Source organism: Ranitomeya variabilis, chromosome 5 (genome assembly GCF_051348905.1).
Source record: "Ranitomeya variabilis isolate aRanVar5 chromosome 5, aRanVar5.hap1, whole genome shotgun sequence".
NCBI lineage: Eukaryota > Metazoa > Chordata > Amphibia > Anura > Dendrobatidae > Ranitomeya > Ranitomeya variabilis.
The window spans coordinates 319,039,673-319,111,761 of record NC_135236.1 but is presented as its reverse complement, the minus strand read 5'-3'; positions in this window follow the sequence as shown (position 1 = coordinate 319,111,761).

The following is a 72,089-nucleotide window of genomic DNA, read 5'->3' as shown; positions in this document are numbered from 1 at the left end:
TTTGTCATAAATCCCAAAACCAGCAAGGAGGCTTCACCACTCAACAGTATACCAGTGCCTGGAAAAGTATAGAGCTTAGTCGGTATTGATATGATCGGTCCTCTTTTGGAAACATCAAACGACAACAAATATATAGTTGCTGCCTGAACATTTATCCAAGTGGACAGAAGCAACAGCTGTTCCAGACAAGAATGCCAAGTCAGTAGCAATTTTTTTTGTACACTGTTACTTGTCCCCTTGGCTGTATGGACACTATAATTAGCTACCAGGGAAGAGTTTGTGAACTCAAAAATTCACAACCTGATAGAACACTTTCAAATCAAATCAATTTCAATTTCAGATCACCGTATTTCATCTGCCTACCACCCACAGACAAATGGCCAGCGGGAACATGACAATCGAACACGCAAAGAATCTCTTTGTAAGCTTGTCAATGACCAAGGCAATAGCCGGAACCAGTTCATCCCTGGTGTTTTGTTTGCCTATCACACATCAGTGCATGCCTCATCCAAGTGCACTCCATTTGAGGTCATGTTTGGACGGAAGGCCAAGCTTCCTATCAACTTCGATCGCTCAGAAGATGACACCGTGGACCTCATGTCCCTTCCAGATGATGCCAATACTGATGTGCTAAATACACTGACACACATTCAAAAAAAGTTCCACTCAACCATCAGTACCAACATCCAGTCTCCTGAGGAGCACTAGAAATGTGCATTTGATCACCAACACAACAGCAACAATGAAATCACTGCGGGCACCATCATTTATATGAAAAATCAACGCCGTATTCATCGCATGGGTTCAAAGATGGAACTACACTGGGTTGGACCCTACTTAGTTGTGGAATCCTTGACCAAGGGCTGAGAAAAATTTAAGAACAATAAGACTGGCAAGATACTGAGCAACACCTACTATGCCAGCAACGTTAAGATTTACCAAAATGATGAAACTTCTGTACCACCCCAGTACCCTAATGATTGTCCCAGTGACTCTGCTACACAGAAGCACAAGCAAACCAAGACTTTCAACCCACTACCAAGTTCAGGAAGGAGGTATCTTATCACCACTTTCGGCCTTATGTTTGGTAGGGTTGTGTACTATGAAGCCAAAAGAGACCTTTGAAAACCGCAGTGTACATATAAAACCAAAGGTGATGGGAACTGCTACTTCTGGGCCATCAGCTACATCCTGACAGGAACAGAGGACAATCACTCCCTTCTCAGAGATACTCATACACCACATGAAAACTGCCTTGACAAAAAAACTGCTGGACTACTTGAATCAAAATGTGAATGAGTATGTGAACACCTCTGGCATCTCTTGTAATGGAGTCTGGGCAGCTGATACAGAGATCATGGCCACAACGAATCTCTTGAATTTCGACATTGTCATCCACACAAAAGTCGGTGATGCCATGGATTGGTTAACATATCCTGCAAGCTTCAATCTGCAGTCAACAACAGAACATGCACTTTATCTTGAAAATAAGCATGATCATTTTAATGTTGTTTTCAGTGTTTGCCTTTTAAAGTTTGTATTGTAGCAACGACTTGCTAGTCTAAGACTAGGGATAAAAAGTCGCATGCAACAATGATCATTTTAATGTTGTTATCTAGTTATCAGTGTTTGCCTTTAAACATTTATATTGCAACAAGGACTTGCTAGTGTAAGGCCAGGGATAAAAAGTTGCATGCAATAATCGCATACAAAGTCGCTGTGTGTCCCTGTCCTAAAGGTCCCAATACATGGGACAAATATTATGTGATTTGGGTGGGTGAGCAGGAAATACACACCTAAATTCTGGCTTGGAGGGGTATAGTATAGCCTAGGCTAGAATATGCCCTGGGTATACTTTGGCCTAGGCCAGAATATACCGGAGGTATACTCTGGCCTAGGCCACTTTAACCCCAGGCATAGTCTGGCCCAGGCTATTTTACACCCCCTAAAGGGTATATTCTGGCTTTGAGGGGTATAATATGACCTAGGCCAAAATATACCCCGGGGTACACTTTAGCCTGGGCCAGCGTATACCCAGGGTATACTCTGGCCTAGGCTACTTTAACCCCAGGTCATAGTCTTGGATGGGGTATATTCTGGTTTGTTACACTGGGAAGACACTGGCAGGTGCATGTGCAGTGCACCCGCCGAGATCTGCCAGCTGGCACCTGGCAACAATATGAGATTTTTCCTATTGGTTCATATTGATTACTGTGATAGACCCTGTAACAGTGATCAAAATAAAAAAAATGTAAATCAAACTCCCCTTTATCGCCCCCCACTTAGTGAGGTAAAAATAATAATAAAAAAAAATATTTTTTTCCATTAGGGTTAGGGTTGGGCTAGGGTTAGGGTTGGAGTTTGAGCTAGGGTAAGGGTTGGGCTAGTGTTAGAGCTGGGGCTAGGGTTAAGGTTTGGGATAAGGTTAGGGTTGGGATATGGTTAGAGCGTGGGTTATGGTTAGGATTGGGTTGGGCTAGGGTTAGGGTTTGGGTTGGGATTAGGGTTAGGGCTGTGTTGGGGTTAGGGCTGTGTTAGGTTTGGAGTTAGAATTGGGGGTTTCCACTGTTTAGGTACATCAGGGGTCTCCAAACACGACATGGCCCCCTCCATTGATTGTAGCCAATTTTGCATTAAGTAAAAACGGTGCTCCCTTCTGAGCCCTGCCATGCGCCCAGACAGTGTTTTTCCCTCACATACGACATATCAGCATACTCAGGAAAAATTGCACAACAAATTATGTGGTCCATTTTCTCCTGATACCTTTGTGAAAATAAAAGTTTAATTCCAAAGTAATTTTTTGTGAAAAAAGTAAAATGTTCATTTTTTCCTTCCACATTGCTTTAGTTCTCGTGAAGCTCCTGAAGGGTGACCTTCTTGAATGTGATTTTGCACATCTTGAGGGGTGCAGTTTTTAGAATGGTGTCATTTTTGGGTATTTTCTGTTATATTGACCCCTCAAACTCACTTCAAATGTGAGATGGTAGCTAAAAAAATGGTTTTGTAAATGAGAAATCGCTGGTCAACTTTTGATCCTTATAACGTCCTAACAAAATTATTAACAATTCTGTGTGATATGACTCTCTGATTTAAGGGCACAAAAATTAAAAGTTTGAAAATTGCCACATTTTCAAAATGTTTGCCAAGTTTTTATTTTTTCCATAAATAAACGCAAGTCATATCAAATAAATTTTACCACTAATATGAAGTGCAATATGTCATGAAAAAACAATATCAGAATCAGTGGGATCCATTGAAGCATTCCAGAGCTATAACCTCATAAAATAACATAACATTTTTGTAAAAATTGGCTTGGTCAATAAGTACAAAATTGGCTCTGTCACTAAGGGGTTAACCCCTTTGCCCCCGAGGGTGGTTTGCATGTTAATAACTCTCATCTGTGGCCGCTCCTGTCACTTAGTGCCGAGTGTCAGCTGTGAGAATCAGCTGACACCCAGCCGCGATCGGCCGCACACCACCCGTTTGCGCGGCCGATCACTATGACGTACTATTTTGTCCATGGGAAGTAAAGCAGAGGTCATATGGACGGAATAGTACGTCTGATGGCAGAGAGGGGTTAAAGGTGAAGTAAATCATATATACAAGAACACATGTTCTGCAGAGCACTGGTGTAGCACTAATATAGAACAATACATTAGTTTTAGTTAATACTGCTGTATGCTGTTAATATGTGGTATTTGTCTCGCAGTATTATTTGTCATTTATATTGCACTATTGATCATAAGATTGATCTTGGTAATGATCATTAGGTCAAGGTCACACTTGCGAGTGTTATGCAAGTCTCTCGCATCAATACCCAACACTGCCGCCGGCATTCAGGATTAGGAATGTCCGGCTGCATAGAAATACATGCAGCCGCACACTCCGGTCCGAGTGCCGGCGGCAGTGCCGGGTATTCATGCGAGAGACTCACTTGAGTTTCTCGCATCACACTTGCAAGTGTGACCCCGGCCTTATGGTGGTATTATTCCATCACTAAGTGGGGTGATAGAGTTGTACTATTGGTTGTATTGTCTTTGCAGTAAATCTTGATTTCCTCCAACATCAGTCATATTCATAAGTGGGTGATAAGGCATTACAGCATATACCTATGAGTTTTCAAAGTCAGGTCTGAATTTCAGTTCCAATTCAACTTTTGTAGCAGTCATATTAAAATTACAAAAGGCACATAGTAAGTGGTGGATGGAAGGTCATATTACACATTTTGCAATAGGTCACAAGAGCTTCATGTTACACCTCTGAGTGTAGGTTTACTTTAAGAATGCTTTACTTTTATGTTTAATACCTTTTGGTTAGATAAAGTTTAATATTGCATTCCTCAAATATAAGCAAATTCTTTCTGCATTTTTTTCTATATGTGTACATAGCAAACCACATAAAAGTAAGCAACTTCTAATTGATGCTAGCTTTGGCAACTGTAACTTAAGGTACCTTCACACGAAACGACTTTGTAGCGATATCGCTAGCGATCCGTGACGTTGCAGCGTCCTCGCTAGCGATATCGTTTAGTTTGACACGCAGCAGCGATCAGGATCCTGCTGTGATGTCGCTGGTCGCTGAATAAAGTCCAGAACTTTATTTGGTCGTCCGATCGCTGTGTATCGTTGTGTTTGAAAGCAAAAGCAACGATACCAGCGATGTTTTACACTGGTAACCAGGGTAAACATCGGGTTACCAAGCGCAGGGCCGCGCTTAGTAACCCGATGTTTACCCTGGTTACCAGCGTAAAAGTAAAAAAAACAAACAGTACATACTCACCTGCGCGTCCCCCAGCGTCTGCTTCCTGACACTTACTGAGCGCCGGCCCTAAAGTGAAAGTGAAAGCACAGCGGTGACGTCACCGCTGTGCTGTTAGGGCCGGAGCTCAGTCAGTGTCAGGAAGCAGACGCTGGGGGACGCGCAGGTGAGTATGTACTGTTTGTTTTTTTTACTTTTACGCTGGTAACCAGGGTAAACATCGGGTTACTAAGCGCGGCCCTGCGCTTAGCAACCCGATGTTTACCCTGGTTACCTGGGGACCTCGGCATCGTTGGTCGCTGGAGAGCGGTCTGTGTGACAGCTCCCCAGCGATCAAACAGCGACGCTGCAGCGATCGGCATCGTTGTCGCTATCGCTGCAGCGTCGCTTCGTGTGAAGGTACCTTTAGTTGAAATCAGTGTTATCTGCAGATCAGTGCAGAAAAGATTAAAATAACTAAAGCAAGAATTACTGTGTTCAGCAAGGAATTAGGGTCAGCAATTGTATGGTATGTACGTAAACCCTGGAAATGAAAAAGGTCATATTCTAAAATTAATGATAGGCGACAAGCAATTTTCTGTTTAATCTCATTCTAGCAATACTAAAAGTACTTTAGCAATATAGTGATAACATATATATTAAATTATATGTATGCAGAATTTGAAATATTCCAATGCTGTCAGACAAGACATGGACTGCACATCCAAAAATCATATGTTGATCTAATAATGCAAAGAAAAAAGTTATAAAACTGAACACTACTACGTCACTAGGTGTGACACTATGCGCCAACCGCTGCCTTAGCGACAATGCACCAGCCATGACTCTAGGCCACAATGCCCCATAGGCACAATACCACAGCAACAATGGCTACCACACCGCCCCAACACCAAATGAAAGGAGCATTGAAACATACCTCCCACATGTTTTAAGACTGTAAACTGAGAGCAAAAATAGCCTGAACCCCTCAGTCTCCTGCCAACTAAACTCACCGATGCCAAATAGTAGGATAAGAGGAGACAGACCACACAATATGCTGAAGTGTATAAAAAAGACATTCACCACACATCCAAAAATCATACTTGGATGTGATGCCACTAGGCAAACAAATTTCAAAACTGAACATGAAGTTCTTAGTTTAACAGTTACATAGTTACATAGTTTGAAAAAAGACCTAGGTCCATACAGTTCAACCTTCTCCACCAATTGTACATTTTGTCACTAATTTTACTATAACCAGCAATGTTATGTGTATCAATGAAATTGTCCAGCCCTTTTTGAAAAGCTGTTATAGTGTCTCCCATTACTACCTTTTGTGGTAGGGCATTCTACTGTCTGACTGCTCTAACTGTAAAGCTGCTGCAATCTCTTTTCTTCTACCCGCAATGAGTGCCCCCAGTCCTCAGTATGGACTTTGGAAGAAATAACTGGTATTAAAATACAAAAAGTTAAACCGAGCCCTATAAAGTCCAAGTCAATTAAGACAAAAAGGCGTACGTCAAAACCAGGGAGTCCATCCCAGAACATATTCCATGAAAATAGATCAAATGACAGCACCTCACAAAGTGGGGAAAAATAAACCTTACATTTTAATCTGCCTCCTGTGGCGACGTTTCTGTCCGAGACCTTCGGAAGAAATAAGTGTTTTGTAGTGGCTACACATATATTTATACATGTAAATGTATTCTCCTCTGAGGTATCTTTTTTCTAAGCTAAACAAGCCCAAATTTTCCAACCTTTCATCATACGAGAGGCCTCCCATCCCTTGTAATAATCTAGTTGCCCGTCTTTGAACTGATTCTAACTTCTGAATATTCTTTTTAAAATGTGGAGCCCAAAACTGGATGTTAGGGTTGGCGGATTGCAATAAATAAAAATAAATAATAAATAAGGTGCAATCGCAACACGGGGTCCACCGTGGAGTAAACTGCTGCTATTATGAACAAAGACATAAAAAAATTAGCGAGTGTTCCTCCTTAAGCACACTGAGTTAACTCCACACAGTATGAATGGAATGCAAAAACCAAAGCCAGATACTACTCAGAGATGCAAAGGGAGAGGAGTACCAACTCAGCTAACCACCGAGGGGCACAGGGACAGTAAGTACCAGTTCAGCTAACCACCAAGGGGTACAGGGAAAATAGGAAGTATGCAATACCCTGTTAAACCCGCAGGGAAAGAACATGTGGGTTGAACTTGCTCTATGGTGCAATATCCTGTTAACCCCACAGGGAAGTATTGCATACACACGGGACGGAAACAGATAGCAAAAACTCAGTCAGCAAGAACACGCAGCAAACCTCCTCTCTGGATGTGCCGGAAATCTAATGGCACACGGCTAGCCCTCCTGAACTTATGCTGACACAGATCACTGTTGTCTCACCGATAGCTGTTACTGTGCTAAACACACAGACAGAGCGGTAGTACATCCACCCACTTATACACCAAACACAAGTGACTCTAGATTCTCATGTGCTTCAATGAAAGCCCTTTATGCACCAGGCTCCACCTCATACACTCATGCCCAGTCGGACGGGGTCTCACCTGTGGACCAATCCGGAGCTGCCACATCATCAGAGCAGCAAGCAACAGAGCACCAAGACACCACATCACGGACATGCTTGGTAAGGTGATTTCTGGACATAGAATCAGTAGCGTAGCTACAGGGAGGCCAGAGGGGGCAGTCACCCAGGGTCCCGCACTCTGAGGGGGCCCACCCGGAGCTACGCTACTGTAATTGTATCGATCTCCCTGCTCTGCCGCCTTATGGACTGCCAGGAATTTCTAAATGGTTGGCCACCCTGCAGTGGGACCACATATCTATCTATATTTTTATTTCCTAATTGGATATGTGAGAAAATATTCTGAGCTACACAACCCTGTTTATTACAATTACTGTCTAATATTATATATTAGTATTTGAGATTAACAAATTGATTGATGTGTGGAGGATTGGGTTTGAGTCGAATTTCCTCAAATTTAAGGTTTTACTTGAATTTGAACATTGTAAGCTTCAATTTGTTGTTCGCACAATAAAAAAATGGCTGACATCATTTCCCATATTGCTGAAGCATCAGAGAGCAGAAAAAATATTATTTTGCATTGATGTCTGGGCTTACCCATGATGCTCTCCAGTTATGACATCTGATTATCATACCGTGCCTATGTATCATACAAGCCTGACCAAACACAGATCACAAGTTGACAGTGAAGCAAAGTTTTTACAACAAAGTTGCTTTCCATGTCCACAGTGACTGGGTAAGTCTCTCTCTTCTACAGAGTGTAAGCTCTTATGGCCAGTAAGGTTCTCTCTATCTCTCTCCCCATCTCTCTCTCTTCAGTGGAGTATAAGCTCTAATTACTATCTATTATTGATATATCAATAGCATGAACAAACAAGAATCATTTGAAAATTCGTCCTTCACTTCAAATTCCATAAATAAACTTTTTTGAGAAAACCATTATTTATTTTATTTTTATTTTACTCATTTATATAGCGCTATTAATTCCACAGTGCTTTACAGACATTATTGGCACTGTCCCCATTGGGACTCACAATCTAAGTTCCCTATCAGTCTTAGGAATGTGGGAGGAAACCAGAGAACTCAGAGGAAACCCACGCAAACATGGGGAGAACATCCAAACTCCTCACAGATGTTGTCTTTGGTGGGATTTGAACCCAGGACCCCAGCGTTGCAAGGCTGCAGTGCTAACCACTGAGCCACTATAATTAGATATAAAAACTAAAGTTTACCGTTTTATCGTTATTTGTACACAATTATTTTTTCCCTTCTTTTCTAGACTTTAATAATAAAATGGTACTAACTACCCTAGTGGAGGTAATGGCATGCACTTTAAACACATCTCACATTTCAGTACTAGGTAACCTGGGTGTCTTCTAAACATATAATACAGTCATTTAATACAATCCTCTAATTCAATTATTTTCATTATTTGTTTCATTTAATCTAATAATCCCTAAATGAATGTAAGTGGTTTATATTGTAATCTTTATATATACAATAATCCATTATCACATCATAATATTCTAGGGAAACGTTAAAAGCATAGCCATTATAACAAACAAATTTTATAATCAAATAAAATTTAGGCCAAATGCATAAAAAGATTTGTTATATAAGCACAGATGTTAGTGTTCGAATGCCTAGAAATGTTTTTGAAGGGAGAAGTAAATTGAACAGTTCACCATAGATAGCACCGTATTTATGGCAATGTATGTGAGTCTATTGTCGAAATCTTGTATTCCTAAAGGATTTAATATTGAACCCTACCAAATGCTAACACAACACTGCTTACATATGGAAGGTATCTGCACCTTTGTGATAGTTCACTCAATTTATTATGATAAATGGAGGTCACAATAACAATATCGCTTACAGCACTGTACAGAGCCAGAAGTTTAGTATAATTACAATAATTACAAAATTAAAATATTGAAGTAAACAAGGTACAGTAGGAATGTCGTCTGTCTATAAATGAGTTTAGACTGCTGCAAGGTTCAATAGGTTAGGTGTGTCAATCCCTTATAAAAATATGCATATGCTAGTTGCAGCCAAAAGGTACATACAATTTTGACTTGACTAGAATTTCTGTTTTGAAATTTATATTATTGTTCTTCCTGTTATGTCTGACAGAGGCCAAAGGATCAAAAAGGCTACCTCGGGCAAATCTGCTACAAGCCCGAATCTCACCCTTTAACTACTGTGCATGAATCTGATCTTAAAATTGAGTCAACTGGATAGCTTCTATGGATGTACTGTTGGTCAGAAGAATTAACCAGAGGCAAGAGAGGATGTCACACGTGGTCGATACCAAGAAGTCATGCCAAAGACAAAAACAGAAGGCAAGCGGATGGTCAAAATACAAGTGGAGGTCAGACAACAGTATAAACAGAATAGCCCACTGGCACAAAGTATCAGAGAGCCCAGGTCTAGCTGAAGCTAACTAAATATTTGGCCAGCTTGAGACTGTCAGATGGGATTTATATAAAGGGATCCTTGCCAATGGCTTTTAGCAGAGAGCTAATTACAGACCAGATCACTGCAGCAAAACACAGGTAGACAGGAAAGGACAACTTTTTTTCAGCAATCTATATGCTAGATTCCCACATGTTGCTGGTGTCCAGCAGTAACTGAGGTATTAATGTGGCTTTATCTAACAACCATTGAAGAGGTTGAATAGCATGTTCAGATATGGATGTGACGCTTCCTTTTAATCAAACATATATTTTGAGAACAAGTAAGAAATCACAAAAAAACATGTACAGTGGGGTAAATAAATATTTCATACACAGCCGGTTTTGCAAGTTTTCCCACTGACTAAGAATGGAGAGGTCTGTAATTTTTATCATAGGTAGACTTCAACTATGAAAGAAGCAAGCTTTAACCCCTTCATGACCGTGGGATTTTCCGTTTTTCCGTATTCGTTTTTCACTCCCCTCCTTCCCAGAGCCATAACTTTTTTATTTTTCCGTCAATTTGGCCATGTGAGGGCTTATTTTTTGCGGGACGAGTTGTACTTTTGAACGACATCATTGGTTTTACCATGTCGTGTACTAGAAAAAGGGAAAAAAAAAGTGCGGTGAAATTGCAAAAAAAGTGCAATCCCACACTTGTTTTTTGTTTGGCTTTTTTGCTAGGTTCACTAAATGCTAAAACTGACCTGCCATTGTGATTCTCCAGGTCATTACGAGTTCATAGACACCTAACATGACTAGGTTGTTTTTTACCTAAGTGGTGAAAAAAAATTCCAAACTTTGCAAAAAAATAAATAAATAAAATTGCGCCATTTTCCGATACCCGTAGCGTCTCCATTTTTCGTGATCTGGGGTCAAGTGAGGGCTTATTTTTTGCGTGCCGAGCTGGCATTTTTAATGATAGCATTTTGGTGCAGATATGTTCTTTTGATCGCCCGTTATTGCATTTTAATGCAATGTCGTGGCGACCAAAAAAACGTAAATCTGGCGTTTCGATTTTTTTTTCATTACGCCGTTTAGCGATCAGGTTAATGCTTTTTTTTTATTGATAGATCGGGCGATTCTGAACGCGGTGATACCAAATATGTGTAGGTTGGGTTTTTTTTTTATTGATTTATTTTGATTGGGGCGAAAGGGGGGTGATTTAAACTTTTATATTTTTTTTATTTTTTTCACATTTTTTTTTACTTTTTTTTTTAACTTTTACCATGCTTCTATAGCCTCCATGGGAGGCTAGAAGCAGGCACAGCCCGATCGGCTCTGCTACATAACAGCGATCATCAGATCGCTGTTATGTAGCTAAAATGCAGGTGTGCTGTGAGCGCCGACCACAGGGGGGCGCTCACAGCCACCGGCGATCAGTAACCATAGAGGTCTCCAGGACCTCTATGGTTACCTTCCTGACGCATCGCCGACCCCCGATCATGTGACGGGGGTCGGCGATGCGCTCATATCCGGCCGCACGGCCGGATGCGGTAGTTAAATGCCGCTGTCTGAGTTTGACAGCGGCATTTAACTAGTTAATAGCGGCGGGTGATCGCGATTTCACCCGCCGCTATTGCGCGCACATGTCAGCTGTAAAAAACAGCTGACATGTCGCGACTTTGATGTGCGCTCACCGCCGGAGCGCACATCAAAGCGGGGGTCCCGACATGTGACGTACTATCCCGTCACATGTCGGGAAGGGGTTAAAAAATCCCAAAAATTACATAATATAATTTTTACTTAAATAATTAGCATTTTGTTGCATGGAATAACTATTTGTTCAGCCACCAAAAAGCAAGAATTCTGGCTCTCACAGACGTGTTGGTTTTTATATAAGATGCCCTCTTACTCTGCATTCATTACCTGTATTAATTGCAACTGTTTGAACTTGTATCTGTATAAAAGACACCTGTCCATATACTCAATCAATCACATTCTAGCCTCTCCACCATGGCCAAGACTAAAGAGCTGTCTAAGGACACCAGGGACAAAATTGTAGACCTGTACAAGGCTTGGATGGGCTACAGGATAATAAGCTGTCAGGTTGGTGAGAAGGCAACAACTGTTGGCATAATTGTTAGAAAATGGAAGAAACACAAAATGACTGTCAATTTTCCTTGGTTCGGGGCTCCTTTCAAGGTTTTGGCTCATAGTGTATGGATGATTCTGAGAAAGATCAGGAATCAGCCAAGAACTACATGGTAGGACCTGGTCAATGACCTGAAGAAAGCTGGTATCAAAGTCTCAAACATTACCATTAGTAGCACACTATGCTGCCATAGATTAAAATCCTGCAGGAAGCACAAGGTCACCCTGCTCATGCCAGCACATGTCCAGGCCCGTTTGAAGTTCAACAATGACCAGCTGGATAATCCAGAGGAGGCATGGGAGAAGGACATGTGGACAAATGACACCAAAATATAACTTTCTGGTATCAACTTCACTATCCATTTTTGGTGGAAGGAGAAGGATGAATACAACCCTAAGAACACCGTCCCAACCATGAAGCATGGTGGGGGAAACATCATACATTGAGGGTACCTTTCTGCAAAGGGGACCAAACAACTCCGCCGTATTGAAGGGAGGATGGATGGGGACATGTTATTCTATGGCTAACAACCTCTTTCCCTCAGTAAGAGCATCGAAGATGGGTCGTGACTGAGTCTTCCAGCATGACAATGACCTGAAGCACACAACCAGAGCAACTTTTCCCTACTTCCTGCGTGATAATGCTTTGTTTGAGAATCCCAGTACATCCTCAATATAGGGTAATCAGGGGGCAAAGGCTGTGGTCTCTGCAGCAGCCTCTGCCCCTCCCTGAAGTATCATCAGTGATGCTTGTTTCAAGGGTGGTGCTTGTCCTTACTGTGTCCCTTTGCACTGTCATTGTGCAATACGCACAATCGTAGAGCTCGCTATGTTGCCAGTTCAGATCAATAGTAGTGAGTCGGTGACAGAGCAGCGTGTACTATCAGTGCACGTTGTCAGGATATCCAGCAATAAGAGACCAGTGACATCAATTGTGGGGGCTGGCGCTGGTCTCTGAAACAGATATGTTACCTTTGCTTATGATTTTTTTGTGTTGACTAGTGTAATAGTTTCCCTGTGGTGGTTAAGTAATGCGCTTCCAGTATCCGTTGTTTCAGATGCTGCACATCTCGTATCTTCACAGCATAGACAATTGCATTCAGATGACCCCTGCATCTGAAACAATGGATACTGGAAGCCTGTGCTAGCATTTCTTCTGCAGTATTGCTATCAGTGTGTCAAGAGTGGGAGAAGAGGATTGCAATGACAATCCAACACAATGGGCAGCACTTTGAACACATTTTATAATTGGTCATAAACTTGTAAATAACTCATGAAAGAATAAAGTTACATTAAACCAAGCACACCATTGTTTTTCTTGTGAAATTCTCAATAAGTTTCATATGTCACATGACGCGCTTCCCATTGGAGAAAATAAAGTTGGATCCAAAATGGCTGACTTCAAATGGCCGCCATGGTCAACACCCATCTTGAAAAGTTTTCCCCATCCCATATACCAATGTCCCACAAACAGGAAGTTGATATCACCAACCAATCACATTTTATTTAGGTGTATCCATTAAATGGCCCACCCTGTACTTCATGATAGCTACAAAAAAAATTTCAATAACACATGCATTTATTTTATTTAATGTGATGAAAATTTGAAACATTTTGTAATTTTCAAATTTTTATTTTAATGCCTTTAAACCAGAGATGTATGTCACAGTAAAAAGTTCATAAATAAAATTTCCCACAATTCTACTTTATATCAGCACAATTTTTTAAGCATACATTGTTTTGTTAGGAAGTAAGAAGGTTTAAAGTTGGCCAGCGATTTCTCAATTTTCCAACAAAATTTACAAACCATTTTTTTAGGGACCAGAAGTGACTTTGAGGGGCCCATATGACAGAAAATGCCCCCGTTGGGCCCCTTTGCAAACATGGGCCCCCAATCCCACTATATGGGAAGTACTTAGCATAATTCCCATGATTTACTGTGCACAGAAAAAAAGCAGCATCTCATCATTCATTAACCAAACTACCTAGTTTAGTATTATATAGAGATACAGGTAAATTTGTGAATGAGGGTAGTGTAATATTTGTATGCAGGTGAAAAGTGGGCCCCAAAAGTCAAAGTTACTGGTGGGCCCTTGGCACACCAGTCTGACACTGCCTAGATGTAACCATGAAAAAAAATGTAGGAACTGTGCAAAGCTCAGAAGGGAAGGAGCAAAATATTATAGTGTAGAATTCACTGTTATGGTTTTCCATGGCCCACTGATAATGCCTCTGAGGTTATAGAACAGAAGAACTCCCTATTAGTGACCCCATTTTACAAACTACGCTTCTCAATGAATTCATCTAGGTGTGCAGTAATCATATTGACTAGTGTTGAGCGATACCGTCCGATACTTGAAAGTATCGGTATCGGAAAGTATCGGCCGATACCGGTAAAGTATCGGATCTGATCCGATACCGATACCCGATACCAATACAAGTAAATGGGACTCAAGTATCGGAAGGTATCCCTGATGGTTCCCAGGGTCTGAAGGAGAGGAAACTCTCCTTCAGGCCCTGGGATCCATATTAATGTGTAAAATAAAGAATTAAAATAAAAAATATTGATATACTCACCTCTCCGACGCAGCCTGGACCTTACCGCTGTGAACCGGCAGCCTTCTTTGCTTAAAATGAGCGCGTTCAGCACCTTCCATGATGTCACGGCTTCTGATTGGTCGCGTGCCGCTCATGTGACCGCCACGTGACCCATCACAAGCCGTGACGTCATCCCTCAGGCCCTAAATTCCTAGAAGGGAATTTAGGACCTGAGGGATGACGTCACGGCTTGTGATTGGTCGCGTGGCGGTCACATGAGCGGCACGCGACCAATCAGAAGCCGTGACGTCATGGAAGGTGCTGAACGCGCTCATTTTAGGCAAAGAAGGCTGCCGGTTACTACCAGGGCGCGTCCGAGGGTGAGTATATCCCTATTTTTTATTTTAATTCTTTATTTTTTACATGGATATGGATCCCAGGGCCTGAAGGAGAGTTTTCTCTCCTTCAGACCCTGGGAACCATACACTGGGAACTTCCGATTCCGATTCCCGATACCACAAAAGTATCGGATCTCGGTATCGGAATTCCGATACAGCAAATATCGGCCGATACCCGATACTTGTGATATCGGAATGCTCAACACTAATATTGACACCACAGGTGTGTCACAGCATTTTTTGCCACTGTGCAGTGAAAAAAAAATAAATATATTTTTACCTCAAAAGTTTGTTTCAGCCCCCGATTTTACATTTTCACACTGGGTAATGGGCAAACATGGCACCAAAATGGGTCCACAGTTTCTGCTGAATGTAGAAATACCCCATATGTGGCTGTACAGTATTGCTTAGCCATTTTAGTGAAATTAGGGAGGTACAGAACACTTTTTTGCCTCCAGGAGAGCAGATATTTTAGAACAGTTTGCAGACTGCATATATAGAGTCCATAAGTGCTAGAAATACAGATCCCCCATATATTTCCTTTAACAGGTGACAGACCGGAGTGCAGGCTTGCTTTTTTGTGTGAATTGAGTTGAAGCCTTTATTTTGGATATTCTACATAACATTTAGGATCACATTTATCCAGCTCTCTATGCTGTGCACTTACTTTGACTTTGGGGTTTACATCTAAATCTCCGAGTCACGTTATTCAGATGAAACCCCTGAGGGATTTATTCACTATAATGAGGCAGCAGAGTTACCTGTGCTCCATCTGTCCTCTGTTCAGTGTTGTCCTTATTTTCAAAAGTGCACAAAACTGTGGCGGACTGTGCTTTTATGCACTCCTAAAAAGATGGACATCACCAGTGTTAGGGTTGGCGGATTGCGCTAAATAAAATAAATAATAAAGCACAAACGCAACCTGGGGTCCACCGTGCAGAGATTGAAAATTGCTGCTAGTAAACAATGAAGGAACACACGGTGAAGGATAGCCTGTACGCATTACGTTAATGCCACTCAGTGTGAACAGGACACTGAGTTTCAACCTCTGTTACTCCACAGAGAGGAACAATACAGAAATGAAAGAGAAGCTCTGCTACTGAGCTGTGTCACTCGCAGACAGAAACGAAAGAGCTGCTCTGCACTGAGCTGTGACATTCGCACAAAGAAACAAAAGAGAAACTCTGCAGCTGAGCTATGTCATTCACGCACAGAAATGGAACAGATGCACTGCAACTGAGCTGTGTTACTCACACACAGAAACAAAAGAGAAGCTCCGCAACGGAGATGTGTCACTCACACACATAAAAGGAACAGATGCTCTGAGCTTAATACCCTGACTAGGGTTGTGCTTGCTCTGGAACTCTGCTGTGCTAACTGTGCACATGTAGGAACCAGATGCTAAGCCTATGCCCACATGTACAGTCCCAAGCTAGACAGACACACAACGCTTGCAGACAGAGTGGTAGTGACTCACTCACATAGCCATGCATAAAATGATACTAGCACACCAGCATGCACCTCCGAAAGCCTTTTAAACATTAGGCTCCACCCCAAACACTCACGCCTAGCTGGCCGTGACATCACCTGCAGGCCAATCCGGACCTGCCACATCACAGACATGCTCAGTAAGGTGATTGCTGGACTTAGGCTCCAGAGCACAAGATTGCACCTGCACAACACTGGTTACTATAGGTTTGGCAGAAGAACCAGCAGCAACCAAGCACATGCCAGGAGCCTAAGCAAGACGCTGGGAGCGACATCTATGCTGAACAGCAATCTGAGCGGCTGTACCTGATTGGGAGATTGCAGAGGCAGACAAGGCTTGGGATTTATCCCATACAGTGGGAGAATCCTGACACCTAACAGCCAGTTCATAGTCCAGACTGCATCCACAGTGTGTCCATTTGCATCATTATATGAAATATTATGCCAGGGGTTTTGTCTAAATCACATAACTAAGCACTCAGTGAAGAGAGTAGGATAAATGTGAGCTGAACATTAATGCAATCTTCGGGATGCATAATGAAAAAATCAACAGCAGGTGAAGAATTGGTTTTATTTTTTTACACTGTTATTCGTGGGGTATACATGATTGGACACCTTTATTCATAGGTGCGATTACAGCAATTTCAAACTTATATAGTTTTTTCTGTTTGGCTGCTGTCACACAATAAAAAAAATATTTTTAATGCTCATAAGTCATAACTATATTTAGAGAGCTATAATTTTTCCATATTTTGGCAGACAGAGTCATGTCAGGGTTTGTTTTTTGTTTGACGAGTTGACATTTTTATTGGTACCATTTTAGGGGACATAAAAAATGTTAAACACTTTTGCTTCTTGTTTTTGGGAGGCAGAATGAATAAAAACCAGCAATTTAGAAATTATTGGGTTTTTTTCCGTCTGTGATAAAATTATTAAGGCAGCTTTATTCTTCTGAATAGTACTGTTACTGAGATACTAGATTTATATCTTTTTGGGGGGGCACTTTCAAAACAGTAAAAACTATTTTATAGAACAAATAATTTTTTTATTTTTTATTTTACTTAGTCCCTCTATGAGACTTTTACTTTCATGTGCCTGGTAACCGTTATAAACCATTGCAGTGTACGAGCATAGCAATGGTTTATAGCTGTCAGTACTGCACTGACACAAGCCCCCTAGACCATGCTCTCCTCATGGTCTAAGAGGCTTTCCATGGCCTGGTGACCCGGATGCCATCATGACAACCTCGAGTAACAATAGCAACAATCGGCCCCCACAAAGACGTTGCAGGGGTACCAATCGGAGAGGAAATGGATCTCTAACCCTCATCCTGCATTCTAAATGCTGCGACCAATATTGATCTCAGCATTTAGTGGGTTAAACAGCCAGAAGCAGTTCAGGTACGGTTCCATGCAGTGAGAGCCAGGTGTCAGCTATGAGGTTAGCTGAACACCCGGCAGCGATGACGCAAACAGCTTCTGTGCGTGTAAAATCACCATGATGTAGCCAAAACGTTCAAGGTCGGGAACTCATTGCCTTCCATGACTTACTTGGTACGACCAAGGTTGGAAAGTGATTAAGTATTTGGTCATTTTAATTTTTTGCATTAATTAACTTTCTATAATAAATTATACACATTTTTTCAAATCATTTTCTCATAGATTAGCTTTTAAACTAGGACCTGGAGAGGAAGGGTAATTGTGCTAATAAGGGTATTGATAGAGAGTGAAACAGTAGGGGTCAATGAGGATATGCAAGGAAAGTAAAGAGGTAAGTAGGAGTAACAAATGGTCTGATAACATTAAATGTCTGCTGACAAATGTAAGAAGTCTTGCAAACAAAATGAATGAAATGGAGACTTTTTTATCAGTCACAGAATACAATGTGGTGGACATTACGGAAACCAGGCTGGATGAAAGCTATGTCTGGGTAACAAACATAGAGAGCTACACTACATTTAGAAAGGACAGGAAAGACAAAAAAGGGGGAGTGGTGAGTATTTCATAAAATCTAACTTAAAACCTGTGCTCATTGACGACATTGGGAGACCTGCGACAATGTACAGTCCGCATGGATAAATGTTCATAGGGATGGCAATAATGGAAAGCTGCTAATTGGAGTTTGCTAAAAACCTGCTATTATAGCTGAACAACTAAAGGATGTAATTCTGCAACAAATTAAAAAGGCAACAAGTAATAATAAGGTCCTTATTATGGGGGATTTTAACTATCCTGACATTCAATGGGGCATAGAATCTTCTGGTTGTGCTAAAAGATGCAAGTTCTTATCCACTGTTCAGGACAATTACCTATCTCGGCTGGTAAATCAACCAACCAGGGGTGGTTATCTGCTGGATCTAGTACTGTCAAATAGACTAGATGCAGATCAGTGACCATTTTTGAAGCAGTGATCATAATATAGCAAGTTTCAATGCAATTTTCAATCAAACATTCAAAAGGGGAAATCCAAAATCTTGAACTATATGAAAGCTAATTTCAACAATTAAGGGAAGAGCTTAATCGTGTAGACAGGACTATGTCATGGTCCCCACCATTCCACTGAGACTGCCTTGACCAAACTTACTAATGACTTACAGCTAAAGCTAACAGACAATTCTCTATACTCCTTCTTTCTCGACCTGTCCGCTGCCTTCGACACAGTTGACCACTGCCTCCTACTGCAGATCCTCTCTTCCTTTTGTGTCAAAGACCTTACGCTCTCCTGGATCTCCTCATACCTTACCAACCGCACATTTAGTGTTTCCTACTACCACACTATCTCCTCATCTCACCCTTTCTCTGTTGGTGTCCCTCAAGGCTTTGTCCTAGGACCCCTTCTCTTATCAATCTTTACCCTTGGCCTGGGACAACTCATAAAGTCCTATGGCTTCCAGTACCATCTATATGCTGATGACACTCAGATCTACCTCTCTGGCCCAGATGTCAGCTCTCTGCGATCCAGAATCCCAGAGTGTCTATCAGCCATATCCTCCTCCTCTTGCTTCCTGAAGCTTAATGTGGACAAATTTGAACTAATTATCTTTCCTTCATCTCGCACTACTTCTCTCCTGATCTATATATCAAAATAAATGAAATCACACATTCCCCTGTCCCGGAAATCCGCTGCCTCAGAGAGACCCTTGACTCTGCCTTGTCCTTCAAACCGCACATCAAAGCTCTCGCCACCTCCTGTTGCCTCCAGCTCAAAAATATTTCCAGGATCCGTCCTTTCTTCAACCCTCACTCTACCAAAATGCTTGCGCATGCCCTAATTATCTCCCACCTTGACTACTGCAACATCCTCCAATGTGGCCTACCTTCTAACACTCTCGCACCCTTCCAGTCCATCCTTACCTCTGCTGCCCAACTAATTAATCTCTCTCCTCGCTACACTCCTGCTTCTCCTCTTTGCAAATCCCTTCACTGGCTCCCAATTTCCCAGGGTATCCAGTTTAAACTACTAACACTGACCTACAAAGCCATCTAAAACCTTTCTCCTCTGTATACTTCCGAACTAATCTCCCAATATCTTCCCTCACGTAATCTCCAGTCCTCCCAAGACCTCCTTCTCTCCTCCACGCTTATTCGCTCCTCACCCAATTGCCTCCAAGATTTCTCCAGAATATCCCCCATCTTCTGGAATTCTGTGCCCCAACACATCCAGTTATCCACAACATTTGTATCCTTCAGACGGAACCTGAAAACCCATCTCTTCAAAAAAGCTTACAACCTGCAATGACCGCACAGCCAACTCAACACCATCGGAGCTACTGCAACACCTGACCTACTGTCACCTTGACCCTTAATCCTATAGACTGTTAGCCCACAAGGGCAGGGTCCTCTTACCTCTGTACCAGTCTGTCATTGTTAGTTTGTTTATTTTAAGTGATATTTGTAATTTGATGTAACCCCTTCTCATGTACAGCACCATGGAATCAATGGTGCTATATAAATGAATAATAACAATAATAATAATAATAATAATAATAATAATAATAGCTGGGGATAACAAACATAAATGGGACATGTGTAAGGAAATACTACTAGAATTCTCTAGAAAACTTATATTCTCTGGTAATAAAATGTCAAGGAATAAAAATAAACCATTAGAGATAAATAAGACAGAGCAAAGTTTAATATGAAAAAAACAAAGGGCATTCAAAATCCTGAAGGCTGAGAATACAGAAATGGCATTGCAGGAGTGTAAAGATCTAAGTTAGAAATGTAAAAAAGAAATCAAGCTTGAAATGTTACCTACAGAGAAACAAATCGCCAGCGACATTAAAATAAATCCTCAAAATTGTTTTAAGTACATTAATGACAAAAAGAAAAAACAGATTGCATCGACCCATTATAAGATGATAGTAACAAGATAGTTATAGAGGACAGGCTGTGATATTAAACAGGCACTTTTCATCCATATTCACCAATGATCTGTCTGTTCCAGTGATCTCTCATCAAGGCAAAACTCAAAGTTCACCACCTGATATAACTAAATAATCACAAAAAGGAGGGCTGCGTCTGGGCAAATTAAATATTGACAAATCCCCCGCCTCAGGTGGCATTCATCCATGGATACTGAGGAAATTGAGCTCAGTAATTGACAGACTGCTGTATCTCATAGGCTGCTGTCACACTAGCAGTATTTGTCAGTATTTTACATCAGTATTTGTAAGCCAAAACCAGGAGTGGAACATTAGAGGAGAAGTATAATAGAAACATATGCACCACTTCTGCAATTATCACCCACTCCTGGTTTTGGCTTACAAATACTGATGTAAAATACTGATCAAATACTGCTAGTGTGATGGCAGCCATATTCTTAGACTCTCTTGCAACAGGGTTAGTGCCACAGGATTGGAGGTTGGCTGATGTCCTACCAATATGTAAGAAAGGTAAGAAAGAGAATACAGGTAACTGCAGTCCAGTAAGTCTGACATCAGTAGTGTGCAAAGACTTTAAGGGCATCATAAGAGATGACCTGCAGCGATATATTGCAGAGAATAATATAAAAAATGACAACCAGCACAGATTCATGAAATATACATCATGTCTAACCAACATGTTGAGTTTCTATGAGGAGTTACTGTAAGTGCAAATCTGGATTTTGGTAATATGGCTCATGTGATTTGTCTGGACTTTGCAAAGGCATTACATTCTGTACCACATAACAGCCTTATGCAAAAGATACAGAAGCAAAGACTGTGGGAAACTATATGCAAATGGGTAAGGAATTGGCAAAATGATAGAAAACCAAGAGTTGTCATAAATGGTACATTCTCTAAGGCTAAGATCACGCTAGGCGTTTTGGTTGCATTTTTTTATTGCAGCAAAACCTGCACTCTTGGCAGAAAAGAAGCACCCACAAAAATGCATGTTTTGGGGCTTTTCTGGTGCTTTTTTTGCTGCATTTTTCAGGATCCCAAAGTTCAGCTTTGCCTCCACCACAGAAGCATGAACACAGATTACCAATACAAGACATATGTTCATGTAAAAATACACATACATACAGGTGCTTCTCACAAAATTAGAATATCATCAAAAAGTTAATTTATTTCAGTTCAATACAAAAAGTGAAAATCATATATTATAAAGAGTACAAACAGAGTGATCTATTTCAAGTATTTATTTCTGTTGATGTTGAGTCATTATCTTAGCAAACTAGAATAATAAAAATATCTGCAAAGGCTTCCTAAATGTCTAAAAAGGTCCCTTAGTTTGTTTCAGTAGGCTCCACAATCATGGGGAAGACGGCTAACTTGACAGGTGTCCAGAGGTCAGTCATTGACACAATCCACAAATAAGGTAAGCCACAAAAGGTCATTGCTAAAGAAGCTGGCTGTTCACAGATTGCTGTATCCAAGCATATTAATAGAAAAATCATATATAAAATGGGAGGAATAGGGCTAAGCAACAGCACATGTGAAAAAGACTTGGGTATACCAATAGATCACAGACTGAAAATGAGTCAACAGTGTGATGCAGCAGCAAAAAGGGCAAATACAATTCTGGGATGTATTAACAGAAGCATACAGTCTAGATCACGTGAAGTCATTGTTGCCCTCTACTCCTCTTTGGTCAAACCTCATCTGAAATACTGTGTCCAGTTTTGGGCACCCCATTTTAAAAAAGACATCAACAAACTGGAGCAAGTTCAGAGAAGAGCGACCAGGATGGTGACCGGACTACAAACCATGTACTATGAGGAACGGTTACAGGATTTGGGAATGTTTAGCTTGCAAAAAAGAAGACTGAAAGGAGACTTAATAGCTGTCTACAAATATCTCAAGGGCTGTCACATTGTAGAAGGATCATCTTAATTTTCATTTGCACAAGGAAAGACTAGAAGCAATGGGATGAAACTGAATGGGAGGCGACACAGATTAGATATTAGAAAAATCTTTTTGACAGTTATGGTGATCAATGAGTGGAAGAGGCTGCCACGAGAGGTGGTGAGTTCTCCTTCAATGGAAGTCTTCAAACGGTGGCTGGACAGACATCTGTCTGGGATGATTTAGTGAATCCTGCCTTGAGCAGGGGGTTGGACCAGATAACCCAGGAGGTCACTTCCAACTCTAACATTCTATGATTCTATGAAAGTTGAGTGGAAGGGAAAAGTGTTGTATAAAAAGATGCACAAGCAACCGGGATCACTGCAGGCTTGAAAACATTGATCCCTCCACCCCACACACTCCACTCACAAAGTGAGTAGGATCATGTGAGGTTTTATTTTATGTCTAATTGTGGCTTTTTTTGATCATATACGATGTGATAATTGGGTTTCATACCCAATCCATACACTGTACAAGTCAGAATTTTTACTAGGCCATCTTATATATAGTTACCTGTTTTTTTTGCTTTTCAATTTTGGCACATAGCTCTTTATTCATATAATATGAGCAGCCATTGATTGACAGATTTACCTATACCATGAATACTAAACAGTGTCTTTAAAGGAGTTATTAGCCTTATGTGTCCTTCACATTTTGAGGTTACCATAGGTTTAATTTTATTTTTGTGCATTTGCAATTTTCATTAATATACATTGTTCATTTTTTCAATTTTTTTATTTGTGTGTTTTTTCTGTTCACTCCCTGATATATGGGATAATAGTGGTACAGACAGGTTTTTCTCAGTTTACTTTTTGGATCTATTGCTTGATAGAATCTTGAATATGGGATCCAGTTTTGGGCTCCACATTTTAGAAAGGATATTCAGAAGTTAGAGTCAGTTAAAAGGCTGGCAACTAGATGATTACAAGGGATGGAAGGCCTCTCATATGTTGAGAGGTTGGAAAAGTTGGGCGTGTTAAGCTTAGGAAAAAGACGCCTAAGAGGAGATCTCATTTACATGTATAAATGTATGTGTGGTCAGTACAGAGGACTGGCACATGACTTGTTCTTCCAAGGGCCATACTAAGGACCCGGAGGCATTCATTATGGGTGAAAGAAAGGCGATTCTGGTAGCTAAATAGGAAAGGGTTCTTCACAGTTAGAGAAGTCAGACTGTGGAATGCCCTACCACAAGAGGTAGTAATTAGAGTTGAGCAAAATTGTTTGCATTCGGTTCTGAATACGATCTGCATCGAATATTGTTTTTGCAATATTCGTCGAACACAGCTGAATGTTATTAGAGTCAATGGGAGTAGAATTAAACGAATATGTTCGGAACCTATCATAAAACATACATTCGGCACGAATAGGGTTCCAATATGTCAGGAATATGTCAAATTCAGATTCGGCGACCAAATTCACTCAATTCTATATATCGAGGAAAACTCGCACACCAGAAGACTTCATACACTTCAAATTTATGTTAAGGACCTATAACTCTGCCCTTCACCTCGCCAAACAGTCCTACTACACCACCCTGATCTCCTCACTATCCAACAACCCCAAGAAACTTTTTAACACCTTTCACTCCCTCCTCAGGCCAAAAGCACAAGATCCTATCACAGACATTTGTGCTGATGACCTGGCCTCCCACTTTATAGAGAAAATAGACAATATCCATCAGGAAAGCCACTCCCAGACACCAAGTGCAATGACTCCCATTCCTCCCTGCATCTCCCCTGGCTCACTCTCCACATTCGATCCCATCACAGAAGAAGAAGTCTTCAAGCTCCTCTCCTCTTCTTGTCCAACTACATGCACCACCGACCCCATTCCCTCAAACCTCCTCCAGTCTCTCTCTCCAGTCGTCACAACTCACCTAACTACAATCTTTAATCTCTCCCTCTCCTCTGGCATTTTCCCCTCCTCCTTCAAACACTCTATCATTACTCCATTACTAAAAAAACCCACCCTTGACCCATCATGCACAAACAACTACAGACCGGTCTCCAATCTCCCCTTCATCTCAAAACTCCTAGAGCGCCTGATCTACTCCCGCCTTACCCGTTACCTCTCCACTCATTCCCTCCTAGACCCTTCACAGTCCGGTTTCCGCCTCCTACATTCGACAGAAACTGCACTCATCAAGGTGACCAATGACCTTCTGACAGCAAAATGTAACGGTGACCACTCTGCTCATTCTCCTCGACCTCTCTGCAGCTTTTGACACTGTTGACCACCCTCTCCTACTCTCTAGGCTCCATTCACTAGGTATTAAGGACACTGCTCTCTCCTGGTTCTCCTCCTACCTTTCTGAATGCTGCTTCAGTGTTCTCTTCTCTGGCTCCACTTCATCTCCTCTTCCTCTCACTGTCGGGGTACCTCAGGGCTCAGTCCTTGGCCCCCTTCCCTTCTCCCTCTACACAGCCCCAATTGGACAGACCATCAGCAGATTTGGCTTTCAGTACCATCTTTATGCTGATGACACACAACTATACATGAAATCCCTTGACCTTACCCCCGCTGTACTACAGAACGCCTCTGACTGTCTGTCTGCAGTCTCCAACATCATGTCCGCTCTCTATCTGAAACTCAACCTCTCCAAAACTGAACTTCTTCTGCTCCCGCCTTCTACTAACCTCCCTAAATCGGGCATTTCCCTCTCCGTGGGTGGCACCATAATAACACCCCGGCAGCAGGCACGCTGTCTGGGTGTTATATTTGACTCCAATCTCTCCTTCACCTCCCACATACAATCTCTTGCCCGCTCGTGCCACTTACACCTAAAGAACATCTCTAGAATCCGCCCTTTTCTCACCATGGAGACAACAAAAACTCTCGCTGTTGCCCTAATCCACTCCCGCCTGGACTACTGCAATGCTCTATTAATTGGCCTCCCCCTCACTCAACTTTCCCCTCTCCAGTCTATCCTTAATGCGGCAGCCAGGGTCGTCCATCTGGCTAATCGTTACTCGGACATGTCCACTCTTCGCCAGTCGTTACACTGGCTGCCCATTCATTACAGGATACAATTCAAAGTACTTGTTCTCACCCACAAAGCTCTGCACAGTGCGGCACCCCCTTACATCTCCTCCCTTATTTCTATCTATCGGCCTAGCCGACCACTGCGCTCTGCAAACGACTTTCGACTAACCTCTGCACTAATCCGTACCTCCCACTCCCGACTCCAAGACTTCTCCCGTGCTGCGCCAATCCTCTGGAATGCTCTACCCCAAGATATTAGAACCAGCCACAACTTGCATAGTTTTAGGCGCTCGCTCAAAACACATTTGTTCAGAGTGGCCTATCACGTTCCCTAATCAAACTCATTTTATGTTTGTGTGTGTGTAGCCCATTCACTATCTCCATCTACCCCCCCACCCCCTGAAGATGGCTGGACCATCATTGTAAATACATCATTGTCAATACACTGCTGTACTTTGTATCTCCCCACCTCATTGTAGATTGTAAGCTCTCATGAGCAGGGTCGTCTTATTTTGCTTTATTACTGTATTGTTAACGTTGTTACCTATGACTGCTGTGTTTGAAACTGTTGAACTGTAAAGCGCTGCGGAATATGTTGGCGCTATATAAATAAAGAATATTATTATTATTATTATTATTATTATTATTATTAATGGCAAACACTATAACTGCTTTAAAAAAAGCTCTGGATGATTTCATGGATACAAATAACATTGCTTGTTATAGTTAAATTAGTGACAAAATGTACAATTGGAGGAAAAAGGTTGAACTTGATTGATCTAGGTCTTTTTTTTTAACCTATATAACTGTGCAACTATGTAATAGTTTTTATTTTCTGGTATGCATTTTATTAAGTTTTCTGATTATAGGGAGAGCTAATTTATCTTTCTAGCAGCTATAAATACATTTTCAGAGATTGACTTCTGACTTCTATGGGACATTATTGTGAACATGATGTGTGGCTTTGCAGAAGTAATTGTACATGGAGGTGGAGGGTTCATTTTGAGAGGAATTTTTTAAGTCATTTTTGCTTATTGAATGTATTGCATTTACAGTTAGGTCCATATATATTTGGACAGAGACAACATTTTTCTCATTTTGGTTATAGACATTACCACAATTTAATTTTAAACAAAACAATTCAGATGTAGTTGAAGTTCAGACTTTTAGCTTTCATTTGAGGGTATCCATATTAAAATTGGATGAAGAGTTTAGGAGTTTCAGCTCCTTAACCTGTGCCACCCTGTTTTTTAAAGGGACCAAAAGTAATTGGACAATTGACTCCAAGGCTATTTCATGGACAGGTGTGGGCAATCCCTTCATTATGTCATTCTCAACTAAGCAGATAAAAGGCCTGGAGTTGATTTGAGGTGTGGTGCTTGCATTTGGAAGGTTTTCCTATGAAGTAAACATGCGGTCAAAAGTGCTCTCCATGAAGGTGAAACAAGCCATTCTTAAGCTGTGAAAACAGAGAAAAAACCCATCCGAGAAATTGCTACAATATTAGGAGTGGCAAAATGTACAGTTTGGTACATCCTGAGAAGGAAAGAAAGCACTGGTGATCTCATCAATGCAAAAAGACCTGGGCGCCCACGGAAGACAACAGTGGTGGGTGATCGCAGAATAATCTCCATGGTGAAGAGAAACCCCTTCACAACAGCCAACCAAGTGACCAACACTCTCCCGGAGGTCGGCGTATCAATATCCAAATCTACTATAACGAGAAGACTGCATGAAAGTAAATACAGAGGGTTCACTGCACGGTGCAAGCCACTCATAAGTGTCAAGAATAAAAAGGCCAGACTGGACTTTGCTAAAAAACATCTAAAAAAGCCAGCACAGTTCAGGAAGAACATTCTTTGGACAGATGAAACCAAGATCAACCTCTACCAGAATGATGGAAAGAGAAAAGTATGGCGAAGGCTTGGTACAGCTCATGATCCAAAGCATACCGCATCATCTGTAAAACACGGCGGAGGCAGTGTGATGGCTTGGGCATGCATGGCTGCCAGTGGCACTGGGTCACTAGTGTTTATTGATGATGTGACACAGGACAGAAGCAGCCAAATGAATTCTGAGGTATTCAGAGCCATACTGTGTGCTCAGATCCAGCCAAATGCAGCAAAACTGATTGGTCGTCGTTTCATACTACAGATGGACAATGACCCAAAACATGAAGCCAAAGCAACGCAGGAGTCTATTAAAGCAAAGAAGTGGAATATTCTTGAATGGCCAAGTCAGTCACCTGATCTCAACCCAATTGAGCATGCATTTCACTTGTTAAAGACTAAACTTCAGACAGAAAGGCCCACAAACAAACAGCAACTGAAAACCACCGCAGTGAAGGCCTGGCAGAGCATCAAAAAGGAGGAAACACAGCGTCTGGTGATGTCCATGAGTTCAAGACTTCAGGCAGTCATTGCCAACAAAGGGTTTTCAACCAAGTACTAGAAATGAACATTTTTATTTAAAATTATTGAATCTGTCCAATTACTTTTGGTCCCTTTAAAAACAGGGTGGCACATGTTAAGGAGCTGAAACTCCTAAACCCTTCATCCAATTTTAATGTGGATACCCTCAAATGAAAGCTGAAAGTCTGAACTTCAACTGCATCTGAATTGTTTTGTTTAAAATTCATTGTGGTAATGTCTATAACCAAAATGAGAAAAATGTTGTCTCTGTCCAAATATATATGGACCTAACTGTATGTGCACCAAGTTTATCAAAGTGTCACATGATGTTGGATAAATTTGGTAAATCTTTAGATATAACACTTTTGTCTGCAACTAATTGATGCACATATTATTGTTACAATAATGTCTGACTTGTAATGCATCTTTTTAAAACCAATTCATAAATTTGGTTAAGGCCAAATTTTCATAGCTAGCCTCACCCAGAAAAAATCTCTCTCAAAACTAGTGTTGAGCGATACCGTCCGATACTTGAAAGTATCGGTATCGGAAAGTATCGGCCGATACCGGCAAAGTATCGGATCTAATCCGATACCGATACCCGATACCAATACAAGTCAATGGGACTCAAGTATCGGACGGTATCCCAAAGTATCGCATTTTAAAATGCGCGCGTGTCCTGCCTCCCGTGACGTCACGGCTTGTGATTGGTCGCGTCGCCCATGTGACCGCGACGCAACCAATCACAACGCCGGAACATAATTTTAAAATCCTGAAGGACCTAAAATTACGTCACGGCTTGCTGTGATTGGTCGCGTCACGGTCACATGGGCGGCGCGCGACCAATCACAAGCCGGGACTTCAAGTAAGGAAGTTAAAGCGTGAATTTTAAGCAAACAACGCTGCCGGTTCCCTCGGTAAAGTGCAGGCTGCGTCGGAGAGGTGAGTATAGCAATTTTTTATTTTAATTCTTTATTTTACACATTAATGTTGTTTCGATACCGATACCCGATACCACAAAAGTATCGGATCTCGGTATCGGAATTCCGATACAGCAAATATCGGCCGATACCCGATACTTGCGGTATCGGAATGCTCAACACTAGGGTTGAGCGACTTTCATTTTTTTAAGATCGAGTAGGGTTTTGGGAAACCCGATTTTGTCCAGAGTCGAGTCGAGTGCAGTCGGCCGATTATCGCTAAAAGTCGGGGATCGACCGAAACACGAAACCCAATGCAAGTCAATGGGGAAGCATAGTCGGCAGTGAGTGGAGGCCAGGAAAACACCTACAGTGCCCATTTTAATGCCAAAAACATCCATTCTTGTTTCTGAAGCTTGCCAATCTTAATTAACTGTATAATAATAGTTGGGCATAGGGAATTGGGGGAAAGTTGTGGGGGAAGTAGGGCTGGCTCAAGTTTTTCGTGGGCCCAGGAAATGCGGACTACGTCACGGCGGTGTTGCAGGGAAAGGTAAGTATTTAAAAGTTGCAAGTGCTGTGATCCTGAGCAAGCAGGGGGGGGGCCCACTCGTTCGCATTGCCACTGGCACAGGGCCCCTCAAAGTACGGCGGTGTGTTTGCATGGCGGGGGCGCCTCCCACCAGCAGCGACACTTTTGCGTACTCTGAGGGGCCCTGTGCCAGTGACGTCGCCAACGAGTATGCCCCCCCACCTGATGAAGGAACCTGCACTTTCATCTGCACCTTCCTCTTTGTCCCTGTGTAAGGTGGTATAACATGCGGGAAGGGGAACCTTACTTTCAGCAGGGACAGATTCTGGCTGTGTAGAGTACAAGGGGAATGTAGTGGTCTAGGTCAATGTACCAGCAGACTCATTTAGCAGTGGCTGGGCAATGGGCAGGATGAGGAGGAAACAGATATAGGGCCAAAGAATAAAGTAGGCTACATGCAGTTCAAAATTGGTAACAGGACTAAACAGGCGGCATTGCTTTGTTCAGTGGAGTAGCAAACCCAAGAGCAGCAGACACTGTTTCAAGAGCCTAACCACACTAGTAGGCCAAATGCAGTTTAATATCTGATAGTATAGGGCGAAAGCCAGAATGTGGAAGCTCAGCTTTGTTCAGTTGAGGACAACACCAGGGAGGGGCAGACACCTTTAGTAGGCCGGAAAAGCCTATTGCATTTTTTAAAATGGTAATTTGGAGCAGAAGGTTGAAGCTCAGCTTTATTTAGTTGAGGGCAACACCAGGGAGGGGCAGAAGCCGTTAGTAGGCCCTAACCACCATTTTTTTTTTTAAAACCACTTAATGAGAGCCGGAAGGTTGAAGCTCAGCTTTATTTAGTTGAGGACAACACCAGGGAGGGGCAGAAGCCGTTAGTAGGCCCTAACCACCATTTTTTTTTTTAAAACCACATAATGAGAGCCGGAAGGTTGAAGCTCAGCTTTATTTAGTTGAGGACAACACCAGGGAGGGGCACACAGACAGACACCTTTAGTAGGCCGGAAAAGCCTATTGCATTTTTCAAAATGGTAATTTGGAGCAGAAGGTTGAAGCTCAGCTTTATTTAGTTGAGGGCAACACCAGGGAGGGGCAGAAGCCGTTAGTAGGCCCTAACCACCATTTTTTTTTTTAAAACCACTTAATGAGAGCCGGAAGGTTGAAGCTCAGCTTTATTTAGTTGAGGACAACACCAGGGAGGGGCAGAAGCCGTTAGTAGGCCCTAACCACCATTTTTTTTTTTAAAACCACATAATGAGAGCCGGAAGGTTGAAGCTCAGCTTTATTTAGTTGAGGACAACACCAGGGAGGGGCACACAGACAGACACCTTTAGTAGGCCGGAAAAGCCTATTGCATTTTTCAAAATGGTAATTTGGAGCAGAAGGTTGAAGCTCAGCTTTATTTAGTTGAGGGCAACACCAGGGAGGGGCAGAAGCCGTTAGTAGGCCCTAACCACCATTTTTTTTTTTTAAAACCAATTAATGAGAGCCGGAAGGTTGAAGCTCAGCTTTATTTAGTTGAGGACAACACCAGGCAGGGGCACACAGACAGACACCTTTAGTAGGCCTGAAAAGCCTATTGCATTTTTCAAAATGGTAATTTGGAGCAGAAGGTTGAAGCTCAGCTTTATTTAGTTGAGGGCAACACCAGGGAGGGGCAGAAGCCGTTAGTAGGCCCTAACCAAAGTTGAAGGCCAAATGCAGTTTAATTTCTGATACTATAGGCCGAAAGCCAGAAGGTGGAAGTTCCGATTTAGACAGTGGAGGACAATTTGAATTAGGGACTGCAGACAGACTTAGTAGGCTGTCCCCTGTGGACCATGCATCCACCACATTAACCCATTGCGCCGTAATGGACACGTAATCTTCCGTGGCCATGCCTACAGGTCCATGCGTCTGTTGTCAGGTGCACCTTTGTACTCACAGATTGCCAGAGTGCATGGACAATGCGGTCTTCTACATGCTGGTGGAGGGTTGGGATGGCTTTTCTCGCAAAAGAAGTGTCGACTGGTTAGCTTGTAGCGTGGTACAGCGTAGTCCATCATGGCCTTATTAATAGTAAATAAAATATATAACTAGGCTCTATGAACTTTTAAATAGGTTCCAGGGGTACACGGGCAGCATTGGTGTGGTCAGTGGAGGAGTATTGCAAGTAGGGGCTGCAGACAGGCTATCAAAGGCCTAAAATAACAAACAGTAGGCAGTCATGGCAGTTTTACATCGGTTACATGGATACACAGGCAGGCACTCCAGGCAGCATTGTGGTCAGTGGAGGAGTATTGCAAGTAGGGGCCGCAGACAGGCTATCAAAGGCCTAAAATAACAAACAATAGGCTCATGGCAGTTTTACAGCGGTTACATGGATACACGGGCAGGCAACTTGGTGGTGGTGAGTGGAGGAGTATTTAAAGTAGGGACCGCAGACAGGCTATCAAAGGCCTAAAATAACAAACAATAGGCTTATGGCAGTTTTACAGCGGTTACATGGATACACGGGCAGGCAGCTTGGTGGTCAGTGGAGGAGTATTTAAAGTAGGGACCGCAGACAGGCTATCAAAGGCCTAACATAACAAACAATAGGCTCATGGCAGTTTCACAGCGGTTACATGGATACACGGGCAGGCAGCTTGGTGGTGGTGAGTGGAGGAGTATTTAAAGTAGGGACCGCAGACAGGCTATCAAAGGCCTAAAATAACAAACAATAGGCTCATGGCAGTTTTACAGCGGTTACATGGATACACGGGCAGGCAGCTTGGTGGTGAGTGGAGGAGTATTTAAAGTAGGGACCGCAGACAGGCTTCAAAGGCCTAACATAAGAAAATGGGCTGGCTGTAGGCACTTTATAATTGGTTCCAGGGGTACACGGGCAGCAGTGGTCTGGTCAGTGGAGGAGTATTTAAAGTAGGGACCGCAGACAGGCTATCAAAGGCCTAAAATAACAAACAATAGGCTTATGGCAGTTTTACAGCGGTTACATGGATACACGGGCAGGCAGCTTGGTGGTGGTGAGTGGAGGAGTATTTAAAGTAGGGACCGCAGACAGGCTATCAAAGGCCTAAAATAACAAACAATAGGCTCATGGCAGTTTTACAGCGGTTACATGGATACACGGGCAGGCAGCTTGGTGGTCAGTGGAGGAGTATTTAAAGTAGGGACCGCAGACAGGCTTCAAAGGCCTAACATAAGAAAATGGGCTGGCTGTAGGCACTTTATAATTGGTTCCAGGGGTACACGGGCAGCAGTGGTCTGGTCAGTGGAGGAGTATTTAAAGTAGGGACCGCAGACAGGCTATCAAAGGCCTAAAATAACAAACAATAGGCTCATGGCAGTTTTACAGCGGTTACATGGATACACGGGCAGGCAGCTTGGTGGTCAGTGGAGGAGTATTTAAAGTAGGGACCGCAGACAGGCTTCAAAGGCCTAACATAAGAAAATGGGCTGGCTGTAGGCACTTTATAATTGGTTCCAGGGGTACACGGGCAGCAGTGGTCTGGTCAGTGGAGGAGTATTTAAAGTAGGGACCGCAGACAGGCTATCAAAGGCCTAAAATAACAAACAATAGGCTTATGGCAGTTTTACAGCGGTTACATGGATACACGGGCAGGCAGCTTGGTGGTGGTGAGTGGAGGAGTATTTAAAGTAGGGACCGCAGACAGGCTATCAAAGGCCTAAAATAACAAACAATAGGCTCATGGCAGTTTTACAGCGGTTACATGGATACACGGGCAGGCAGCTTGGTGGTCAGTGGAGGAGTATTTAAAGTAGGGACCGCAGACAGGCTTCAAAGGCCTAACATAAGAAAATGGGCTGGCTGTAGGCACTTTATAATTGGTTCCAGGGGTACACGGGCAGCAGTGGTCTGGTCAGTGGAGGAGTATTTAAAGTAGGGACCGCAGACAGGCTATCAAAGGCCTAAAATAACAAACAATAGGCTCATGGCAGTTTTACAGCGGTTACATGGATACACGGGCAGGCAGCTTGGTGGTGGTGAGTGGAGGAGTATTTAAAGTAGGGACCGCAGACAGGCTATCAAAGGCCTAAAATAACAAACAATAGGCTTATGGCAGTTTTACAGCGGTTACATGGATACACGGGCAGGCAGCTTGGTGGTGGTGAGTGGAGGAGTATTTAAAGTAGGGACCGCAGACAGGCTTCAAAGGCCTAACATAAGAAAATGGGCTGGCTGTAGGCACTTTATAATTGGTTCCAGGGGTACACGGGCAGCAGTGGTCTGGTCAGTGGAGGAGTATTTAAAGTAGGGACCGCAGACAGGCTATCAAAGGCCTAAAATAACAAACAATAGGCTTATGGCAGTTTTACAGCGGTTACATGGATACACGGGCAGGCAGCTTGGTGGTGGTGAGTGGAGGAGTATTTAAAGTAGGGACCGCAGACAGGCTATCAAAGGCCTAAAATAACAAACAATAGGCTCATGGCAGTTTTACAGCGGTTACATGGATACACGGGCAGGCAGCTTGGTGGTCAGTGGAGGAGTATTTAAAGTAGGGACCGCAGACAGGCTTCAAAGGCCTAACATAAGAAAATGGGCTGGCTGTAGACACTTTATAATTGGTTCCAGGGGTACACGGGCAGCAGTGGTCTGGTCAGTGGAGGAGTATTTAAAGTAGGGACCGCAGACAGGCTATCAAAGGCCTAAAATAACAAACAATAGGCTCATGGCAGTTTTACAGCGGTTACATGGATACACGGGCAGGCAGCTTGGTGGTCAGTGGAGGAGTATTTAAAGTAGGGACCGCAGACAGGCTTCAAAGGCCTAACATAAGAAAATGGGCTGGCTGTAGGCACTTTATAATTGGTTCCAGGGGTACACGGGCAGCAGTGGTCTGGTCAGTGGAGGAGTATTTAAAGTAGGGACCGCAGACAGGCTATCAAAGGCCTAAAATAACAAACAATAGGCTTATGGCAGTTTTACAGCGGTTACATGGATACACGGGCAGGCAGCTTGGTGGTGGTGAGTGGAGGAGTATTTAAAGTAGGGACCGCAGACAGGCTATCAAAGGCCTAAAATAACAAACAATAGGCTTATGGCAGTTTTACAGCGGTTACATGGATACACGGGCAGGCAGCTTGGTGGTGGTGAGTGGAGGAGTATTTAAAGTAGGGACCGCAGACAGGCTTCAAAGGCCTAACATAAGAAAATGGGCTGGCTGTAGGCACTTTATAATTGGTTCCAGGGGTACACGGGCAGCAGTGGTCTGGTCAGTGGAGGAGTATTTAAAGTAGGGACCGCAGACAGGCTATCAAAGGCCTAAAATAACAAACAATAGGCTCATGGCAGCTTTACAGCGGTTACATGGATACACAGGCAGCTTGGTGGTGAGTGGAGGAGTATTTAAAGTAGGGACCGCAGACAGGCTATCAAAGGCCTAAAATAACAAACAATAGGCTCATGGCAGCTTTACAGCGGTTACATGGATACACAGGCAGCTTGGTGGTGAGTGGAGGAGTATTTAAAGTAGGGACCGCAGACAGGCTATCAAAGGCCTAAAATAACAAACAATAGGCTCATGGCAGCTTTACAGCGGTTACATGGATACACAGGCAGCTTGGTGGTGAGTGGAGGAGTATTTAAAGTAGGGACCGCAGACAGGCTATCAAAGGCCTAAAATAACAAACAATAGGCTCATGGCAGCTTTACAGCGGTTACATGGATACACAGGCAGCTTGGTGGTGAGTGGAGGAGTATTTAAAGTAGGGACCGCAGACAGGCTATCAAAGGCCTAAAATAACAAACAATAGGCTCATGGCAGTTTTACAGCGGTTACATGGATACACGGGCAGGCAGCTTGGTGGTCAGTGGAGGAGTATTTAAAGTAGGGACCGCAGACAGGCTTCAAAGGCCTAACATAAGAAAATGGGCTGGCTGTAGGCACTTTATAATTGGTTCCAGGGGTACACGGGCAGCAGTGGTCTGGTCAGTGGAGGAGTATTTAAAGTAGGGACCGCAGACAGGCTATCAAAGGCCTAAAATAACAAACAATAGGCTTATGGCAGTTTTACAGCGGTTACATGGATACACGGGCAGGCAGCTTGGTGGTGGTGAGTGGAGGAGTATTTAAAGTAGGGACCGCAGACAGGCTATCAAAGGCCTAAAATAACAAACAATAGGCTTATGGCAGTTTTACAGCGGTTACATGGATACACGGGCAGGCAGCTTGGTGGTGGTGAGTGGAGGAGTATTTAAAGTAGGGACCGCAGACAGGCTTCAAAGGCCTAACATAAGAAAATGGGCTGGCTGTAGGCACTTTATAATTGGTTCCAGGGGTACACGGGCAGCAGTGGTCTGGTCAGTGGAGGAGTATTTAAAGTAGGGACCGCAGACAGGCTATCAAAGGCCTAAAATAACAAACAATAGGCTCATGGCAGCTTTACAGCGGTTACATGGATACACAGGCAGCTTGGTGGTGAGTGGAGGAGTATTTAAAGTAGGGACCGCAGACAGGCTATCAAAGGCCTAAAATAACAAACAATAGGCTCATGGCAGCTTTACAGCGGTTACATTGATACACAGGCAGCTTGGTGGTGAGTGGAGGAGTATTTAAAGTAGGGACCGCAGACAGGCTATCAAAGGCCTAAAATAACAAACAATAGGCTCATGGCAGCTTTACAGCGGTTACATGGATACACAGGCAGCTTGGTGGTGAGTGGAGGAGTATTTAAAGTAGGGACCGCAGACAGGCTATCAAAGGCCTAAAATAACAAACAATAGGCTCATGGCAGCTTTACAGCGGTTACATGGATACACAGGCAGCTTGGTGGTGAGTGGAGGAGTATTTAAAGTAGGGACCGCAGACAGGCTATCAAAGGCCTAAAATAACAAACAATAGGCTCATGGCAGCTTTACAGCGGTTACATGGATACACAGGCAGCTTGGTGGTGAGTGGAGGAGTAGTGCAAGGAGTGTCTGTCCCAGTACTCCCAAAATATAAATAGATGTTAATGTCTCGCAAAACAACCAAAACAAAAAAAAAGGTGGCATACTTAGGTACAGGGGTGGGCTCATCTACTGAGTTTCTGACATAGTAATTTGGCAGTAACTATTTAATGGTGCCAATATAGGACACAGACACAGACTACTTTAAGTTGCATCATAGATGTCTACAAATTTGTATTGTCAGTGCCAGACATTGAATGATGTCAGCGAATAGACTAAAGATTGGTGGAGCTGTGCGACATAATTTTGCACGTGGTAGAGCACATTTTGAGCTGGGGTAGGGGGGAACTCTCTTGAGGCCGGCGGGACCGCCCCAGGGCCCCTCATGTTACAACGGTGTGTCTGACGTTGGGTGCGCACCACCACCGCCAGAGACACTACATTGTACTATGAGGGACCCAGTAGCAATGCCGTCAACCAAAAGCGAGCACACCCACCTCTTCAGACAAACAGCAGTCTCACGGGTGCTTGCGCCAAGTCGCGATACCACGGCCCCGTGTGGGGAGTTTTGCCATTTAGGGAGGTGTAAACATGTCGTATGCTGTACAATCAGCTGCAGCAAATTAGACATTAGAAAAGTAATTCACAGGCAAGAGCTTTTCATAGGAAAGCTAGGTGTCGGCCGGGCAAGGTGGGGCAAAAGATTTCGAAATCCAGTTGTGGTTCATTTTAATGAATGTTAGATCGTCAACATTTTGGGTAGCCAGACGAGTCCTTTTTTCGGTTAATATTGAACCTGCAGCACTGAATACTCTTTCTGATAGGACACTTGCTGCCGGGCAAGCAAACTCCTGCAATGCATATTCTGCCAATTCTGGCCAGGTGTCTAATTTGGAGGCCCAGTAATCAAATGGGAATGACGGTTGAGGGAGAACATCGATAAGGGATGAAAAATAGTTAGTAACCATACTGGACAAATGTTGTCTCCTGTCACTTTCAATTGATGCAGCAGTACCTGTCCTGTCTGCGGTCATAGCAAAATCACTCCACAACCTGGTCAGAAAACCCCTCTGTCCAACGCCACTTCTGATGTGTGCACCCCTAACACTCCTAGTCTGCTGCCCCCTGGAGCTCGTGTGAGAACGATCACGTGCGCTGTGTGCTGGGAATGCCTGAAGCAAACGGTCAACAAGAGTTGATTGTTTGGTTGCTAATATTAGTTCCAAGTTCTCATGTGGCATAATATTTTGCAATTTGCCTTTATAGCGTGGATCAAGGAGGCAGGCCAACCAGTAATCGTCATCGTTCATCATTTTCGTAATGCGTGTGTCCCTTTTTAGGATACGTAAGGCATAATCCGCCATGTGGGCCAAAGTTCCAGTTGTCAAATCTCCGGTTGTGATTGGTTGAGGGGCAGTTGCAGGCAAATCTACGTCACTTGTGTCCCTCAAAAAACCAGAACCCGGCCGTGACACGCAACCAAATTCCTGTGCCCCCGGGAAAGGTTCGGCATTAAAAATATACTCATCCCCATCATCCTCCTCGTCCTCCACCTCCTCTTCGCCCGCTACCTCGTCCTGTACACTGCCCTGACCAGACAATGGCTGACTGTCATCAAGGCTTTCCTCTTCCTCTGGTGCAGACGCCTGCTCCTTTATGTGCGTCAAACTTTGCATCAGCAGACGCATTAGGGGGATGCTCATGCTTATTACGGCGTTGTCTGCACTAACCAGCCGTGTGCATTCCTCAAAACACTGAAGGACTTGACACATGTCTTGTATCTTAGACCACTGCACACCTGACAACTCCATGTCTGCCATCCTACTGCCTGCCCGTGTATCCTCCCACAAATAAATAACAGCACGCCTCTGTTCGCACAGTCTCTGAAGCATGTGCAGTGTTGAGTTCCACCTTGTTGCAACGTCTATGATTAGGCGATGCTGGGGAAGGTTCAAAGACCGCTGATAGGTCTGCATACGGCTGGCGTGTACAGGCGAACGTCGGATATGTGAGCAAAGTGCACGCACTTTGAGGAGCAGGTCGGAGAACCCAGGATAAGTTTTCAATAAGCACTGCACCACCAGGTTTAAGGTGTGAGCCAGGCAAGGAATGTGTTTCAGTTGGGAAAGGGAGATGGCAGCCATGAAATTCCTTCCGTTATCACTCACTACCTTGCCTGCCTCAAGATCTACTGTGCCCAGCCACGACTGCGTTTCTTGTTGCAAGAACTCGGACAGAACTTCCGCGGTGTGTCTGTTGTCGCCCAAGCACTTCATAGCCAATACAGCCTGCTGACGCTTGGCAGTAGCTGGCCCATAATGGGACAACTGGTGTGCAACAGTGTCATCTGCCGATGGAGTGGTTGGCAGACTGCGTTCTGTGGAAGAGCTGTAGCTTCTGCAGGAGGACGAGGAGGAGGAGGAGGAGGGGGTGCGAACGCCTACAGCCAACTGTTTCCTAGACCGTGGGCTAGGCACAACTGTCCCTAAATTGATGTCGCCTGTGGACCCTGCATCCACCACATTCACCCAGTGTGCCGTGATGGACACATAACGTCCCTGGCCATGCCTACTGGTCCATGCATCTGTAGTCAGGTGCACCTTTGTACTCACAGATTGCCTGAGTGCATGGACGATGCGCTGTTTAACATGCTGGTGCAGGGCTGGGATGGCTTTTCTGGAAAAAAAGTGTCGACTGGGTAGCTCGTATCGTGGTTCAGCGTACTCCATCAGGGCTTTGAAAGCTTCGCTTTCAACTAACCGGTAGGGCATCATCTCTAACGAGATTAGTCTAGCTATGTGGGCGTTAAAACCCTGTGTACGCGGATGCGAGGATAAGTACTTCCTTTTTCTAACCAGAGTCTCATGTAGGGTGAGCTGGACTGGAGAGCTGGAGATCGTGGAACTTTCGGGTGTGCCGGTGTACATGGCAGACTGAGAGACGGTTGGAGACGGTATTGTTTCCGCCGGTGCCCTAGATGCAATATTTCCTCCTACAAAACTGGTGATTCCCTGACCCTGACTGCTTTTGGCTGGCAAAGAAACCTGCACAGATACTGCCGGTGGTGCGGAAAATGGTGGCCTTACAGTGACGGAAGGGATGTTGCGTTGCTGACTAGCTTCATTGGCCGAGGGTGCTACAACCTTGAGGGACGTTTGGTAGTTAGTCCAGGCTTGAAAATGCATGGTGGTTAAGTGTCTATGCATGCAACTAGTATTTAGACTTTTCAGATTCTGACCTCTGCTTAAGCTAGTTGAACATTTTTGACAGATGACTTTGCGCTGATCAGTTGGATGTTGTTTAAAAAAATGCCAGACTGCACTCTTCCTAGACTCGGATCCCTTTTCAGGGATTGCAGACTGAGCTTTAACCGGATGGCAACGCTGTGCTCCAACAGGTTTTGGCTTTGACACGCGTTTTGGTCCAGATACGGGCCCGGCAGATGGAACCTGTTGCGATGTTGATGCCTGCTGCGGCCCCTCCTCCACCTCCGCTTCTGAACTACTGCCGCCTGCACCCTGTTCCCCCAATGGCTGCCAATCGGGGTCAATAACTGGGTCATCTATTACCTCCTCTTCGAGCTCGTGTGCAACTTCGTCTGTGTCACTGTGTCGGTCGGTGGTATAGCGTTCGTGGCGGGGCAACATAGTCTCATCAGGGTCTGATTGTGGATCTGTACCCTGAGAGGGCAATGTGGTGGTCTGAGTCAAAGGAGCAGCATAGTACTCTGGCTGTGGCTGTGCATCAGTGCACTCCATGTCAGAATATACTTGTAATGGGCATGGCCTGTTAAATGTTTCACTTTCTAAGCCAGGGACGGTATGTGTAAAGAGCTCCATGGAGTGACCCGTTGTGTCGCCTGCTGCATCCTTCTCTCTTGTTGTAGTTTTTGCTGAGGAGGACAAGGAAGCGACTTGTCCCTGACCGTGAACATCCACAAGCGACGCGCTGCTTTTACATTTACCAGTTTCGGAAGAGGAGGCAAAAGAGCTAGAGGCTGAGTCTGCAATGTAAGCCAAAACTTGCTGTTGCTGCTCCGCCTTTAAAAGCGGTTTTCCTACTCCCAGAAAAGAGAGCGTTCGAGGCCTTGTGTAGCCTGACGACGAAACTGGCTCCACAGCTCCAGACTTAGGTGGAATATTTTTATCCCCACGACCACCTGATGCTCCACTACCACTACCATCATTACCAGCTGACAATGAACGCCCACGACGACCTCTTGCACCAGACTTCCTCATTGTTTTAAAATCTTAACGAAAGTAACTTTATTTGTTGCTGTCAAACAACTTACACGGTGAGCTATAACTTCAGTATGATTTCAATATCCCTTAACAGGTTGGTGAGACCACAAGGAAAATCAGGCACAATGTTACACACTCTGTTTTCTGTGGCACAAAATCACAGAGATGACACACACGCAGGACTGTCACTCAAGCACTAATGTCAATATTAATCTCCCACCTAATTTATGTTTTGTTTTTTTTCAGGGAGACTTTAGAAACCAAATAATATTAAAAAAAAAAAAAAAAAAAAAAAAAAAAAGGCTTTCTATGGCCCACAATTAGAGAGAGAGAGGTGGCACACCCAGGAGTCAAGACTGGCACACAAGCTGAAAGGGCAATATTACTCTCCCACTGTTTTTTTATGTATTTTTTGTTTTTTAAGGGAGACTTTAGAAACCCAATAATATTTAAAAAAAAAAATAAATAGGCTTTCTATGGCCCACTGAATGAGAGGGAGAGAGGTGGCACACCCAGGAGTCAAGACTGGCACACAAGCTGAAAGGGCAATATTACTCTCCCACTGTTTTTTTAGGTTTTTTTTTTTTTTCAGGGAGACTTTAGAAACCAAATAATATTAAAAAAAAAAAAAAAAAATAGGCTTGCTATAGCCCATTGAATGAGAGATAGCACACACAGCAGTGGCACACAAGCCCTGACTGAGGCCAATATTTTTCTCCCACTGATTGATGTAGTGTTTTTGTGTTGAGGTAGAATTTAGAACACAAATCACGGAAAAAATAAATAGGCTTTCTATGGCCCACTGAATGAAAGGGAGAGAGGTGGCACACCCAGGAGTCAAGACTGGCACACAAGCTGAAAGGGCAATATTACTCTCCCACTGTTTTTTTATGTATTTTTTGTTTTTTCAGGGAGACTTTAGAAACCCAATAATATTTAAAAAAATAAATAAATAGGCTTTCTATGGCCCACTGAATGAGAGGGAGAGAGGTGGCACACCCAGGAGTCAAGACTGGCACACAAGCTGAAAGGGCAATATTACTCTCCCACTGTTTTTTTAGGTTTTTTTTTTTTTTTCAGGGAGACTTTAGAAACCAAATAATATTAAAAAAAAAATAAAAAAATAGGCTTGCTATAGCCCACTGAATGAGAGATAGCACACACAGCAGTGGCACACAAGCCCTGACTGAGGCCAATATTTTTCTCCCACTGATTGATGTAGTGTTTTTGTGTTGAGGTAGAATTTAGAACACAAATCACGGAAAAAATAAATAGGCTTTCTATGGCCCACTGAATGAAAGGGAGAGAGGTGGCACACCCAGGAGTCAAGACTGGCACACAAGCTGAAAGGGCAATATTACTCTCCCACTGTTTTTTTATGTATTTTTTGTTTTTTCAGGGCGACTTTAGAAACCCAATAATATTTAAAAAAATAAATAAATAGGCTTTCTATGGCCCACTGAATGAGAGGGAGAGAGGTGGCACACCCAGGAGTCAAGACTGGCACACAAGCTGAAAGGGCAATATTACTCTCCCACTGTTTTTTTAGTTTTTTTTTTTTTTTCAGGGAGAATTTAGAAACCAAATAATATTAAAAAAAAAAAAAAAAAAATAGGCTTGCTATAGCCCACTGAATGAGAGATAGCACACACAGCAGTGGCACACAAGCCCTGACTGAGGCCAATATTTTTCTCCCACTGATTGATGTAGTGTTTTTGTGTTGAGGTAGAATTTAGAACACAAATCACGGAAAAAATAAATAGGCTTTCTATGGCCCACTGAATGAAAGGGAGAGAGGTGGCACACCCAGGAGTCAAGACTGGCACACAAGCTGAAAGGGCAATATTACTCTCCCACTGTTTTTTTATGTATTTTTTGTTTTTTAAGGGAGACTTTAGAAACCCAATAATATTTAAAAAAATAAATAAATAGGCTTTCTATGGCCCACTGAATGAGAGGGAGAGAGGTGGCACACCCAGGAGTCAAGACTGGCACACAAGCTGAAAGGGCAATATTACTCTCCCACTGTTTTTTTAGGTTTTTTTTTTTTTTTCAGGGAGACTTTAGAAACCAAATAATATTAAAAAAAAAAATAAAAAAATAGGCTTGCTATAGCCCACTGAATGAGAGATAGCACACACAGCAGTGACACACAAGCCCTGACTGAGGCCAATATTTTTCTCCCACTGATTGATGTAGTGTTTTTGTGTTGAGGTAGAATTTAGAACACAAATCACGGAAAAAATAAATAGGCTTTCTATGGCCCACTGAATGAAAGGGAGAGAGGTGGCACACCCAGGAGTCAAGACTGGCACACAAGCTGAAAGGGCAATATTACTCTCCCACTGTTTTTTTATGTATTTTTTGTTTTTTAAGGGAGACTTTAGAAACCCAATAATATTTAAAAAAAAAAATAAATAGGCTTTCTATGGCCCACTGAATGAGAGGGAGAGAGGTGGCACACCCAGGAGTCAAGACTGGCACACAAGCTGAAAGGGCAATATTACTCTCCCACTGTTTTTTTAGGTTTTTTTTTTTTTTTCAGGGAGACTTTAGAAACCAAATGATATTAAAAAAAAAAATAAAAAAATAGGCTTGCTATAGCCCACTGAATGAGAGATAGCACACACAGCAGTGGCACACAAGCCCTGACTGAGGCCAATATTTTTCTCCCACTGATTGATGTAGTGTTTTTGTGTTGAGGTAGATTTTAGAACACAAATCACGGAAAAAATAAATAGGCTTTCTATGGCCCACTCAGTGAGAGATGGCACACACAGGGATGGCACTGTAGCAGAAATGCCAATCTTAATCTCCCACAAAAAAAAACAAACAAAAAAAAAAAACTGTCCTACAATTACTATCTCCCTGCAGTAATGTAAGCCAGGTATGGCAGGCAGCAATAGGAGTGGACTGATGCACAAATTAAATAAAAAGTGTGGACAAACAAAAAAGATAGCTGTGCAGAAAGGAAGGAACAAGAGGATATGTGCTTTGAAAAAAGCAGTTGGTTTCCACAGTGGCGTACACACAGCAATACAGCTATCACGGAGCCTTCTAGGGCAGCCCAATGAGCTACAGCGCTGAGGGGAAAAAAAAAAAAAAATAGCTTCCACAGTCCCTGCACACCGAAGGTGGTGTTGGACAGTGGAAATCGCTGCAGCACAAGCGGTTTGGTGGTTAGTGGACCCTGCCTAACGCTCTCCCTGCTTCTGACGAAGCGGCAGCAACCTGTCCCTAAGCTCAGATCAGCAGCAGTAAGATGGCGGTCGGCGGGAACGCCCCTTTATAGCCCCTGTGACGCCGCAGACAGCAAGCCAATCACTGCAATGCCCTTCTCTAAGATGGTGGGGACCAGGATCTATGTCATCACGCTGCCCACACTCTGCGTTCACCTTCATTGGCTGAGAAATGGCGCTTTTCGCGTCATTGAAACGCGACTTTGGCGCGAAAGTCGCGTACCGCATGGCCGACAAGCACAGGGGTCGGATCGGGTTTCATGAGACGCCGACTTAGCCAAAAGTCGGCGACTTTTGAAAATGATCGACCCGTTTCGCTCAACCCTACTCAACACTACTCAAAACCCTTGATAAATTCCACCCTGAAGTATTATGAATAGTGTTGAGCATTCCGATACCGCAAGTATTGGGTATCGGCCGATACTTGCGGTATCGGAATTCCGATACCGAGTTCCGATATTTTTGTGGTATCGGAAATCGGAATCGGAAGTTCCCAGTGTATCGTTCCCAGGGTCTGGAGGAGAGGAGACTCTCCTTCAGGCCCTGGGATCCATATTCATGTAAAAAATAAAGAATTAAAATAAAAAATATGGATATACTCACCCGTCCGGCGGCCCCTGGACCTTACCGATTGTAACTGGCAGCCTCTGTTCCTAAGAATGAGGAGTTTAGGACCCTCGATGACGTCGCGGCTTGTGATTGGTCACGTGCCGCTCATGTGACCGCTCACACGACCAATCACAAGCCGCGACGTCATCGCAGGTCCTAAACTCCTCATTCTTAGGAACGGAGGCTGCCGGTTACAATCGGTAAGGTCCAGGGGCCGCCGGACGGGTGAGTATATTCATATTTTTTATTTTAATTCTTTATTTTTTTACATGATTATGGATCCCAGGGCCTGAAGGAGAGTTTCCTCTCCTTCAGACCCTGGGAACCATCCAGGATAGCTTCCCATTGACTTGTATTGGTATCGGATATCGGCGATATCCGATATTTTTCGGGTATCGGCCGATACTATCCAATACCGATACTTTCAAGTATCGGAAGGTATCGCTCAACACTAATTATGAAATAACATAGGCTAAGTCTCCAGAGTAAAAACTAGAGTATTATAATTTGTGTGAAAGATGTTGTATCGCCTCAACATTATAGTCTATTTATGCGGTGCTTATTGCAGTTACAGGACATCTTTATTATATGTCTAAATTGAAAAAAAAAATTACACCATTCAAATGATTTATTAGTTAAAGTGTTTGAGGGAAGCAATTCCTTTTTTTAATACTCTGTTCACTTGTGACAGACAGCTGCCATGTACATGCAAAAACCTGGGAGTTTTATACAATAGGAAAATATGACTTGGTGAGTGTTTTTGCCCTACTTATGACCTAAGCCCCTACAAGCAATTCTCCTTTACCATAACTAGATTAAATAATCCTGCATATTTTTCATCTGATTTCATTTGGTTAATCTGAATATATTGTCCTCTTTTTTGGCGGACAGTGGAGTCTGTCTGCCACCTGCTCTATATGGTTTAGAGTATATGCTATGTCTATACAGTTTTAATATCCATGTAGTCAGATATCAAAAAAATATTAAAATGGTTATATTAGTTCTGGTGCCTCATGGGATTGATAAATACTTTAATAAAACAACCAATTATTTGGGAATGGAATTGATTAATTAAAATAACAAATGCCACCCTGGTGTCCAGAAAGTATCCTACGCTATAATTTTTTTTCCATTTTCTATACAAAAATTTGGGATGCCTTTTGAGTTCATGACCTCTACTTCATGTTTTACCTTTTAATTAACTCTTGTGGCATGACAATGTAAAAGGAGCATGAAAATCTGGGACAATGAAAACATGAAGAATGAGTGTGGTATTATTGTACTCACCAGATTCATATTGTGACATTCTTCAAGACAGCAACTTCAATTCTATTAATCTTAAATAAAGAAAAGAATCTAGTCATGGGAATGCTGGGAGGGTGGGCTTATATGGACATGTTTGCTTCCATGACATATCATGTTCAAAGTATTTTCAATCTGAATAAAGGGGGAACAGATATAAAATATGTGGGGATTTAGTTTAATGGTTTTACTAAGCTAAAACATCTACATTTTTCTATGACCATAGATTGTTAAAGGGAGTTTGTCAGCTGAATCTGACAGGATAAAGTGAACAAATAGCCATGTGAATGATGTAACCTCTAAAAAAAAATTGCAACTTAATGTCAACTTAAAGTTTGGGCTGACAGTCTCCCTATAAGGCCTCTTTCACACTTCCGTCAGAATGTGAACGTCGCAATGCGTCGTTCTGTGAAAATAACGCATCCTGCAAAGTTGCCCGCAGGGTGTGTTTTTTTTACATAGACTTGTATTACCGATGCATCGTGACGTATGTTCCATATGTTGTGCACTGGATGTGTCGGTATTTGGCAGCCCGTCATTACGAAAAAACGTTCAATGTAACGTTTTTTCGTCCGTCTAAACTGCCATTTCCGACCGCTCATGCGTGGCCGGAACTCCACCCCCTCCTCCACGGAACTCACAATGGGCAGCGGATGCGTCTGAAAACTGCATCCGCTGCCCATGTTGTGCACAATTGTGTACAACGTCCATCGGTACGTGGGGCCGATGGTTTGTGACGGCCCTGTACCGATGGAAATGTGAAAGAGGCCTAAAGGAACACTACAGTAAATAAAGAAGTAAGAAAAAGAAAAGCAAAGTGTTAAAACACACTAAAGGCTATACTCTATGTGATATTAATTATTACTGCATGTTTTCTACATTGTAGCTGCTATTTTATCATTCCCTCCTTACACAAATGCAGGCAGGTGCAAACAATTACTCTCGCCCTCATACAGGCACAAACTTCTTGGCCCTCAATGCAAAATTTCCAACTGGCCACCCAACTATCTCATGGGTTTCTGATAATACTGGTCTTCTCAAAATCATCAAATGGGCAAATTGGATTTGTCTAGGTTCCAAGGCCTCAGCACGACTGGAGGTCCTCTATGGTTGATATCTTTTATTGGCTAACTGAAAATATGGTAACAAATTGCAAGCTTTTGAGACTACGCAGGTCTCTTCATCAGGCAAAGACTAATTCAAATTCTGAGGAATCACATATTCATACACAACACAAAAAGGTATCAACCATTGAGGACTCTCATGTCTAAATATTTTTCTATCTACTGTCTAACACGGTACAAAGATATATATCTTTCCTGTATGGAAGTCCTCTATTCATTATATTTAAACTCTTGCCTCCTAGTGTTTTAAATAATATTAAAAATGGCATAAAGGAGATAAAAACATCAAAAAGGTGTTAGGATTACGGTAACCACTTCCTTACTTTAGACGACTGAAAAAGTTGGTTCTCCAATGTTCTGACGGTTTAACATATTGTAACATAAATCCAAGGCCACTCCATTGCCACTACTTGATACCCAACTGAACATTGTAAACAATTATGTTTAGCATTACTATGGTATACATGTGTTCCCTGATATCCCTGGTAAATATGGTGATTGGCTACAGTGGTTATATACACATGGTTTGCACATGATGACTTCTGGACGGTTATCAACTGTTTTTTGTGTCCAGATGTTTGCTGTGAGTCAAGAGAAATAAATGATGCACTTTATGGACTGTACTTCTTTGTGGCATTTATTAATACTTTTGAGATATTGCATGTGCATGTCATGTGGAGATATGAGTTATACAAATAAAAGGCTGGGGGTATTTGATTAAAGTCTGCGGCTGTGAACAAGTAATTGAATATGATGAAGAGCAGCCATGGAGTGGGTACATAGAGTAATTAACAGATAGCTGTCAATGTTGATTAACCATCTGGGCCAGAAGATGTGTCCTTGTATGCTTCCACTGGTACATAGGTGTTAAAAGCAGTAGAGTCAATACTTTTAGCCTGTGTGGCTGCTCTGTCTTATCTATACGCCACAAACAGGAGAAGGTAAGACAAAATTTTTAAGTTTTTGGAATTATACTTCTAGCTTTATAGATATATCAGAGAGCATATTTGCATCTGTGGGTTAAATTATAAACGTTTTGTTATCTGGCAAACAACAGGAGCAAAATATCTCTCTGAATTATGAATAAATCATATTCATGTGTGGTATGCATAGAATGCTTGGAAGATGTTCAGCAAAATGATGGCATATTCTTTCTCTAGGAGGTAGAAGGCATCTGGGGGAAAATACAGCAGAAATGAGGACTAAAACCGGGTTACAATCAAATTAAATCTGACATCTCTCTCTTGCCTCAGAAGGAGGAGGAGTGAGGAGTCTGCTGAGACACTTTATAAAATGTAATCTAAGGAGGATTCATGTCAGATCCTAAAAAATCAACATGTGTTGCAGATTAGGGATGAGTGAGCACTAAAACACTCAGATGCTCATTACTCAAACTAAACAATTCATTTTCTGGTGAGACTGAACCATATGGAAGACAGGGTGGTGCTGGCAATCATACTGGAAGCATTATCTGCTATTCAACCGACCGCCTCTTCACACTGGTGTAGATTCAGAAGTGGTGTACCGTATCTCCCTGCAAAGTGGCACAGAAACCTATGTGTTGTGTATGGGTGTACTTCTTGTGCTCCAGCAACAGGCGTAGTTGCAACTGCCCCATGTCCTCAAAGTCTGCATGCACTATCATCAGCACTTTGACTTCCCAGTCCCTTACCACACACATTGTGCATTTTCTAATTATTTTGTCTCTGGAAACCAAGTGTATTTTTAATTTTAAAAAATGTGTCACCTGCACCAGGAAAAGGATTTTATTGAAGTTTAAGACCACCGTAATGAAACACAAACTACATAATACTCTGTGGATGAAAAAGTCAATCCAGAAAAATGTTTGAACGCATTTTTGCAGTGTTATATTCCACTGTAAAGTAACACTGAGCAGGTTTAACTGTATGGATAATAATATAATCAATATTTTCACCCCAAAAAAAGACTGTGGTCACATGCAGCAGCAATATATTTAGAAACATACTGCAATGCCCTAAACCCTGCCTAGAGGCTGTGTTCTGCTACTCTCCCTGTTTGTGCAACTGTCCCTAGGTAAATGCAGAATGTATCTGATAAAAAGAGCAAAGCATAAGATTAGCCCTTAGAAGGACATTTAGTTTGATGGTTCAGCATCAGCACCAGTATCCATACCAAAGGACTCTGATTAGTTAAACTGTGCACACAGGCCTGGACAACTACTCTCTCCCTTTAATCACAAATGTCCCTGAGCTGTGCAAAGGCATCAGTGAGCCGAACGTGGCAGTGCCTGTCCTTTTATGACCTCTGATTCATTGACCTATTTTCCTTTTTGTAATTTTTAAAATGTAAAAAATGAAAATATATTCCTTTTTTGCCTAAAATACAAAAGAAATGCGTCATCTTTAAATTTAGGCCTTTTAGAGATCATACATCATCCATATTCAACTTGCTTGTGTGTCTGTATTTTATCTTTTTTATTTTGTACTGTTCTTGCTGCTATGTATATCTTCTTATTATTCCATCTTTTGTAGCTTTCGTTAAGCACTGCACTTTTTGTATTTTAAATAAAAAAATTAATACGTTTGTCCCTTGCTGCTCTTGATAAAGAAAATAATCAATACAGCTATTAAAATCCATAATTTTCCATTATGTTATATTACTTGATATATTCCAGCTATATACATCAACTTTATAAAATCATGTTTAGTTTCAGCTAGAAAGAATCCAAGTATAAGCCTGCAGACAGTTCTGTAAGATGTTGTATTAAAAATTAAATATTCTCTCAGAGTCATATTTCCTGGAAGCCTCCTCTCTCATGAGTATTATTCTTGTGAACTAATAATTGTTGTTTCATTTAAATTATTCGGTCTTTGCATGCGTGGAAACTTCATGGCTGTAAGATAGATTTTTTATTTAAATACAGCACCCTTACACAAGAAGGCAGATACCTCTCTCATATTCATAAAGGCTCCATCTATTCCTTTTCTATGTTATCTTTATCTATCTCTTTGGACCCCTTCCCAACATGATCCATTTCTGTGCTATTTTTTTCCTATCTTTCTACCCAGAGCCATACCTTTTTTATTTTTCCTTCCACATAGAGGTATGATGGTTTTAATTTTGGCAAGACAAGTTGCACTTTTGAATGACACCATTCATGTTACCATATAATGTACTGGAAACCAGAAAAAAAAATTCCAAGTGCACTGAAATTACAGAAAAAATCCCTGCAATTTTGACATTGCTTTTTTGTTATTACGGCGTGCATTGTATCATAAAAATTACCTTGCAATATGATTTCTTTATCAGTAAAATAGCGGTGATACCAGCCATGACCATTTTTTTTAATTATTTTAGTCATGAAAGAATTCAATAGTTTGAAAAAAAAGAGTTTTGAGTTGTGTCTCTATTTTCTGAGACCCGAAACATTATTCATTTCTTGGTAGATGGAGCCAAGTAAGTGCTTATTTTTTGTGGGGCAAGACAATATTTTTATTGATACCAGTATGGATAAGAGAACATTTTGATCAATTGTTACAGCAACCAAATAAGCCCCAAAATTTTGGCGTTTTTATTTTTTCTTTCTTTTTATGGTGTTCATTAATTTTGTTAATTATTTTTATATTCTGATAGATCAGATGTTCTGAAAGCAGTGATACTGCATGTGTATTTTTTTTCTTTTTTATTATTTTTATTTTTAATGAAGGAAAAGAGAGGTGATTTGAACTTTTATGTTTTTATTTTATTTATTTTTTTACAAACTTTTTTTAACTTTCACTATACTTGATGGTCCTTTTAGTGGGCTTGAAACTGCAATTGACTGATCACTTCTGCTAAATATAGCAATACTGCAGTATTGCTGCATGTAGTGAAAATCATGGTCTCTTCTGAAGCCCAGCCACTGGTAGTGTTTATAGAGAGCTCCATAATAACCCCCAACCTATTGTCTCCTTCCCCATAATCCTGCAGAATGTAAGCCCGCAAGGGCAGGGTCCTCGCCCCTCTGTATCAGTCTGTCATTGTAAGTTTGTTTACTGTAAGTGATATCTGTAACTTGTATGTAACCCCTTCTCATGTACAGCACCATAGAATCAATGGTGCTTTATAAATAAATAATAATAATAATAACAAGCATGTAGATGTTCAACAGACCCTCACAGCTGCCATAGCCACTAATCGGCACCCAGCCATCATGTTACGGGCACGCCAATGGGCTCATAGCATGATGCACCCCCATGCCGGCACACTGTTAATGCCATTGTCAGAGTTTGACAATGGCATTTATCAGGTTTGCAATTGTGGATGGCGTTTTGTGTCACTGGCAATTGTTAGAAGCAGGTCCTGGTTGTAGCACACAGCCATTACTTGGGCAATATGGCGCAAATTCACCCCATAAGCCTTCTTCATACACCCGCTACCTACTTGCACCGTACATGTACGGTGGATGTAAATAAGGAGTTAAATGTAACTTTTGTTCTAAATAAATTTTCCTTATATTCAAATCACCTGTGAAGATGGATGTTTTGCTTGGAATACAGATTTCCGTGCCACTCCAAGGTGCCAAGGACAGAAAACAGCTGTGATCTGTTACCCTGTAGCCAGAATGCAAGTAGTGAAACATTCAGAAACTTGGGAAAGTTGGATGTGCATGCGTCAAAATTACTAACAACTTACTTACAGCCAAAGCTAACAGACAATTCTCTATACTCCTCCTCCTAGACCTGTCCTCTGCCTTCGACACAGTTGACCACTGCCTCCTACTACAGCTCCTCTCTTCCTTTGGGGTCAAAGACCTTGCCCTATCTTGGATCTCCTCATACCTTACGAACCGCACATTTAGCGTTTCCTACTCCCATACTACCTCTTCATCTCGCCCCCTCTCTGTTGGAGTCCCCCAAGGCTCTGTCTTAGGACCCTTACTCTTCTCAATCCATGCACTTGGCCTGGGACAGCTCATAAGGTCCTATGGCTTCCAGTACCATCTATATGCCGATGACACTCAGATCTACCTCTCGGGCCCAGATGTCACCTCTCTGCTCTCCAGAATCCCAGAGTGTCTATCAGCCATATCATACTTCTTCTCCTCTCGCTTCCTCAAGCTCAATGTGGACAAATCTGAACTCATTATCTTTTCTCCATCACGCATATCTTCCCTACCTGATCTATCTATCAAAATAAATGAAATCACACTTTCCCCTGTCCCCAAAATCCGCTGCCTCGGAGTAACCCTTGACTCTGCCCTGTCCTTCAAACCGCACATCAAAGCTCTCACCACCTCCTGTCGCCTCCAGCTCAAAAATATTTCCAGAATCCATACTTTCCTCGACCCACACTCTACCAAAATGCTCGTGCATGCCCTAATCATCTCCCGCCTCGACTACTGCAACATACTCCTCTGTGGCCTAAGTTCTAACATTCTCGCACCCCTCCAGTCCATCCTTAACTCTGCTGCATGACTAATTAATCTCTCTTCTCTCTACACTCCTGCTTCCCCTCTTTGTAAATCCCTTCACTGGCTCCCAATTTCCCAGCATATCCAGTTTAAATTACTAACACTGACCTACAAAGCCATCCATAAAACAAGAAATCCAGCACTCAAAAATTGTCTGCAATTTAGATTTATTTCAATGCAATCCCAGATTCATAACATTTCGGTCTGTTACTTAGACCTTCTTCAGACGGATTGCTGTGGGAAGAAAGAGTCAAAAGAATGCAGCGCGTGGTGTTATGGTTCTCAATGGCGAGAGAACATAGCCCAGCATATATGAGAACTAGCTCTTGGAAGATGGAAACTATACTGACCATGAACTAAACCTGCCGCACAACTAGAAGTGGCCGGGTAGCATGCCTACATTTTTTTATCCCTAGATGCCCAGCGCCAGCCGGAGAACTACCTAATCCTAGCAGAGGAAAAGACAGTCCTGGCTCACCTCTAGAGAAATTTTCCCAAAAGGCAGACAGAGGCCCCCACATATATTGGCGGTGATTTTAGATGAAATGACAAACGTAGTATGAAAATAGGTTTAGCAAAAATCGAGGTCCGCTTACTAGATAGCAAGAAGACAGAAAGGGCACTTTCATGGTCAGCAGAAAACCCTATCAAAACACCATCCTGAAATTACTTTAAGACTCTAGTATTAACTCATAACACCAGAGTGGCAATTTCCGCTCACAAGAGCTTTCCAGACACAGTAACGAAACAGCAGCTGTGAACAGGAACAAAATGCAAAAACACACAAGGACAAAAGTCCAACTTAGCTGGGAGTTGTCTAGTAGCAGGAACATGCACAGAAAGGCTTCTGATTACATTGTTGACCGGCATGAAACTGACAGAGGAGCAAGGTTATATAGCGACTCCCACATCCTGATAGGAGCAGGTGAACAGAGGGGATGATGCACACAAGTACAATTCCACAAGTCGCCACCGGGGGAGCCCAGAATCCAATTTCACAACAGTACCCCCCCCTCAAGGAGGGGGCACCGAACCCTCACCAGAACCACCAGGGCGATCAGGATGAGCCCTATGAAAGGCACGGACAAGATCGGAGGCATGAACATCAGAGGCAGTGACCCAAGAATTATCCTCCTGACCGTATCCCTTCCATTTGACCAGATACTGGAGTTTCCGTCTGGAAACACGAGAGTCCAAGATCTTTTCCACAACGTACTCCAACTCACCCTCAACCAACACCGGAGCAGGAGGCTCAACGGAAGGCACAGCCGGTACCTCATACCTGCGCAACAATGACCGATGAAAAACATTATGAATCGAAAAGGATGCAGGGAGGTCCAAACGGAAGGACACAGGGTTAAGAATCTCCAATATCTTGTACGGGCCGATGAACCGAGGCTTAAACTTAGGAGAAGAAACCCTCATAGGGACAAAACGAGAAGACAACCACACCAAGTCCCCAACACAAAGCCGAGGACCAACACGACGACGGCGGTTGGCAAAAAGCTGAGTCTTCTCCTGGGACAACTTCAAATTGTCCACCACCTGCCCCCAAATCTGATGAAACCTCTCCACCACAGCATCCACTCCAGGACAATCCGAAGATTCCACTTGACCGGAGGAAAATCGAGGATGAAACCCCGAATTACAGAAAAACGGGGACACCAAGGTGGCAGAGCTGGCCCGATTATTGAGGGCGAACTCCGCCAAAGGCAAAAAAGCAACCCAATCATCCTGATCCGCAGACACAAAACACCTCAAATATGTCTCCAAGGTCTGATTAGTCCGCTCGGTCTGGCCATTAGTCTGAGGATGGAAAGCAGACGAAAAAGACAAATCTATGCCCATCCTAGCACAGAATGCCCGCCAAAATCTAGACACGAATTGGGTCCCTCTGTCAGAAACAATATTCTCCGGAATACCATGCAAACGAACAACATTTTGAAAAAACAGAGGAACCAACTCGGAAGAAGAAGGCAACTTAGGCAAGGGAACCAGATGGACCATCTTAGAGAAACGGTCACACACCACCCAGATGACAGACATCTTATGAGAAACAGGCAGATCCGAAATAAAATCCATCGAGATGTGCGTCCAAGGCCTCTTCGGGATAGGCAAGGGTAACAACAATCCACTAGCCCGAGAACAACAAGGCTTGGCCCGAGCACAAATGTCACAAGACTGCACAAAGCCTCGCACATCTCGTGACAGGGAAGGCCACCAGAAGGACCTTGCCACCAAATCCCTGGTACCAAAGATTCCAGGATGACCTGCCAACGCAGAAGAATGAACCTCAGAGATGACTCTACTGGTCCAATCATCAGGAACAAACAGTCTACCAGGTGGGCAACGATCAGGTCTATCCGCCTGAAACTCCTGCAAGACCCGCCGCAGGTCTGGAGAAACGGCAGACAATATCACTCCATCTTTAAGGATACCTGTGGGCTCAGAATTACCAGGGGAGTCAGGCTCAAAACTCCTAGAAAGGGCATCCGCCTTAACATTCTTAGAACCCGGTAGGTAAGACACCACAAAATTAAACCGAGAGAAAAACAACGACCAGCGCGCCTGTCTAGGATTCAGGCGCCTGGCAGACTCAAGGTAAATTAAATTTTTGTGGTCAGTCAATACCACCACCTGATGTCTGGCCCCCTCAAGCCAGTGACGCCACTCCTCAAAAGCCCACTTCATGGCCAAAAGCTCCCGATTCCCAATATCATAATTCCGCTCGGCGGGCGAAAATTTACGGGAAAAAAAAGCACAAGGTCTCATCACGGAGCAGTCGGAACTTCTCTGCGACAACACCGCCCCAGCTCCGATTTCAGAAGCGTCGACCTCAACCTGAAAAGGAAGAGCAACATCAGGCTGACGCAACACTGGGGCGGAAGAAAAGTGGCGCTTGAGCTCCCGAAAGGCCTCCACAGCATCAGGGGACCAATCAGCAACATCACCCTTCTTAGTCAAATCAGTCAATGGTTTTACAACATCAGAAAAACCAGCAATAAATCGACGATAAAAGTTAGCAAAGCCCAAAAATTTCTGAAGACTCTTAAGAGAAGAGGGTTGCGTCCAATCACCAATAGCCTGAACCTTGACAGGATCCATCTCGATGGAAGAGGGGGAAAAAATGTATCCCAAGAAGGAAATCTTTTGAACCCCAAAAACACACTTAGAACCCTTCACACACAAGGAATTAGACCGCAAAACCTGAAAAACCCTCCTGACCTGCTGGACATGAGAGTCCCAGTCATCCGAAAAAATCAGAATATCATCCAGATACACAATCATAAATTTGTCCAAATAATCGCGGAAAATGTCATGCATAAAGGACAGGAAGACTGAAGGGGCATTTGAAAGACCAAAAGGCATCACCAAATACTCAAAATGGCCCTCGGGCGTATTAAATGCGGTTTTCCACTCATCCCCCTGCTTGATTCGCACCAAATTATACGCCCCACGGAGATCAATCTTAGAGAACCACTTGGCCCCCTTTATACGAGCAAACAAATCAGTAAGCAGTGGTAACGGATATTGATATTTAACCGTGATTTTATTCAAAAGTCGATAATCAATACACGGCCTCAAAGAGCCGTCTTTCTTAGACACAAAGAAAAAACCGGCTCCTAAGGGAGATGACGAAGGACGAATATGTCCCTTTTCCAAGGACTCCTTTATATATTCTCGCATAGCCGCGTGTTCAGGCACAGACAGATTAAATAAACGACCCTTAGGGTATTTACTACCCGGGATCAAGTCTATGGCACAATCGCACTCCCGGTGCGGAGGTAGTGAACCAACCTTGGGTTCTTCAAAAACGTCACGAAAGTCAGACAAGAATTCAGGAATCTCAGAGGGAATAGATGATGAAATGGAAACCAAAGGTACGTCCCCATGCGTCCCCTTACATCCCCAGCTTAACACAGACATAGCTCTCCAGTCGAGGACTGGGTTATGAGATTGCAGCCATGGCAATCCCAGCACCAAAACATCATGTAGATTATACAGCACCAGAAAGCGAATAACCTCCTGGTGATCCGGATTAACACGCATAGTCACTTGTGTCCAGTATTGTGGTTTATTACTAGCCAATGGGGTGGAGTCAATCCCTTTCAGAGGTATCGGAGCCTCCAATTGCTCCAAATCATACCCACAGCGTTTGGCAAAGGACCAATCCATAAGACTCAAAGCAGCGCCAGAGTCGACATAGGCGTCCGCGGTAATAGATGACAAAGAACAAATCAGGGTCACAGATAGAATAAACTTAGACTGTAAAGTGCTAATTGAAACAGACTTGTCAGGCTTCTTAGTACGCTTAAAGCATGCTGATATAACATGAGTTGAATCACCACAATAGAAGCACAACCCATTTTTTCGTCTAAAATTCTGCCGCTCGCTTCTGGACAGAATTCTATCACATTGCATATTTTCTGGCGTTTTCTCAGTAGACACCGCCAAATGGTGCACAGGTTTGCGCTCCCGCAGACGCCTATCGATCTGAATAGCCATCGTCATGGACTCATTCAGACTCGCAGGCACAGGGAACCCCACCATAACATCCTTAATGGCATCAGAGAGACCTTCTCTGAAAATCGCCGCCAGGGCGCACTCATTCCACTGAGTAAGCACAGACCATTTGCGGAATTTTTGGCAGTATATTTCAGCTTCATCTTGCCCCTGAGACAAGGACATCAAGGCCTTTTCCGCCTGAAGCTCTAAATGAGGTTCCTCATAAAGCAACCCCAAGGCCAGAAAAAACGCATCCACATTGAGCAACGCAGGATCCCCTGGTGCCAATGCAAAAGCCCAGTCTTGAGGGTCGCCCCGGAGCAAGGAAATTACAATCCTGACCTGCTGTGCAGGGTCTCCGGCAGAGCGAGACTTCAGGGACAAAAACAATTTGCAATTATTTTTAAAATTTTGAAAGTGAGATCTATTCCCCGAGAAGAATTCAGGCAAAGGAATTCTAGGCTCAGACATAGGTGCATGAACAACAAAATCTTGCAAATTTTGTACCTTTGTGGCGAGATTATTCAAACCTGTAGCTACACTCTGAAGATCCATTTGAAACAGGTGAACACAGAGCCATTCAAGGATAAGAAGGAGAGAGAGAGAGGAAGGCTGCAATATAGGCAGACTTGCAAGTGATTCAATTGAAAGCACACTCAGAACTGAAGGAAAAAAAAAAAAAAAAAAAAAATTTTCAGCAGACTTCTTTTTTCTCTCCTTTCTCTGCCAATTAATTTAACCCTTTGTGGTCCGGTCAAACTGTTATGGTTCTCAATGGCGAGAGAACATAGCCCAGCATATATGAGAACTAGCTCTTGCAAGATGGAAACTATACTGACCATGAACTAAACCTGCCGCACAACTAGAAGTGGCCGGGTAGCATGCCTACGTTTTTTTATCCCTAGATGCCCAGCGCCAGCCGGAGAACTACCTAATCCTAGCAGAGGAAAAGACAGTCCTGGCTCACCTCTAGAGAAATTTTCCCAAAAGGCAGACAGAGGCCCCCACATATATTGGCGGTGATTTTAGATGAAATGACAAACGTAGTATGAAAATAGGTTTAGCAAAAATCGAGGTCCGCTTACTAGATAGCAAGAAGACAGAAAGGGCACTTTCATGGTCAGCAGAAAACCCTATCAAAACACCATCCTGAAATTACTTTAAGACTCTAGTATTAACTCATAACACCAGAGTGGCAATTTCCGCTCACAAGAGCTTTCCAGACACAGTAACGAAACAGCAGCTGTGAACAGGAACAAAATGCAAAAACACACAAGGACAAAAGTCCAACTTAGCTGGGAGTTGTCTAGTAGCAGGAACATGCACAGAAAGGCTTCTGATTACATTGTTGACCGGCATGAAACTGACAGAGGAGCAAGGTTATATAGCGACTCCCACATCCTGATAGGAGCAGGTGAACAGAGGGGATGATGCACACAAGTACAATTCCACAAGTGGCCACCGGGGGAGCCCAGAATCCAATTTCACAACAGCGTGGTAGAGGATAAACTCCTGGTAGTCACAGCGCTGTTACTACCAGGAGTTTATCCTCTACCTCGTGCTGCATTCTTTTGACTCTTTCATCCCACAGCAATCCGTCTGAAGAAGGTCTAAGTAACAGACCGAAACGTTATGAATCTGGGATTGCATTGAAATAAATCTAAATTGCAGACAATTTTTGAGTGCCGGATTTCTTGTTTTTTGCATGATAAGGGAGCGGTATCTCTCTCCGGGCACCCCAACCAGCTACAGAGTGACGTGCACTATATTTTTACAAAGCTATCCATAACCTTCCTCCTCTGTATATTTCGACACAAATCTCTCAATATCTTCCCTCACGTAATCTCCAGTCCTCCCAAGACCTCCTCCTCTCCTCCACGCTTATTCGCTCCTCACTAGTGTTGAGCGATACCTTCCGATATTTGACAGTATCGGTATCGGATTGTATCGGCCGATACCCAAAAAATATCGGATATCGCCGATACCGATACCCGATACCAATACAAGTCAATGGGACACAAATATCGGAAGTGATCCTGGATGGTTCCCAGGGTCTGAAGGAGAGGAAACTCTCGTTCAGGCCCTGGGATCCATATTCATGTGTAAAATAAAGAATAAAAATAAAAAATAGGGATATACTCACCCTCTGACGCGCCCTGGTAGTAACCGCTGCAACCGGCAGCCTCTGTTCCTAAGAATGAGTGAGTGAAGGACCTTCGATGACGTGGCAGCTTGTGATTGGTCGCGTGACCGCTCATGTGACCGCTCACGCGACCAATCACAAGACCGCGACATCATCGCAGGTCCTTCACTCGCTCATTCTTAGGAACGGAGGCTGCCGTTTGCAGCGGTTACTACCAGGGCGCGTCAGAGGGTGAGTATATCCCTATTTTTTATTTTTATTCTTTATTTTACACATGAATATGCATTCCGATCCCGATTCCCGCAAAAATATCGGAACTCGGTATCGGAATTCCGATACCGCAAATATCGGCCGATACCCGATACATGCGGTATCGGAATGCTCAACACTACTCCTCACCCAATCACCTCCAAGACTTCTCCTGAATATCACCCATCCTCTGGAATTCAGTGCCCCAGGATGTCCGGTTATCTACTACCTTTGGATCCTTTAAAAGAAACCTGAAAACCCACCTCTTCAAAGAAGCTTACAACCTGTAAAGACCACACGGCCACCTCAACACCATTGGAGCTCCTGCAACCCTCGACCTACTGTCTCCTTAATCCTGTAGAATGTAAGCCCGCAAGGGCAGGGTCCTATTCCCCCTGTACCAGTCTGTCATTGTTAATTTGTTTACTGTAAGTGATATTTGTATTTTGATGTAACACCTTCTCATGCACAGCACCATGGAATTAATGGTGCTATATAAATAAATAATAATAATAATAATACGTACTAGTGTGATACTCAGAGAAAGTGTCTCACTAGCCTGGTAAAATGGAAAGTAGTGGCAGTGTAAAGTGTGGCATAGGTGTTGGAACCATCTGTGCCATGCCTTTAGCTCGTTGAGTGGACAAGTGAGTGAGAAGCGGAGTCTCCCTTTATGCCGAATAGTGCATAAGACAGTGCATATTACATATTTTTCCAGCAGATTCTGGTTGATATCGGCCTGAAGAAACAATGCAGATACGCTTCATGAGAAAAAAATAGGCTCAATTAATGTCAAAACAACATTGCTGTGTATATGTTCTGTGATGTCACTTCTTTCAACTGCATCAGGCTATGGAAACCCTGAAGCAGTTAAAAGAGACATATTAATTCCTCATAGTATAGAGAGAAAGACATCAGAAATGGAGCCACTGCAAGAACACGGCACCGTAGACTAAGCCGCATCAGGTAAATAGCCGACATGTTCCTGAAGTGACTTTGCCTAGGAAATCTTGGCATCTAAATTACGCCAATTGTGAATATTCGTAGTGAGGTGTGTTTTTTTTTACCCCACAGCTTACTTTACATGTTGCAAGAGAAAATGGCAAAAATCCCCTGTGTACGAAAAATCCCTTCACAGATCTATGATGCAGTCAGGTCATTAGATCAGGGATGTATATACGGGGGGAGCATGTGAGGCATATGCCCCGGGTGCAGAGAGCAGGGGGCGCAGGTTAGCAGGAGGAGCGTGAGCAATTAGGAACTTCAATCACATCACTGCAGAACCCCTGAGCCCCAGATACAGAATTATAAAGATAAGTGCTTCTGACCACATCATTCTGTGTCTGGGATGCTGCTTCAGCATTGAGCTGTTTTAACAATTTTCCTGCCGATAACCTGAGAGGCACGTGAGTAGACAGGAGGTATTTCATATCTCCTCCTACTAATGACTATATCTCACACATAGCAACTGTAGACTAGCTTGTGCAGCATAATTGTTACTGTAGTCACCATCCAGTCTGTGATATGACAAGGTAAACTGAGAGCTTGATGATGCTTACAGCTCGTAATCCTGACTAGATTTATTACTCTGCTTTCTCAGCCTAAAATAGATCCAAGTTACAACAGCAGGGTAGCTTTTACTTGAGAACCTGGATTAGGGAAAGATTTGCAAACCTGATAACATTTAGAAGCTACAGTAAAAAATAATTCATAGAATAGGGTAACATGATGATCTCAGAGGGTTCAACTTCTGAGAATCCCAATAATTCGAAGGTTAGTGCTCTGCAAACCCATATTGAAAGGAGTACAGGTGTGCATGCTCGACCTGTGCTCCATTCATTGTCTATAGGACTGTTAAAGAAAGCTGAGAATTGTATTTTGCTATTTCCAATAACATCATTGACAATGAACAAAGCAGAGGTCACGTTTAAACTCTTGTGCTCCATGGATATGGGACATGGGATAACTTTTTTTTAAATAACCCTATAAGCATATGAAAATGATGCTAATAAAATGCAATTGGCATCCATCTTTTACTGCAACTTGCTATGGTTTCACAGCATAGTTTTTACACTGTTGTGTCACAGGTCAAAAACTTTTTGAAAGGTGTTTCACCTGTACCCACATGGAGAATAGTGTGAGAGTGCAGTATTGGGGGAAAGTGTGAGGAGCCTTCACAGTGTAGAGACTAGGCAGTGGGGGGTTCAGACTATGAGGGAACAGTATGGAACATAATATGGAGAAGGTGCAACATGGGGGACAATGTAAGGGTTTAGTGTGGAAGGGACATTATGAAGGGGATAGTATGGTGAACAGTACAGTATAAATATCTGACAACATGAGGGAAAATATATAATTGTCTAAGGGTCACTTCCGTCTGTCTGTCTGTCTGTCTTTCTGTCTGTCACGGATATTCACTGGTTGTGGCCTTTGTCTGTCATGGAATCCAAATCGCTGATTGGTCATGACAAAACGCCCATGACCATTGCCACGACCAATCAGTGACAGGCACAGTCTGGCGGCAAAATGGCCACTCTTTCCTCCCCGTAGTCAGTGCCCACTCCATACTCCCCTCCAGTCAGCCCTCACACAGGGTTAATGCCAGCATTACCAGAGTGCGGTGTAACGCACTCCGGTTATGCAGCTATTAACCTTGTGTGACCAAATTTTTACTATTGATGCTGCGTATGCAGCATCAATAGTAAAAAGATCTAATGTTACAAATAAGAATAATAAAAAAAAGGTTATTCTCTCCCTCGGACGTCGCGGCTCTCCTCGGCAGTGCAAGCGGCAGGTTCCGGTGCCAAGGATGCTATGCGATAAGGACCTTCCATGACATCACGGTCATGTGACCGTGACGTCATCACAGGTCCTGCACACCTGCGCAAGAAGGGCCTGCCACGACATCATGGTCATGTGACCGCGACATCATCACTGGTCCTGTGCTCATACCAACCCTGGGACCGGAAGCTGCCACGAGCACCGTACACAGGCGACAGGACTTCAACGGCACTTCGGAAGGTGAGCATATGTTTATTTTTTATTTTACGTCACTGGGCAATATACTATGTTACTGGGCAATATACTACGTGGCTGACCAATATACTACATACTATGTGGCTGGGCAATATACTACGTGGCTGGGCAATATACTACGTGGCTGGGCAATATACTACATGGGCTGTGCAATATACTACATGGACATGCATATTCTAGAATACCCAATGCGTTGGAATCGGGCCACCATCTAGTAACTTTTATGGGTGGATAGTGGGACAGGTATGACTAATAGGGGCGGACAGGGATGGTTATAGTTCATAAATGGGACAGTGTGGATGCAAATTTTTATAGGAGAGGACAGTTTGGAAACTATGTACCATGAGGGACAGTGTAGAGATCATATTTTGTGCAGGGTGCACAGTGAGGGGAAATTATTCATTCAGGAAAGATATAATAACACTCTTATATTTAATGGCACCATGTCGGGATGTGCTTCAGAAGATCAGAAAATCAAGAAGTCTGCAGAGACAAGCTATGGACATGAAAAGTGATCATGGCATCTGGACAAGATGGAGAAGAAACGAAAGAGATTGATTCCAATCAAAGAAGATGTGACCTGCAAGGTACCTGGATATAAATGTTTATTTGTGCTATTGCTTGTGTCAAATCATTACAATGGTATTTGTATGGTCTCCTTACCATTGTTAAGAAGATGCTGGGAGTTGCAGATTCATGTGATGCAATACAATTGTATACTAACCTGACATTGCAATTGATGTTGATTCTGGTGTTATATTCATGTACTGATGATGGTTCTGATGCTGTATTCATGTACTGATGATGGTTCTGGTACTGTATTCATATGCTGATGATGGTTCTGGTGTTTTATTCATGTACTAATGGGGAAGCTGATCATGTTTTCTTGTACTGATTGTGCTACTGGTGATGTATTCTTGTACTGTTATTGTTTCTGATCCTGGACACAGATGGCAATCCATAACTTGTAAGATAACGTGATACATGACTATGTCAATAAAGTATTTCTATTCTTATATTCAGAGCTGTATTTATGTTAAGAGCATTCATTTTAAAATCAAACACTGTAGCATGCTCAAGCCTAACAGCATGTAATATATTCACTGTCAGGATTCGGGATTGCTTTCTGATTCTAGAGGCCATTAGACCCATATGTTATTTTTAATCTTCAGATCACATGCTGACTAGCTTTTCTTCCAGTTTCTCTCTGCAATTTATCGCTGAGCACTGAGATAATCATGAAGAGAAGTTAGCCGGCGTAAGTATGCAAATTACATATGAGCAGTCACATGGCAACTACTCAAACAGCTAAAGCTGTATATAAGAGGAGGCACCAAACTAACTTTTTGCCCTGATGCAGACAAACCTTAATTCTCTTCTGATTAGATCCATAATCAAGTCACTTCTTTCAGCTATACCTCAATACCCCGAGAATGCTTGTTTGAAGCTGACTTTATTCTGATTATTTCCAAAAACAACTTAAATAGTTTTATTTGGAAAGGTTAATTACTTTTTTATTCTTTCTAAGAAAACATTACCTCATAATACAGTAAACGCTTCGGAGAACCAAATACCTTTTATCCCCACCTGAAAATAATATGAATACCTTTTTTGACTTTTTGACATTTAAGCTAAAACACATGCAAGTTTTCAGCTAGTTTTCCTATAATCTCTGCGGAGCATTACTGCCACTTTGTGGTTATTTTGTGAATAGCCATAGAATGCCTTCAATTTATGTTCCAATATTTTAACGGGTGATACATTTTAATGCAATTAAACTGGTTTACCTGGTTCTATTGCATTGTAAGTAACCTAGTTTAAACTGATTTACATATTTATTAAGGCTGTCCTCTGATTTATTACAGAAAAATGCATGGTATTCAAGTTTTACAAAGACATATTACAATAATGTAATTATATTAATAACAAACACAATTTATAATAACAAAATAACATTAAACAATATGAGGTATTAGTTCTTGCACTGAGTACCCTAACAAGTAAGAAACATAATATATTCCTATTCTACATCAGAACCCCCAAAATACCAATATAATCAGTAACTAATAACATGTTGGGTTAAATTCTAAGAATATTAGATGCCTGTTCAGTGCTTTCAAGTACATAACTTTTAACATTTTATCTGTTTATTTGAAGCCTGAAAAATCCAAAATTTGGGGTTATTATCTCCTCTTCAGACAAGGACAGTGCCCAAGTGTGACCTGTGAGCACTGGTTCACTTTATCACTTTAATGTCTGTATATGTCATTGCAAGGTATTGGCTACCCATATTTTAATCTTGAATATTAAAAGTTATATTTTATTTATTAAATCTAATCATGCTTACCTCTACTTAGATTGATTGCATTCCTTTAAATATCTAAAATCTCAAATTTCCAACAGCCTACCTTTCCATCCACCACTCAAATATCGTGGGTCTTTAACCCCTTAATCCCATATGACGTACTATCCCATCAAGGTGACCTGGGACTTAATTCCCAGTGACGGGATAGTATGTCATATGCGATCGGCCGTGCTCACGGGGAGAGCGCGGCAGATCGCGGCCGGGTGTCAGCTGACTATCGCAGCTGACATCCGGCACTATGTGCCAGGAGTGGTCACGGACCGCCCCCGGCACATTAACCCCCGGCACACTGCGATCAAACATGATCGCAGTGTACCGGCGGTACAGGGAAGCATTGCGCAGGGATGGGGCTCCCTGCGTGCTTCCCTGAGATGATCGGTACAAGGCGATGTACTCACCTTGTACCGAGCGTCTCCTCCCTGCAGTCCCCGGATCCAAAATGGCCGCAGGGCTGCATCCGGGTACTGCAGGGAGTACTTCCGGGTCCACAGCAGGCGCTGGTAAGCCTGCAGCGCTGTCAGTCAGATCGCTGATCTGACAGAGTGCTTTGAAAGCTGTCAGATCAGCAATCTGTGATGTCCCCCCCCTGGGACAAAGTAAAAAAGTAAAAAAAAAAAAAGTCCACACGTGTAAAAAAAAAATAAAAATTCCTAAATAAAGAAAAAAAATATTATTCCCATAAATGCATTTCTTTATCTAAGTTAAAAAAACAATAAAAGTACACATATTTAGTATCGCCGCGTCCGTAACGACCCAACCTATGAAACTGTCCCACTAGTTAACCCCTTCAGTGAACACCGTAAGAAAAAAAAAAGAAACAATCCAAAAAACAACGCTTTATTATCATAACGCTGAAAAAAAAGTGGAATAACACGCAATCAAAAAGATGGATATAAATAACCATGGTACCACTAAAAACGTCATCTTGTCCTGCAAAAAACAAGCTCCAATAAAGCATCATAAGCAAAAAAATAAAAAAGTTATAGTCCTCAGAATAAAGCGATGCCAAAATAATTATTTTTTCTATAAAACAGATTTTATCGTATAAAAGCGCCAAAACATAAAAAAAGATATAAATGAGATATTGCTGTAATCGTACTGACCCGATGAATAAAACTGCTTTATCAATTTTACCAAACGTGGAACGGTATAAACGCCTCCCCCAAAAGAAATTCATGATAGCTGGTTGTTGGTCATTCTGCCTCACAAAAATCGGAATAAAAAGCGATAAAAAAATGTCATGTGCCTGAAAATGTTACCAGTAAAAACGTCAACCCGTCCCGCAAAAAACAAGACCTCACATGACTCTGTGGACCAAAATATGGAAAAATTATAGGTCTCAAAATGTAGAGATGCAAAAACTTTTTTGCTATAAAAAGCGTCTTTTAGTGTGTGACAGCTGCCAATCATAAAAATCCGATATAAAAAAATGCTATAAAAGTAAACCAAACCCCCCTTCATCACCCCCTTAGTTAGGGAAAAATAATAAAATTAAAACAATGTATTTATTTCCATTTTCCCATTAGGATTAGGGCTAGGGTTAGGGTTAGGGCTAGGGTTAAGGTTAGGGCTAGGGTTAGGGCTAGGGTTAGGGCTAGGGTTAGGTATAGGGTTAGGGCTAGGGTTGGAGCTAAAGTTAGGGTTAGGGTTGGGGCTAAAGTTAGGGTTAGGGTTGGGGCTAAAGTTAGGGTTAAGGTTGGGGCTAAAGTTAGGGTTAGGGTTTGGATTACATTTACGGTTGAGATTAGGGTTAGGGGTGTGTCAGGGTTAGGGGTATGGTTAGGGTTACTGTTGGGATTAGGGTTAGGGGTGTGTTTGGATTAGGGTTTCAGGTAGAATTGGGAGTTTCCACTGTTCAGGCACATCAGGGGCTCTCCAAACGCGACATAGCGTCCGATCTCAATTCCAGCCAATTCTGCGTTGAAAAAGTAAAACAGTGCTCCTTCCCTTCCGAGCTCTCCCGTGCGCCCAAACAGGGGTTTACCCCAACATATGGGGTATCAACATACTCGGGACAAATTGGACCACAACCTTTGGGGTCCAAGTTCTCTTGTTATCCTTGGGAAAATAAAAATTTGGGGGGCTAAAAATCATTTTTGTGGGAAAATTTTTTTTTTTTTTCACGGCTCTGCGTTGTAAACTGTAGTGAAACACTTGGGGGTACAAAGTTCTCACAACATAACTAGATAAGTTCCTTGGGAGGTCTAGTTTCCAATATGGGGTCACTTGTGGGGGGTTTCTACTGTTTGGGTACATCAGGGGCTCTACAATTGCAACGTGACGCCTGCAGACCAATCCATCTAAGTCTGCATTCCAAATGGCGCTCCTTCCCTTCCGAGCTCTGCCATGCGCCCAAACAGTGGTTCCCCCCACATTTGGGGTATCAGCGTACTCAGGATAAATTGGACAACAACTTTTGGGGTCCAATTTCTCCTGGTACCCTTGGGAAAATGCAAAACTGGGGGCTAATAAATCATTTTTGTGGAAAAAAAATATTTTTTATTTTCACGGCTTTGCGTTATAAACTGTAATGAAACACTTGGGGGTTTAAAGTTCTCACAACACATCTAGATAAGTTCCTTGGGAGGTCTAGTTTCCAATATGGGGTCACTTATTGGGGGTTTCTACTGTTTGGGTACATCAGGGGCTCTGCAAATGCAACGTGACGCCTGCAGACCAATCCATCTAAGTCTGCATTCCAAATGGTGCTCCTTCCCTTCCGAGCTCTGCCATGCGCCCAAACAGTGGTTCCCCCCCACTTACGGGGTATCAGCGTACTCAGTAACACTTGGGGGTTCAAAGCTCTCAAAACACATCTAGATAAGTTCCTTATGGGGTCTACTTTCCAAAATGGTGTCACCTGTGGGGGTTTATAATGTTTAGGCACATCAGGGGCTCTCCAAACGCGACATGGTGTCCCATCTCAATTCCAGTCAATTTTGCATTGAAAAGTCAAATGGCGCTCCTTCCCTTCCAAGCTCTGCCATGCGCCCAGTCATTTACCCCCACATATGGGGTATCAGCGTACTCAGGACAAATTGTACAACAATGTTTGGGGTCCAATTTCTTCACTTACCCTTGGGAAAATAAAAAATTGGGGGCAAAAATTCATTTTTGTGAAAAAATATGATTTTTTATTTTTACGGCTCTGCATTATAAACTTCTGTGAAACACTTGTTGGGTCAAAGTGCTCACCACACATCCAGATAAGTTCCTTAAGAGGTCTACTTTCCAAAATGGTGTCACTTGTGGGGGGTTTCAATGTTTAGGCACATCAGGGGCTCTCCAAACGCAACATGGCGTTCCATCTCAATTCCAGTCAATTTTGCATTGAAGTCAAATGGCGCTCTTTCCCTTCCGAGCTCTGCCATGTGCCCAAACAATGGTTTACACCCACATATGGGGTATCAGCGTACTCAGGACAAATTGCACATCAACTTTTGGGGTCCAATTTCTTCTCTTACCCTTGGAAAAATAGGACAAATTGGAGCTGAAATAAATTTTGTGTGAAAAGTTAAATGATCATTTTTTATTTAGACATTCCAAAAATTCCTGTGAAACACCTGAAGGGTTAATAAACTTCTTGAATGTGGTTTTGAGTACCTTGAGGGGTGCAGTTTTTAGAATGGTGTCACACTTGGGTATTTTCTATCATATAGACCCCTCAAAATGACTTCAAATGAGATGTGGTCCCTAAAAAAAATGGTGTTGTAAAAATGAGAAATTGCTGGTCAAATTTTAACCCTTATAACTCCCTAACAAAAAAAATTTTGGTTCCAAAATTGTGCTGATGTAAAGTAGACATGTGGGAAATGTTACTTATTAAGTATTTTGCATGAGATATCTCTGTGATTTAAGGGCATAAAAATTCAAAGTTGGAAAATTGCGAAATTTTCTAAATTTTTGACAAATTTCCATTTTTTTCACAAATAAACGCAAGTTATATCAAATAAATTTTACCACTATCATGAAGTACAATATGTCATGAGAAAACAGTGTCAGAATCGCCAAGATCCGTTGAAGCATTCCAGAGTTATAACCTCATAAATTGACAGTGGTCAGAATTGTAAAAATTGGCCCTGACATTAACGTGCAAACCACCCTCGGGGCTTAAGGGGTTGAAGGGTTTTTCTTAGCATATGCATACCTCCCAACTTTTGAAGAGCAGACAAGGACAAATCATGTGGCATTAGCATGTCAGTGGTACTTTGAGTCTGGATGAGAGGCTTGCAAATTTCTTACCTTCCGGTGTCCCCAGCATGGCTTTTGTTTAGCCAGGGCTAACGCAATGTAATTTGTGTGTCATTTTCATCTCTAGTTGTGACCTATGAATTTTTTTGTTCATTAATTCACAGTTGTAGCAACCAGAACTTTTTTATTTTTATGTAAGCATCACTGTACGCCATCGGGGTTTTTTCATTCCTAAGATCTAATAAACGATTTCCAATTAAAGGGTTCTATTCATATGACTCCTCATATGTCATTTATTTAATCAAATGTCCATGCGGTCACGGATATGTTGGTGAGACAACCCAACATACAGTATCATAGACCGCATTTCTCAACATTAGTTGACAATTCGTTGCAAACGTACAATGTTACCAGTTCCAATACATTTCCCACTGCAGGCCAATCTGTTGCCCGACTCAAATTTCAGTCACAGGAAAATGTCACTGTATTAAGGGTACTGTCACACAGTCACACTTTGATCGCTACGACGGTACGATCCGTGACGTTCCAGCGATATCCATATGATATCGCTGTGTCTGACACGCAGCAGCGATCAGGGATCCTGCTGAGAATCGTACGTCGTAGCAGATCATTTGGAACTTTCTTTCGTCGCTTGATCACTCGCTGACATCGCTGGATCGTTGTGTGTGACAGCGATCCAGCGATGTGTTCGCTTGTAACCAGGGTAAACATCGGGCAGGGCCGCGCTTAGTAACCCGATGTTTACCGTGGTTACCAGCGTAAAAGTAAAAAAAAAAAAACAGTACATACTCACATTCCGGTGTCTGTCCCCCGGCGTCTCAGCTTCTCTGCACTGTGAGCACCTGCCGGCCGGAAAGCGAGCACAGCGGTGACGTCTGACGTCACCGCTGTGCTTTCCGGCTCTGCTGCTTACACAGTGGAGAGAAGCAGAACGCCGGGGGACAGACACCGGAATGTAAGTATGTACGGTTTGGGTTTTTTACGTTTACGCTGGTAACCAGGGTAAACATCGGGTTACTAAGCGCGGCCCTGCGCTTAGTAACCCGATGTTTACCCTGGTTACCCGGGGACTTCGGCATCGCTCCAGCGCCGTGATTGCAACGTGTGACCGCAGTCTACGACGCTGGAGCGATACTCATACGATGCTGCGACGTCATGGATCGTGCCGTCGTAGCGTCCAAAGTGTGACTGTGTGACTGTACCCTAAGACAGGGTGAAGATAGTATCAGGAAACTCAAATAAAGAGAGGTGTTCTGGATTTTCACCCTCCAGATACTCCATCCATGGGGTATGAATAGAGAGTGTAAAATTGTCCATCACTAATTTAGCACATATCAGTAATAATCTTGAATTTGAGACAGTATAGATATTGATATTAAAAACCTCTCTGGATGTGAAGTGTTGCTTTTCTAATCTTGTTCTTTTGATTTCTTTTAGATGACATAATTAGTGATGATTGAATAGTGAAATATTTGGATTCGGGAAAATCGGTACAAATAAGTTCTAATATCCGTGCATTCGAACAGAATAACCGATCTAATGCAAGTCAATGGGAAAGCCCAATATTTTTTTGTTGGACCCAGCAAACAGGTCTGGGGGCATGGGAAAGAAACTGAAATTGATGGGAAAGATCTAAAACTAAATGGGAAAAGCATGGAGAAGATGCCTGCATGCCTTTCTAAGGCTAGGTTCAGATTGCGTTAGTGCAATCCGTTTAGCACGAGCGCTAGCGGATTGCGCTAACGCAATGTCTTTTTCGGGGCCGCGTTCAGAGGTCGCGTTAACGTCCCCGCTCTCGCAGATCCCCGATCTGCGAGAGCGGGGAACGGACCTCTGGCGCGCCGCGGACGCTGCAAGCAGCGTCCGAGGCGCGCTACAAAAGACCGGCACATCGCTAGCGCGTGCCGAAAATGACACGCGCTAGCAATGCACTCTAACATTGCCGGCAATGGGAGCGCTAACGGACGCGGTGCACGGCGTTAATTTCGCCGTGCAACGCTGTCCATTAGCGCTATCCCATTAACGCAATGGGAACCTAGCCTAACTCACATATGTTTTCTGGGAATAATGTTGTCAGACTATTGCGCCAGTTTTTCAGATTTTTAAATAGACCTACCAAACCGCAAAAAAATTTTTAAGGGAAAAATACTAAGAAACATTATTTCCTTCATAATTACATGTATATAACGTAAAAAAATATATACCTCCCCTTTAGCATGTGCTCACATAGCAATTGGCTTTAGTTTTTCCTTTAACATTTGTGAGGGCTCTCACTCCTACATTTGAGAGGACCCTCCCTCATGACAAAAAGTTAGTAAGACAGTAAGACATATTCCCCATCCCTTTACAATTCCATTTCAAACTTACCAATTTGAATTTTGGGCTTTGCCACGGCCATGTCATTTTGCGGCACTCGCTTTTAATTTTCAGAGGGACAACTGCATGTGCTATGAAACCTGTGTTTTTTAAGGTCTATAGTTAATTTTTTCACCGGATCCCAGTTGAACCACTGTCATAGCAGGTGTTGCCGCTGTAAGGTGAATATAATACAGGAGTTGGGGGAGTTGTATAATCAATGTCAGTAAATTGGATTTTACCAGACATTAAAAGCATTAAACTTTAATTCGGAATGCAGTGTATGCAAGCAAGGGCTTGTATTGTGGTAAGTCTGTCAGACCTGAAGCCCATGTCAGGAACGTGTACAAGCCTCATTTCACTTGGAAGCAGCCTGCTCAAGGGAAAAAGTCAGGAGTAGTGTTGAGCCACCCCCCTAGTGTTCGAGTTCGGTTCAGTTCGTCGAACTGGGACGTGTTCCATGAATGTTCGTCGAACGTTCGACGAACACCGTCGAACCCCATTGAAACCAATGGCAGGCAAACACAAACACATACAAACACATAGAAAACACATAAAAAACACCTTAAAAGGTGTCCAAAAGCTGACAAACTGCTCAGAAGACACAACAAACACATGGAAAAGTCACAACTACATATAGTCATGCTTAAAGAAAAGAGGTGGAAGAGTAAAAGGAGGAGGAGACACAGATATAGGCATGTCATGCCCTTCTAAAATCAGGAAAGGCTGAAGTAAAAATAGTAAAAATATAAAATCACCCTACCAACACCCAGACGTCGTTAAAATAAATAAATAAAAAAGAAATATCTTTAGGTAGAATGGCGGCGGGTCCATTCAGAACTCTTTCCTTAGAAAACGTAGTGGTACCCCCGTTGGAAGTTGTGCCAAAAAAGGAACCCAATACATTCAGACTAATCCACCATTTGTTATATCCAAGGGG